General features: G+C 47.0%; 3 protein-coding genes and 2 pseudogenes across 3 annotated transcripts in view; 1 reads left to right on the top strand and 4 right to left on the bottom strand.

Moving 5' to 3' along the window:
- COPS9 (COP9 signalosome subunit 9) overlaps window positions 1-104 on the top strand; it is a 3,782-nt gene extending 3,678 nt beyond the window's left edge. Inside the window, exon 3 of the mRNA XM_003359706.4 lies at window positions 1-104. This exon is cut by the window's left edge and continues 160 nt beyond it. The gene's annotated coding sequence lies outside the window, so the exon portion shown is untranslated.
- On the bottom strand, window positions 11,554-17,939 carry LOC110256989 (annotated as a pseudogene).
- Window positions 24,461-30,968, bottom strand: LOC100738387 (olfactory receptor 12-like). Its single transcript, XM_021075793.1, has one exon. The coding sequence runs from the start codon at window positions 27,202-27,204 to the stop codon at window positions 26,254-26,256; it is 951 nt and encodes a 316-aa protein (XP_020931452.1). The 5' UTR covers window positions 27,205-30,968; the 3' UTR covers window positions 24,461-26,253.
- LOC100522351 (olfactory receptor 12-like) lies at window positions 45,758-46,708 on the bottom strand. The gene has a single exon (XM_021074742.1). It carries the CDS (start codon window positions 46,706-46,708, stop codon window positions 45,758-45,760), a length of 951 nt encoding a protein of 316 aa, XP_020930401.1.
- Window positions 62,719-65,391, bottom strand: LOC100738695 (annotated as a pseudogene).

Here is a 71,449-nt window from a genome sequence, read left to right as displayed (position 1 = left end):
CTGAGCAAGAGGAGGGGCGTCTCAGCCTCTGGATGAGGCCTCTTAACCCCTGAGCGGGACCAGCGTTTGTCCTTAGCTTCAATTAAAAATGCTGTCGTTACTTGCGTGGTGGTTTTGGCTCTTGCATCTCTGAATGAGCGTTACCGCTCCTAGCCAGCTCCTCACGCCTGTGTGCACACATGGTGTGCACGTGGGCACGCTGAGAGAAACACGTCACTGGTAGGCATACCCGGGCACTTTTGGGAGCGCAGCCCTGAGTGGCTCTGCCGCCCAGCGGTTGCTGGGTGGTGTTTGTGTTAGGCCAGCAGGCGGTGCAGGTCGCTCCCTGTACAGCACCGGCAGGCCTCCCTTGGGCCTGCCCCTCCCGTGCAGGCGCAGGGCCGCTGTGCGCCTCTCTCCACGGCCCACGCCTCCCTCCACGGCCCACGGCGGGCCCTCTCTCGTTAGCACCACGAGCTGAGGCGTGAAGATGCAGGCGGGGCAAGCAGGTAATGACTGAAGACGCCTCCCCGGGAAGCCCCCCCACGTCACAGCAGGTGTAGCACTGAGTGGGCTGCTGGTCCCGCACAGCAGCTGATGGAGGCTGTACGAGCTGAGATTCAGACATCCCATCACTTGCAAGTGAAGACCGCTTCTTGGGCCAGGAAGCACCCAGGCTTCATGGCTTCAGTGGCCCTACGGCTCAGGTGGCGCAGGGTGGCCGGAGGTGCCCGCCTTCCCGGAGAACTCGCTGGGTGGAGCTCCTGGTGGCCAGTTTAGGAAGGAGGTGAGGTTTCCAGCAGCAGAAGGAGATGTCACCTCTGCCCGTTTCTCTGAGTGCCGAGTGGTGTGTGCCCTCGGTGTGCCCGTCCTGACGGGCTTGGCCCCGGAGGGAGGAACAGTTGTCCAGCGCTGCGGGGCCGCCTGGGAGAGGCCGCAGGCCCGGGGTTCTTCAACAAACATGGGGCAGCTGGGTTGGGGCGCTTCCAAAACAAGTTGCATTTATAACAACGGTACTGACTTCAGAACATTTACTGCTGTGACTCCTGCTTGGAGCCAGGATGAGAACGTGCTGAGAAAAGGAAGCCAAAATAAAAAGCTCTTTGTCCCTCGAGGGGCTAAAGGTGGGCCTTCGGGATCCGGGCCTTTCCTCTGGCCGCCGGAACCCCAGGAATCCCACAGGATATGCGGGCCTTGGTGGAGGGCGAGGGATCGAGCTCCCTGCGCAGGTGCACCTGGGGCGGGCCCTCCAGAGCACCGCGAGGCCTCGTGTCCGTGGAGCCCGGGTCAGTGCTGGATTGTCACAGCCTTGCTGAGGGGCCCTGGGTGCCTGTGTCGTGTGGGACTGTTACCTGATGAGCACAAAACACACGGCTTGGAGTTCCCCTTGTGCTCAGAGGAAATGAACCCGATGAGTATGCACAAGGATGGGGTTCGATCCTGGCCTCACTCAGTGGGTTAAGGGTGTGGCATTGCTGTGAGCTGTGGTGTAGGTCGCAGACATGGTTCGGATCCCACGTTGCTGGGGCTGTGGTGCAGGCCAGCAGCTAAAGCTCCAATTCAACCCCTAGCCTGAGAACCTCCATGTGCCGGGTGTGGCCGTAAAAAACCCCAAAAAACAGAGCAAAATGAAATACACTGCTCAGAAGGTCACTTTGATGGCTTTTATTGTGACTGGACACAGAGTGCTCCTCAGAGAGTTGGTTGGGGGCAGGGTGGCCCGCTGACATCAGGGACAGTCAGCTGACCCATAGGGTGACTAAGCTAGAGAGGCAGCTGGCCCCTTTGTCCCTGCAGCCCAGCAGGGTGTCCACCTCACGGGAGGGGCTCTGTGTGTGTGTCTGTTAGATGCAAACAGATGCTGGTGTATCTGCTGTGCCAGGACTTGGAAAATCGCCAAGTCCCGGTCCTGCGGGGGGTGGCAGGGCAGGGAGTCAGACCAGAGGGGCGCCAGGCTGGTGGGGTGGGCCAGACATCAGGAGCCACCTGGGCACGGGGGGAGGCTGGGCGCCGCTCTGATTGATGTTTTCTCAAGTCGCACCTGGCGAGAGAGGTGCTGCCCTGTGGGCCCCTTGGTGCAGAGACCCCGACGTGGGACAGGCCAGGGTCACTTGGCCAAACAGGCCCTTCCCCTGGATGTCTTCTCTGCAGCGAGGGCCCTGATTGGGGGTGGGAAGGGAGGGGCGAGGGAGCCAGACGGCCCCCACCTGTGGTCTTGGAACCCCTGAAGTCTCCGAGTCTGTGCAGTGGGGGTGCCATGAACACCTTCCCGTGGGGCAGTGGGGTCAGTGAGTTGGAGTCCCTCCCGGAACAGCCCTACCCACTGTCCAGGTGCCCTGTGGGTATTAGCTATGGCCCAGGGATGCCCCAGGCTCGTGAGCTGCACACTCGGCCGTCCCCTCTTCCTAAGTTCCTGCCCCCGTAGAAGCACTGTCTTCTCATCGCGCAGGTGGTCTGTCCTGGTCCCTCGGCATTTGGCACAGGGGGGCCAGCCTGGCCCCCTGGTCGAGGCTGCTTTTTTCTCTCTGCAGAGACCACACACGAAGCTGGAGACAGGCAGCAGGTTTGGAAGGAATACAGCAAACCTGGGTCGCAGGCAAAGGGCCTGAAGTTTTGCTCACGTGGAGAACTTTTACAAAGAGGCCTGAATGAAGGGACGGGCGGGACACTGAGGGCTCAGGGTGCCGGAAAGACGGTTTGCAGAAGAACCGATTCAAGCTCAGAACCATAAGAAGTCAGTTGTACTGGGGCAGCAAGACAGCACCTTGCTCCTGGAGGCAGAGGCCTTACAACGGACGCGAGATGTGGGGGCTGGGGGAGGGGGGTCTTTTTGAAAGAGATGCAGGGACCATGTGGAAAGCAAGACCCGGCAGAACCAGCACAGGAGGTTGGTTCCAGCATTTTTCCTCTTGGCCCAAACCCCTGAGGACATGTTGGTGCGTGCACACTGCCAGGAGCCCTGCGCCCCCAGGCCGAGTGGCCTTTGACCTGGAGGGGATTCCATGAGGCCCTGCAAACAGGGAAGCTAATGGGGGTGGCTGTTACATGTCACATTTATACGTGTTCGTCTGATGTACAGAATATGCCTTTTGTTTGGTGCGTAAAGATACGTTTTTGTGGGCGAGTATGTGCATGTGTGCGTACACCTTCTATACACCCACCTAGCCCACAGGCTGTGCTGACACACGCGTGTATGTGATCATGTGTGTCTGTGTGTGAATGTTTCGAGCTCCCAGCCCTGAGGGGAGGCACAATAAATGAAGAGCCTTGAAAATACAGTGTAAAAGTGTGGGCGCAGGTGTGAGGGCAGGTGTGGGGCAGGTGAGGAGGCAGGTGTGGAGGCAGATGTGGGTCAGATGTGGGGGCAGGTGAGGAGGCAGCTGTGGGCGCTGGCATGAAGGGCGTGGGGGCAGTCAGTGCTGGCCCCACTTTGGAGGAAGTCCTTGAGCTGAGCCCAGGTGGAGTAGGAGAGGGAGTGTCAGGAGAGGGAGCGAGAGGGCCCAGGTGTGAGCAGGGCCCAGAGGTGGGAGGGTGGGTGGCCAGCAGGGTGGCGAGGGCTCCCCAGCAGCAGTGAGGGGTGCTGGGGTGGAGGGCATCACTCAGCCTTTCGTCTGCCTTCCTTTCTTCTGCCTCCTGGGCCTGCCCTGAGTGGGGTCCCAGTGCATTTTCTTTGTTTCCCTGTTCACAGCTGAAGCAGGGAGGGAAGCTCTGGCCTTGGAGGTCAGGACTTAGGTCCAAAGGAGAGACTGATTTCAGGGCTGAATCCCTGAGTTTGGGGAGACCCCTGGGTAGGGTTGGAGTCGGCCTGGGGGCAGGTGTGCTGGGGTGTCAGAGACGGGCTGTCTTGTCGATTGGGATCTGCCCTGGATGGCAGTGTTCCTGCTCAGCTGAGAGTAGGCCTGCGTGCTGGCAGCACAGAGATGACCCCGTTCCATCGAAGGTCACTTGGGGTCAGTTCCTGGAGGCTTCCTGTAGGAGGGAGCCTGTGTAGGGACCAGGATGTGGCTCCAGCTGGCAGTCCTTGGACAGTGCTGTTGGTTTGGTTGGTTTTTATTTTTATTTTTTCCTTTGACTCTTTCATCTTTAAATTTTATTTTGCTGAGACTTAATTTACCCTGTCACTTGGAAGGCCCGCTTCTGTCCCCAGCTGTGCCCAGTACAGTTAAGTAAATGTTGAAAGAACCTGCAGGAACTTTTCCCAAGACGGGAAAACCACAAAACCTGCCATGAATAAGATCCTTTGGAACAGTTAGCTGTGTTTTTTCTTGATTTAGCATCTTACTGATGACCATCGTCGGAAAAGATGCCTTTCATTGAGAGCCAGCATTGAGCCCAGCATCTGTATCTGTTCAGGTCCTCAGAATGTTCCAGAGGGTGAGTCATGTGCAGTTTGCAGGTGAATAAGTCAAGCTCATGGAGGTGACACGTGTTAAAAGACTTAGAGAATCTTATGAATCTACTCCTCTATTTACGTATATTTTACGTATTTTTATGTGTATATATATTTGTAATTTTAAATAAGGACTGGTAGCATGTTTATATGTGTGAGTGCGTGTATAGCCGTATATATAGTAAATATGTACACACACAGAGAGTGAGCGAGTGAGTGAGAGAGAATCATTTCTTTTTTTAATTTTTATTTTTATTATTTTATTTTTTTACAGAATAAAATACGTATATTTAAACACAGTTACATTCACACAGATTATTATATCATGGATCTTAAGAAACAGATTAAGTGACTCCCTCTGGAGAAGTGGAATGGAAAATATGCTGAGACAAATAGGAAATTTATTCTGTACTTTATCCCATTTTGTATGGCTTTCATCTTTACTATTTAGTATTATGTATTACATTTCAATTTTTCTTTAACAATTAGCATTATATTAAAATTGTTATATTATGCAACTAAAATTTATAAAGAAAGCCTTACATACCATTAAATATTTTATATAGCATAATAAAAAGAATAACTGGTAAGAATAACAAAGATAATACACCCTCTGAAAATAAGTAAAATATAAAATGCATAAATTGGTTAAAAAACTGTAAGTCTATAAATATGTCCTCGCAATTTGTTACATCTTATTGATTCTTCAATAAAGGCATTACACCATTCTAGGTGATGTGATAAACAAGACATTATAGGCCTTACATTGTACCATGGAGAGAAATGGTTATTAATAATACAATTGTAGAACTGTGTTATTTAATTGTACAGTGGCATTGTTTAATTATAATTATCATAAATTCTTTGATGGAGAGGAAATCAGAATCAGATCTGAGAAGACTCCAGCATTCCAAGAATGATGTCAAATGACCCCCTTCATGGTGGATTATGCACTTATTTACTATGAGATATATTTCTTCTCCAGAGATTCCTTGTTTGTGTATCAATTGTAGATTTTTTGTTTGCAGTTATTCTGAAGTTTTGATGTAAGAGTCTATATGTGTATGAGATTGTTTTAAGTTGTTGTTCTCTTAATTGCAAGTTCATCTCCGGTGTCCCGCATTTGTACCCACCTCTTCTCATGATTTCTGATTTTTATGGTATAATTGTGCATGGATAATTTTGTATCTTTACTGTATATTTACCTTTACTGGTGAGCCTTGTCATTTGTGGAATTTTTGTTTCTGATTTTGGCCTTTTCTTTTCTGCCTAGAGAAGATCCTTTAGTATTTGTTGTAAGGCTGGTTTAGTGTTGCTGGATTCTCTCAACTTTTGCTTATCTGTGAAGGTTTTGATTTCTCCTTCAAATCTGAATGAAAGCCTTGCTGGGTAGAGTAATCTTGGTTGGAGGTTTTTTCCTTTCATCACATTAAGTATATCATGCCACTCCCTTCTGGCTGCAGAGTTTCTGTTGAAAAATCTGTGGATAGCCTTATCAGGATTCCCGTGTATGTTAATTGTTTCTTTTCCCTAGCTGCTTTCAAGATTTTCTCTTGTCTTTAATTTTTGTCAGTTTGACTAGTATGTGTCTCAGGGTGTTCCTCCTTGGGTTTATTTTGTATGGTCCTCGTTGTGCTTCCTGGATTTGAGTGAGTGATTCCTTCCCCATGTTAGGTAAGTTTTCGGCTATTATCTCTTGGAATATTTTTTCTGTCCCCTTCTCTCTCTCTTCTCCTTCTGGCACCCCTATAATACGGATGTTGGTGCGTTTAACATTGTCTCAGAGTTCTCTGAGGCTCTCTTCATTTGTTTTCAATCTTTTTTCTCTTTTCTGTTCTGCATCCGCAATTTCCACTAATCTGTCCTCCACCTCGCTTATTTGTTCTTCTGCCTCTTGTATTCTGCTGTTAGCTGCTTCTAGTGAATTTTTTATTTCAGTTATTGTATTTTGCACCTCTTCGTGTTTAAGTTTTATATCTTGTATCTCTTTGCTCAGTGTTTCCTGTAAGTTATCCATCTTTGCCTCCAGTTTATTTCCAAAGTCTTGCATCAGCTTCAGAATTGACAGCCTAAATTTCCTAGAGGCTGAGAATCTCCTCATGGCTTAGCTGTTTTTCTGGGGTTTTTCCTTTCTCCCTCATCTGAGTTATAGTTCTCTGTCTTTTCATTTTTATAGGTTTTTGGTGTGGTGACCTTTTTACAGATAGTAAAGTTGTAGCCTCTGTTACTTCTGGTGTCTGCCCCCCTTGTGGCTGAAGTCAGTATGGGGGGCTGCTGTAGGCTTCCTGAAGAGAGGGGCTGATAACTGCCCACTGGTAGGTGGAGCTGATTCTAATCCCTCTGGATGGGATCAGAGGCAGCTGTGTGCCTGAGGGGTCTTTAGGTAGCCTGTTTACTGAGGGGTGGGCTGTGATCCCAACTGGATTGTTGTTTGCCCTGGGGCTTCTCAGCAGCTGCCTGACGGGTGGGGCCAGATTTTCCCAAAATGGTCACCTCCAGAGAAACATATGCTGATGAATATTCCTGAGAGCTTTGCTTTCAATGTCCTTCCCCCACACCACGCCACATTCACCCCTGTTTTCCCAGGATGTCCTCCAAGAACTGCGGTAAGGTTTGACCTGGATTCCTATGGAGATCTCGCTCTGCCCTGGGACCCAATGCATATGAAAGTCTGTGTGCGCCTTTTAAGAATGAGGTCTCCGTTTCCCCCAGTCCCGTGGAGCTCCTGCGCACAAGCCCCACTGGCTTTCAATGCCAGATGCTCCAGGGCCTCTTTCTCCCAGTGCCAGATCCCCACACATGAGAGTTTGATGTGTGGCTCAGAACTCTCACTCCTGTAGGTGAGTCTCTGTGAACCAGTTAGTTTCCAGTCTGTGGGGCTTCCCACCTGGGAGGTATGGGGTTGTTTATATCGTGAAATCGCCCCTCCTACCTCTTGATGTGGCCTCCTCTTTTTCTTCTGGAGTAGGGTATCTTTTTTAAGGTTTCCAGTCCATTTGGGTGGAGATTGCTCAGCCTTTAGTTGTGAATTTTGTTGTTTTTTGGAGAGAAGTTGAGCTCCAGTCCTTCTATTCTGCCGTCTTAATTCTCTCTTGAGAGAGAATGTTTCTTTTGTTTTTCTCCCATCTCTGATCTGTGTGGTTGGTAGGTTGGAACTTCCAGGATGGTCCTCAGAGATCTCTGCCTCCCGGTGTCATGTTGTTGTTAGTCCTCTTCCCTTGAGGGTGGGTTTGACTTTGTTACTTCCTTCTAATGAGTAGAATGTGGCAGAAGTGGTGATATGAGTCTCCCATTTTTAGGTTAGTGATCTAAAGACTGGCTTCTCATTTGATCTCTCTCCCTCTCTGTCTACCCTCTCCCCCTTCTCTGTTTCTCTCACCATTTTCTATGAGGCACAACAGCTTTTGCATTTTAAGGACAGCACCGTATAGAGAGAGGCACTTGGCAAGGAAGTGAGTTATCTAGTGAGGAACTGACATCTGTCCACAGCCACACGGAGAGCTTAGAAATGGATCTTTCCATTGACTGCAGCTGCAGTCAGTACTTTGACTGGATTCTCATAAGTAACCCTCAGAAGTATCCCCCAGATAAACTGTTCCCACACTGCAGATCCTCAGTAACTTTGTGAGATAATAGATTTGCTAAATCTGGGGATAGTTTGTCATGCATTAATGGACAACCAGAACAAATTTTGGTACCTGGAAGTGCTGCCATAACAAAATGCTAAAATGTGGGAGCAGCTTTGGAATCAGGTGGTGAACTTTGATGATGGTATTTGTGAAAGTCTAGAGTGTCTTGAGGGAGCTATTTATAGAAATTTCATGGTCTTTGATAAGAGCTTACAGGACAGGGAGGCTAATTTTATTGGAAACTGGATAGATGTAGATACTAGTTTTTGTTGTTGTGTTTTGTTTTTTTGTCTTTTTAGGCTGTACCTGTGGCATATGGAAGTTCAGCTAGGGGTCATGTCAGAGCTGTGGCCTCCAGCCTATGCCATAGCCACAGCAACGCTGGATCTGAGCTGCATCTGTGACCAACACCACAGCTTGTGTCAGTGCCACATCCTTAACCCACTGAGGTAGGCCAGGGATCAGTCTTCATTCTCAACCCACTGAGCCACAGTGGGAATTCCCAGATATGCCAGTTTTGTAGTGGCAGAAAGTTTTCTAATGCTATTTCCCATGTTAATGAAGAAAGTAGAAATTATGATTAAAGAATTGAGAAGTCTAGCTAAGATTTCCAAGCAAAGTGTTGGCAGTGCCACCTGTTGTCTTTTTGCTACTTACAGTAAAATATAAGAGGATATACATAAACTAAATTAAATACTGTTAAACACAAAGGAGCAAGGAATTTGTGGTTTTGAAAATTCTCAGCTTCTGGAGAAATGATAAATGATGCCAAAATTAATTGATGATCTCTAAGAAAATCTCAAACCCAGGGCACTGTTGGTAAAACTAGCAGAAATCAAGGCAAGGGTGTGACTGTGAAATCTTTTGTTAAGACCTTAGAAAGATCAAAAGTGGTTCCTCAGTCATAAAAACTCCTTCAAAAGAGAATAGGGTTGTGTCTCAAAGATCCTTTTACTCATACAGTAGCACCTCTGTGTAGCATAAGGACGTTGTGTCTCAGCAGAATGCCAGAGTATTCTGCTGAGCCTCAAGGAACCCCAAGATTTGCAGGGGACCTTTCAGGTTCTTAAAAATAATTAAATATGCAGAAGCATCCCCCCTAGCTGTGAGAAGAACAGTGATAAATAAGAGTGAGGAGAGCCTCTGGCCCCCAGAATTATATTGGCAGAAATCAGAGTGGGAGCTATTTAGCTAAAAACCTTTTATACTGTTCATGTGAAAGGAAAGATAGCTCAAATAACAGAACCAAGGTCCAAAGAGCAGAGCAGAGAGCCACAGAGAATTATTCCCAGGCCATCCAAACATAATTAGGGAATTTTCAGAATTTCCCAGCTGGATTTCAAAATTGCTATGGTCCAGTGACATCTTCCTACTTACCATTCACTTACTTTTTGAACAGGGATGTCTCGACACATTATTTTAGCCTTTTCCATCATTGCATGCTTGGTGTGTGGGGATGCAAATAACTTCTCTATAGTTTTGCACATGCACGTCTACAGATTGAGAAAAACTGTACTCAATGAGCCATAGTTAAGGAACCACGCCTGAGGAGCCTTGTCCACACCTGGGCCTAGTAGAAATGGTAAGATTCAAAACTGAGCAGAAGCAGTAATGGGAAGAGACTTGGGAGAACCCTGGGATAGAATGAGGAGTGTGTTATTCTTGTGGGATAGGAATGAATCAGGTGACTAGAACACAATGTGATGTTATTTCTGACGTTAGATTATTAAACAACTCGAGCTTCCATCTTGGGTTTTTCTTCTCACCATCTGCCTCTGTCCGTGTCTCCCTGTCTCTGTCTCTTCTTGCTTATTCTGCAATGCCATTGGTCACTGGAAGTACATCTTTTGAGCCCTGTCTGTCAACACATGAGTGATCTTGCGAGTGGATATCCCCCTGGTTGAGCCTTTAGATGACTGCATACCAGAATGACATTTTGAATTCTGCCTCATGAAAGACCTTGAGCTAGAACAACCCTAATAAGCTGCTTCTACATTCCTGACCCACAGAAACTATAAGAAGATAAATTTGTCATTTTGGTTGTTTTGTTTAGCCTCTAATTTGGGGGTAATTTATTAATCCATAAGAGATAACTAATAGAGCTATTTTAGTTCCTTTGCCTTCCTATGTAAATTTTAGAATTAACTCATAAATATGTACCACCAAAATGCTATGCGGATTTTGGGTTTGCATTGATTGAATCTATAGATCAAATTTAGGTGAACGGATTTCTCTCTCAATCTTTTTGAGACTAGGGAAGAATTTATTAAGATACATAAGTAAAATTCATAAAAAATGTTTATTTGGATACGTTAATGTAAAGAAAATTCTCTCTGACAAATTATACTAAATACACATGCTTCAAACTAGAGCAGATACTCGCAGTGCATGTAATCCGCAAAGAACTGGCATCTTCTATGGTACGTTCTCTGTAATAACTCCTGTTAATAAGTAAGAAAAAGACAAACACCACACTTTTAAAAAATGACAGAGGATATGAATAGGCAATTCATAGAGGAAGAACCCAGCAGAAGATAAGCAAATGAAACAATGCTTAGGGGAATGCATAATAAAAGAATCATAGGCAACCTGATAAAATTTACAGAGGCTAATAACACCAAAAATTGGGAGGTTGTGGAGAAACAGGGCCTACTCATGTACGTTACTAGACAGCATAAATTACAAAAATATACCAAGTGGCGAATATCTTGCATATTAATTTGGCAACATCTTAACAAAAAATGAAAATGCGCAAACCTGTGAGTTCTTCTAGACAGCTACCCTTGAGAAACACTCTTGCATTTGTGCACAAAATGACATATCGTAGAATGTCAATTGCTGCCTTCTATGTAATTGAGGAAAAGTTTGATTCTTCTCAGTAGGACATGGAGTATCATCTTAGACATTAAAATTAATAACAGATTTACATGGATCAGTATGAATAACACCTGGAAACACAACATCTATTTTTTCAATATAGTAAGTTTTATTAAATCTAATCTACTCCATCATTTCCTACTTCTTATTTTTGTTGATGGTAACCCTTCTACTGCTTCAAATCTACATTTTGGGTGCTTAATCACTTCAGTTTTACACAAGAGGGTTTTCTCCCCTGCTTCCCTACATCCCATTAAGTTCTTGTTCATATTCAGATCTCTAGCCATCTTGGCTCCATTGGGCCCTGGTAGATTAGTGCAAGTCTAAAAACTAATCTCAACTCTTCAGACAGCCCTAGAACCAATTCACTTCATCCCTAATACTGCAATATTTTTTGCTTCAAATGTCTTTCTACTTGTGCTAATTTTGTTAGGTTTATACTGAAGCATTTCATTTGGTGTTACTGTACAATTCCAATTGCTTATTGTTAGAACATATAAATATTATTGATTCTGCATGCCTACATTGTATCGTGCAACCTTGCTAAAATTATTTATGGTTCTATGAGAATCTTATAGATTCTTTGAAGTTTTCTGTATAAACAATCATGAAGTCTTCTTATCTGATATTACCTACTAAAGTTAAACATGTGAGCCAGCAATCTTAGTTTACTTGGTATATTTGTAATGTAGATTAGTGCTTACAACTGTCAAAAGATACGCAAAAGTTGCTCATAGCATCTTGAGTTATAATAGCCCCAAATGATCAGAGAAAGTACTTGAAATAATTTCAGTTTTTCTTAATTTACTGAGGCTTGATCTGTGGCCCAAGATGTGATCTATCCTGGAGAATATTCCATGTGCACTTGAGAAGTATATATATTCTGCTGCTTTGGGGTGGAATGTTCTATAAATATCAGTTAAGTCTACCTGATCTAGGGTGTAGAAAAATCCTAAAGACGCTGTCAGAAAACTGTTAGGACTCATCAATGAGTTTGATAAATTCACAGGATACAAAATTAATACATAGAAGTCTATTGCATTTCTACGTATAAAGTGAAAGATCAGGAAGAAACTAGGGAAACCATCCTATTTACCATTGTATCTAAATGAATAAAATACCTAGGAATCACATCAAAATCAATAAAATACCTAGGAATCACATCAAAATCAATAAAGTACCTAGTAATAAACCTACCTGAAGAGACAAAAGACCTGCACTCTGAAAAGCTATAAGACACTGATGAAAGAAACCAAAGAAGACACAAACGGATGGAAAGATATATCATTCTCTTGGATCAGAAGAATCAATATTGTCAAAATGACTGTACTACCTAAGGCAATCTACAGATTCAGTTCAATCCTTATCAGATTGCCAATGACATTCTTCACAGAACTGGAACAAAATATTTTGAAATTTGTGTGGAAAGACAAAAGACCCTGGGGAGAGTGTGGAGAAAAGGGAACCCTCCTTCGGTGTGGGTGGGAATGTAAATTGGTACAATCACTGTGGAAAACAGTATGGGGGTTCCTCAGAAAACTAAATATAGAGCTACTGTATGACCCAGCAATCCCACTCCTGGGCACATATCTGGACAAAACTTTCATTCAAAAATATACATGCACCCTATGTTCCTTGCAGCACCATTCGCAATAGCCAAGACATGGAAAAAACTTTAATGCCCATAAACAGATGAATGCATTAAGAAGATGTGGTACATGTATACAAGGGAATACCACTCAACCACAAAAAGGAGCAAAATAATGCCTTTTGCAGCAACATGGTTAGAACTAGGGATTCTCATACTAAGTAAGTCAAAAAGAGAAAGGCAAGTACCACATGATATAACTTAAATGTGGAGTCTAAAGTATGGCACAAATGAACCTGTCTACAGACAGAAACAGACTCACAGACGTGGAGAACAGGCTTGTGGTTGACAGGGAGGGGAAGGGAGAGGAGGTGGGATGGACGGGGAGTTTGGGGTTAGTCGATGCGAACTATTGCATTTGGAGTGGACGAGCCATGAGATCCTGTTCGATAGCACAGGGAGCTCTATCCCATCTCTTGGGACAACATGATGGACAACAGTATGAGGAAAAGTGTGCACGTTATGACTGCGTCCTGTCCTGTACAGCAGAAATCGGCAGAACACTGTATGTCATCTTATTCGTGTCACGTTAATAAAATAAATAAAGCCTCCCATCCATGAACATGGTGTATCTCTGTTTATTCAGTTCACCTTTCATGTTTTTCAGCAACATTAAACATTTTTTTTATAAAAATATTGTACATCATTGGAGCTCCTGCTGTGGCACAGTGGGTTCAGAATTCACCTGCAGTGGCTTGGGTTGCTGTGGAGGCATGGATTCCATCCCTGGCTTGGTGCAGTGGGTTAAAGGATCTGGTATTGCCATAGCCGTGGCTCAGATTCAGTCCCTGATCTGAGAACTTGCACATGCTATGGGTGGTGCAACCTTCAAACAAAATTGTATATCATTTGTTATATTTATTCATATTTACTGAGAAGTTTATATTATGATATTTTACTTTTTAAACATTCAACAAAAATTCTAAAATAGCACAAGAAGGGACAAGTAGCTAGCCCAATGGGGCAGAATAAGACTTTATTTATTTATTTATTTATTTGTCTTTTTTTTTTGCCATTTCTTGGTTGCTCTCACGGCATATGGAGGTTCCCAAGCTAGGGGTCTAATTGGAGCTGTAGCTGCAAGTCTACGCCAGAGCCACAGCAACGCTGGATCTGAGCCGCGTCTGTGACCTACACCATAGCTCCCGGCAATTTTGGATCGTTAACCCACTGAGCAAGGCCAGGGATTGAACCCTTAACCTCATGATTCCTAGTCGGATTTGTTAACCACTGCGCCACGACGGGAACTCCAGAATAAGACTGTAGAAACAGACCTGCATATACAGAGACAGTTGATTTATGATAAAGGTGAAACTAGGGAAAATATTTTAAAAATGGTTAGTAGAATAATCACATGGAAAAATGAATCCATACATCAAAAGAGCCAAAAAATTAATTTTATGTGAATTATAGATTCTAACATAGAAGACTAAGCAAAAAACCAAACCAAACCAAAACAAAAAACTCAAAAGACACTTCTGTAAGATAACCTCAAAGGGATATTTTTGTATCCAGCATAGGCAGTGTATCTTTGAGCATGCCACAGAATGAAGTAGCTGTGAAGGAAGTGACTGATAACTAACCTTATTAATGAATAAAAAATTAAAGTTCTGCACAAGTGTAAATATGGAAGCCACAAAGTGAGAGAAATATTTGCAAATCATATGACTGACAAAGGGCTCATCAAAATATGTCAAGAGTTTCTGTGGTCATTGCGAAAGAGAAAAAGCTGGTCAAAACATACGTATCTTACCTTCGTACCTTACTTCAAAAGGTACATTCAAAATTCTGCTAAATATATGAAAATATAGTCAAGCTCATTAGCCATAAGGGAGGGGGAAAATAACTTTGAGTCTCAATTAAATGAAATGTTATTCCTTAGACAAGGATTGTAACTTTTCTCATTACAAAAAAAACTATTATTTATTATTATACTTTGAATTTTGTGAAAAAATTGTGGAAATTTTTTTCTTTTTTTGTATAAGTAACTATGCAATATGCTTAATATACAAATGCCTAAAATATCTATGCAAAAAGAAATAAAAATGAAAGGTGGAGTGATGTATGACTACATACCCAGCAGAATGGCTAAAATCGATCCAACTGACAGAATGGCTGGTCCATGGTGGTGCATGCAGCAGGAGCTCTCACGCACTGTTCACGGGGACAAACACTGCTGTTCCATTTCAGTGAAACTGTTTGGAATTAACCAAAAAGGTCAACATTCAACTCATGAGAATGCCCACAGCAAGATATGTGGAGGAAATTCAGAGAGGCATTATGTTAAAAACCAGTAACTGGAGGCGAACCCACCGTCCATCAGTGGTGTGATGGATTGGTTGTGGTACCTGCATGTAGTGGATTCTTATAGAGTAGTGAAAGTTTTATTATATGCAATCACATGGATTAACTCACAACCATAATGTTAGCAAAAAAAAAAAAAAAAAAAAGTCACAAAAGAAGACAAACTGCATGGTTCTGGTTACCGGAATCTCACAGGAGGCAAAGCTAATCGAATGTTGGAGGCTGGACACGGGTTGACTCTGGAGGGCAAAGCCCAGAGCGAGGGAAGAGGGAGGTGGGAGTCGGGCGAATTTCTCAGGCTTGCTCTGGGTGGTGGCGACCTCCCCGGATGGACGTGACTTGAGTTTTTCTGCAGGTACAGAGAACCGTCTCTACATGCGTGTCTTCCATCCTGGGACTAGGAGGGTGGATGCTGTGGCCGAGGTCTGGGCCGTCCTCTCTCATGGAAAACGTCCTCCATGCCCTTGAGGTGGTGGAGCCAGAGCCCAAGGGCACTCCTGCCCCCGGGGGGAACCACTGCCTTGACCTCAGACCTGGCTGCTCCGTGAAAGGCCCTGTTTGTCAGACTGGAGCCACATGAGCCGAGCCTTTTCCCACTGACCCAAACTCACTGTGGAGAGCACCTTGGCCATTGTCCTTCGCTGCACATCCCTTTGGTGATGGTGCTGAAGACACACGGAAAAGAGGCAGAGCAGAGGGAGGGGCCCTGTCAGTGGACGCCTGTGTCTGGACAGCAAGAGAAGGCAAAGCCCTGCATGTGGGTGGGGGTCGGGGATGGAGGTAAAGTCCAGGAAAGCATGTTTTCCTTCTGCATTTGATCCATACGCCTGCATCTGCAGCCTTTCCTACTAAAACCCACAGGGTGGGCCAGAGAGCCGTGACACCTTGCAAGAGCCGCCCCTGCCTTCTGCTCTGTTTAGTCAGGCTTCACGTGCTATGAACCACTGCTCCTCGGTGAACACAGAGTCCTGGGTGCACAACAAACTTTTCCACCTCTGCTTCTCACACTCAGTGAGTGTCTGGTTCAAAAACACCTTCAGGCAGCACTGGATGAATAGATGAGTGAGTCCCCAACACACACTGTTCCACTTGGAAGTGGAAGAGGTTTGGGGGCCGCATCGTCCTCTGTCTCGCTGAGCCCTCGGTCCTGCCCAGAGGATACTGTCTCTCCCAGGTCACCATCCCTCAGGGGGCTGTGTGCTTGTGCCCAGTCTCCACAGGGCCTCCTTCACCTCCTTGTTCCGCAGGCTGTAGATGAGGGGGTTGAGCACGGGGATGACCAGGGTGTAGAAGACAGAGACCACCTTGCCCTGCTCCATGGACTCCACCGCTCCCGGCTGGGCATACATGACAAAGACGGTCCCATAAAAGAGGGACACGGCCGTCATGTGGGAGCCACAGGTGGAGAAGAGCTTGTGTCTGCCTGCTCCCGAGCGCATCCTCAGGATGGTCACGGTGATGTAGGCATAGGAGATGAGGACCCCGAGGTGGTGCCCACGATGATGAGCCCGCAGATGCCAAACAGGACCAGCTCACTGATGGCTGTGTCAGCACAGGCAGCAGGAGCAGCGGGGGCACATCGCAGAAGAAGTGGTCGATGTGGTTGGAGCTGCAGAAGGGGAGGCTGAATGTGAAGCTGGTCTGCAGGATGGCATTGAGGCAGCCTCCACCGTAGCAGCCCAGGACCAGGCGGGCACAGGCTGATGGGCACATGGTGATGGGATAGTGAAGGGGGCTGCAGATGGCCAGGAAGCGGTCATAGGCCATCACAGTCAAGAGGAATCCTCATGTGATCATCAGAGAGATGAAGAAGAACTGGGTGGCACAGCCTGCAAAGGAGATGACCTTGGCTGAGGACAGGACGTTGGCCAGGGCCTTGGGGTAGATGACAGATGAGTAGCACAGGTCCAGGAAGGAGAGGTTCCTGAGGAAGAAGTACATCGGGGAGTGCAGACGGGCGTCCAGGGTGATGACCACGATCATGGTGAGGTTCCCCAGGACGGCGGCCAAGTACAGGGCCAGGAAGAGGGCAAAGAGCAGGGCCTGGGTCTGCAGCCCACCCTGAAACCCCTCCAGCACAAACTCCTGCAGAGGCTTCCCCGAGAGGGTTCCATTTCTGTGGGGTGTCATGGCCCTGAGCTGGGGACAGGTGCAGAGAGCAGGTGGGAGGCAGTGCGAGGGAGCAGGTCAAGCTCACAGGTCATCCTTCCCTTGGAGCAGGGGGACATTTGAGCATCTCATTGCACCCTGACCAAGACACCACCAGCTGCCGAGTCCTCCTTCCAGATGCGCTCAGACTGGCCTGAAATGGAAAACATTGCCTGGATTCACTACTTCATAAATGTGCAGATAGCACTCAGGGGGAGACTCTGAGCTTAGCTCAGAGTTTTCAAATGGGAAACACCCACACTCTTAGGGTGGAGGAGGGTTGCGGAGCTGAGAGCCTCCGGCGTTGAATGGTGTTGAAGCCACCTGTGTCCTTTGAGAGAAGTGATCTCCTGCCCCTCGAGGGTGCTGCTGAATTGTGCTGTGTCCACTCTTTGCCTAGGTATCTACTCCTGCCCTTTCTCTGCCTTATTAACTCATTCATCAATCTCAGAAATGTTAGTTGAGCACCTCCTGCTCCCCAGGACTCGACCTAATGTTGCCTCCATCCGCAGACCAGTCTGGAAGGAGAGCAAAGCGAAGCCCTCACGAGCACACGTGGGTCTTTGCTACCTGTGTCCCCTGCAGACCCCAAGCCCTCTCTCAGCATCTCTGCCCCTGTACTTGGGCCACGGTGGCTTTCTGTCAGCAGAGATCTCTGCAGCTTGGAGGTTCTCAGGGGCTTCCTGCCAATGATCAGCCTCTTTGCCAAATCATGGGATGGGAAGAGCCCAGTTCCCCGGTCTGAAGAGCACTACGATAGGGGCTGTGACACTTTCCGGAGATGGGAGTGTCCTCTCCATTGTTGTCACTGGCGACCTGCCCCCCAAACACTGCACCTCCCTCCAGGGCTGCATCCTTTGGGCAGGATGCTCCTTTTCCATTTGAAAGTAGAGAGATCTGGGGTTCGGTCTTGTTCCTTCTGGAATTCTCTTAGCCTTTTCTGCTCCCTGCCTTTGTCACAGCAGAGACCATTCAGAAGGTCAGAGCACGGCTCTGCCTCGGATAAAAGTTATAAACCAGGGTGGTTTTGAAGGGGCTGTGCTGACTGGAGCATGGGTGGAGTGGTGAACGGGGTCTGCTCTGTATCCCCCTAGTAGCACCCCAGTGGACCCGGCTGCCCCAGGGCTCATTCACCCGCAGTGGGGGCAGCGTGGCCCAGCTGTTCACCCCCACAGCCTAGGAAGATTTTTCTGTGGTGAACTGAGGTTTTGAGTTTGTATTACCTAACCATCTCTCCTGGAAATCCCTTAACTTGATAAAAGAGCACCTGCATAGGTTCTCCTTGTGATAGAAGCTGAACATAAATAGATATTTCCATCCACGAAGCCATGTTCTTTTTTTCCTTTCTCAACAACCAACAAGCAGGGATCTCCAGCCTGCTGAGATTACCAGGCATCCCCGGCCGTCGATGACATGCACAGGCCTTTGATCCAATCCTAAGGAATGGGCTCAAGGGGATGGATGCCAGCTGGGCAGTTGTGACCCTCTGCAGTGGAACGTCCCCTGTTCTAACGCTCATTGCTAATCCTCCTTACTGACAGTGAGGTCCAGGAACCAGGAGCTTCACCACATGGTTACAGTGCGGCTGGTTAGAAATGCAGAAGCTCTAACCCCATCCCACCTTTGCTCTCAGAACTTGCTATTGGAAGTTCCAGTGTGGCTTAGCAAGTGGTCAACCCGACTAGTGTCCACGAAGATGCCAGTTAGATCCCTGGCCTCGTTCAGTGGGTTAAGGATCTGGCATTACCGTGAGTTGTGGTGCAGGTCGTAGACATGGCTCAGATCCCATGCTGATGTGGCTGCTGCTGTGGCTCCAATTCAGCCCCTAGCCTCGGAAATTGCATATGCCACAGGTGCAGCCCTCAAAGGAAACAAACCCCAAAAACAAACTTGCTATTGAACAAGTTGCCCAGAGGACTCATCTACCGGTTAATTTGAAGAGGCACTGCTTTCAACCACCTTGAAGCTGAGGTCAGGGTTACCAAGGCAAGACAGTGGACTTAATTCCGGGTGCTGAGCACAAGCACTGAGTGCTCCCTGCAGACAGAACCCCGCTGCCTCCCTCACATACCAGTCTCCTTCAACTCCTGGCAGCCCTGATGGGTGGCTACCTTGACCTTACCTTTTTCAGGTGAGGGTCCTCCCTCATCTGGGTCACACAGCCAGGACCTGGTCTCCCAGAGCCTCCTAAGCTCCTGAAAATGGGTGGGCACCAAGGACGCCTGCCTCTTTCCCGTCTGGCCCCCTGTGCATGAGGTGAGAGTGAGAATGGGGAGAAAGAGGGCACCAGGGATTCCAGTGAGAGTCTGGCCAGGTGTTTGAGGCAGGGAGCTCCTGGGACGTGGGGCAAGCAATGGAGAGGATGAGCTCAGCTCAGCTGCCCTCCAAGTCCCGTCCCATTATCTGTGATGCAGCTCGGGTGCCTGCACCACGGGGCCACTCTGCTGGGGAAGGTGCTTTTCACCTGGCACAGCTGGGAGCCAAGGTCACAAATGGCCAATTAGGGCACTTGGGCTTCCGAGTGCACTGGGACTCCCAACTCTCTGGGTCCCAGGAAGCTGCTATGCTGTGGCCAGTCTTCCCCTGACCCGTCTCCCAACCCAAGACAGGGAGCCATGAAGCCTAAAGTCCATCAGGGAGCCTGGGGGAACCAAGAGGAGACAAACACAGACAATGTAGAGGGACCCAGAGCCGCTTCCTGGAAAGGTCTCCCCAGGCAGCAGGTGTGACCTCCCGGTCCACAGGCCTTGCTCCTCCTCCCCACGTGTGCGGGATGGTGTAAGTGGGGCTGACATGCAGGAAATATTTCCCTGGGGCACCAGCAAATGTTTCTGTGCTTCAAGGAGTCCTGCACTCAATCCTGATCGAGTAAATGTGTCTATTTAACAATAGTTTAATCTGAGGTAGAAATCAAAGAGCAAAGTACAAAGCCTGTATATGTTTAATTCAAAAATATAGAGGGTATGTAAAGAAAAATTGTAAAGGCTGTATTGCAAACATGCTAAGAAAAAGAAGGCAGGCATCACTCAATAAGACAGAGTAACGTTCAGGAGAAAACCTTTATTCGTAATGGGACATTTTAAAATGAAACTCTTCAATTCAGCTGGATCATGGGCAACTCTAACATTTGTATCCAACTGATAGAAACTTTAAATGTGTAAAGTAAAACCTGGTAGAATTACACACAAATGCAAACATCCAAATCCTGGTTGGTAATTGACATCTGTCTCTCTGCAGCTGATAAACCACGCAGAGACAGGTTAGAATCATATGTGAGACAGACTTAAAGTATCCCCCACAGGGACCCCCTTGGCACAGATGGAACACTGCTCTCGGCAGCCACAGAGCCACAGTCCCCTTGGAGCACATGGGACATCACGGTACTGAGGTGACCAGTGTCTCCCTCCAAGACACATCTACCCAGAAGCTCAGGATGTGACCTTCTCTGGAAATAGGGTCTTCCTAAGCGAACTAGTCAGGATGCCGTCTTGCTGGGCGGGGTGGACCCTAAGTCCCATGGCTGGTGTCCTGATGAGAAGAGGAGAGGCCTCAGAGACAGGGACACTCAAAGACACAAGGAGGAAGGTCCTGGGGAGACTGGGCAGAGATTGCAGGGATGGAGCAAGAGGGAACAGAAGGCCAAGGACAGCAGGAGCCTCCAGAAGCCAGGAAGAGGCAGGGAAGAAGGTTCTCCCAGAGCTGTCACGGGCAGCTGGCCCTGCTGACCACCGGATTTTGGACGTCTGGACTCGAGACGTGTGAGAGTGTATAGTGCTTCTGCTCTGAGTCACCAGCCTTGTGTTGATTAGTTCTGGTGGCCCTAGTAACTCACGCTGGAGGGTGCTGAGGCAGTGCGCTTTCACCTGGTAAGGTCAGTGGGCACTTAGACTCTCCTGGCTCAGGGGTGGTGCCAGCTCTCCAGCCCTAATTCACAATGTGCTGTGCAGATTGCTGACCTCCCTTCCCGGTCCTTCCATGGTCTCGATCATTCATGCATTTCAATAGTTTTAAACATGAAGACAAGCCCCAGTTTACTTGTGGAATCTTCTCTAGAGAGACGTTTATGTTACTTCCTTTTTATTTTATTTTATTTTATTATTTTTTATCTTTTATTTATGTGTATATTTTTTCTACTGTGCAGTATGGTGGCTCAGTTACACTTACATGTATACATTCTTTCTTCTCCCATTACATGTTCCATCTTAAGTGACTAGACAGAGTTCCCAGGGCTACACAGCAGGATCCCCTTGCTAATCCATCCCAAAGGCAGCATTCTGCATTTATTTACCCAAGCTCCCAGTCCCTCCCAGTCCCTCCCCTACCCTCTTGGCAACCACAAGTCTACTCTCCAAGTCCAAGATTTTCTCTTCTGTGCAGTTTCCTTTGTGCTGTATGTTAGATTCCAGAGTTAAGTGATATCATATGGTAATTGTCTTTCTCTTGCTGACTTACTTCACTCAGGATGAGCATCTCTAGTTCCACCCATGTTGCTGCAAATGGCACAAATGGCATTATTTTGTTCTTTTTTATGGCTGAGTAGCATTCCATTGTGTATATGTACCACTGCTTCCTAATCCAATTGTCTCTCGATGGACATTTGGGTTAATTCAATGTCTTGGCTATTGGGAAGAGAGCTGCAATGAACATGCAGGTGCATGTGTCTTTTTTGAGGGGATTTTTGTCTGGATATGTGCCCAAGAGTGGGATGGCTGAGTCCTATGGTAGTTCTATGTGTAGTTTTCTAAGATACCCGCATACTGTTCTCCATAGTGGTTGTAGCAGCCACCATTCCCACCAACAGTGCAGGAGGGAAGATGTAAAGAAATGGAAAGATATTCCATGCTCCTGGGTTGGAAAAATTCATGTTGTAAAAATGGCCGTACCTCCCAAAGCAATCTACAGATTCAGTGCAATCCCTATTAAATTTCCCATGACATTTTTCTCAGAACTAGAACAAATACTCCAAAAATTTATGTGGAACCCCAAAAGACCTAGAATTGCCAAAGCAATTCTGAAGAACAAAAACCAAGCAGGATACATACCTCTTCCAGAAGTCAGGCCATATTACAAAGCCCCAGTCATCAAGACAGTGTGGTACTGGTACCAAAAGAGACAGACAGACAGACCTACGAAATGAATAGAGAACCGAGAAAGAAACCCAGACACCTCTGGTCAATTCATCTTTGACAGAGGAGGCAAGAACCTAAAGTGGGAAAAAGACAGTCTTTTCAGTGAGCATTGCTGGGAAATGTGGACAGCTACATGCAAATCAGTGAAACTAGAACACACCATGTACCAATATAAACTCAAAATGGCTGAAAGACTCAAATGTAAGACAAGACCCCATCCAACTCCTGGGAGAGAACAGAGGCAAAACATCCTCTGACATCAACCTTACTAATGTTTCCTGAGGTCAATCTCCCAAGGCAACAGAAAGAAAAGCACAGATAAACCCTGGGACCTAATCAAACTGACAAGCTTTTGCACAGCAAAGGAAACCCACGAGAATCCAAAAAGGCAGCTTACAGAATGGGAGAAAGTAGTTTCCAATGATGCAACTGACAAGGGCTTAATCTCTAAAATAGACAAACAACTTAGACAAGTCAAGAGCAAAAACGCCAACAACCCAATTGAGAAATGGGCAAAAGACATGAATAGACATTTCTCCAAGGAAGATAAACAGAAGGTCAACAAGCCCTTGAAACCATGCTCAACGTCCCTTTTATTTTAAATTGTCAGTAATGCGTATTCTGCAATGAACATTTCCCTCTAATATGTGTTTCTGCAAGGGACTCCTGTGCATGAGGAGTTTCTTTTATGTTTCAACATAGCTGGTTTAGAGGGTTCTGTGAGTTTTCTACTGCACAGCATGGTGAGCCAGTTACACATACATGTGTAGACTCTTTTTTCTCCCATTACCATGCTCCATCATGAGCGACTCGATATAGTTCCCAGTGCTACACAGCAGGACTCATGGCTTCTCCATCCCAAAGGCAAGAATCTGCATCTGTTATCCCCAAGTTCCCCGTCCATCCCGCCCCTCCCCCTCCCCCCTGGCAACCACAAGTCTAGCTCCAAGTGCATGATTTGGAGTTCTGTGTAGAAAGACATAATGTGATGTCTGATATGGGACCATATCCAGAGTGCATGGCCTATCCCTACAGCTTCAGAACAAACAAACAGTCCCACTGAAGACGAGCCAAGTCCCTGGGTAGTTATTTCTCCAAAGATCATCTACAAACGGACGCAAGCACATGAGAAGATCCCCCACCTCACTGATCTCTGGGGAAACACAGGCTGAAACCACACGGACATACCGCTGACATCCATTCGAAACAAAACACAGGAACAAACTCCAGAAAACAACCAGTGTTGGAAAGGATGTGGATGAAGTGGAAGCCTTGTGCACGGTGGGCGGAGAGGGAAGTAACGCAGCCCTTATGGGAAATGATACGGGGTTTCCTCAACAGCTAAAAACGAATCCCTCTATGGTTCTCTTTCGAGTACGTCTCCGCAATACCTGAAAGCAGGATCTCCAAGGGATGCTTGCACATCCAAGAACAGAGCAGCCTACTCCACGATGGCCGCAAGGTGGAAGCAACCCTAGCGTTCAATGGTGCTGAAATGACAAAGGAAATGAGGCGAGTACTTATGACGGCAGAGGATTCAGCCTGGAAAGGGGTGGAAGTCCCGTCACGCGCTGCAACCCAGACAATCAGCAAGGCCCTGATGCTAGTGAAACAAGCCAGACCCAACAGGACAAGCACTGTGTGATTCCACGAAGATGAGGTACCCAGGTAGTCAGATTCCTCGAGAGAGGAAGTAGAACGGTGGTTGACAGAGGCTGGAGGGAAAGGGGTACTGGGGAGCCTCTGTTTAAGGGGCGTGGAGTTCCAGGCTTGCAAGAGGAAAAAGCTGTGAAGATGTGACACAAAACCATGTGAATGTGCCAGACGCTGCTGATGCCTCCACTGAAAATTCAGAAATTGAAGAAACAGTGTACTGCAACTCTGCTTTAATAAAAATTAAATGAAAAACAAATTATTTATACTGCTATGTAGATATATATATATTTATGTGTAAGCAAGATAAAGTTTAAAAATTTTCAAAAGTGTGTATAGATTAGAATCAAATGTATTCCTTGAATTTTAAGAAGTTTAACTTGACAAAACCTCTTTAATGTGAGTATAGTGGTATGCCGAGTACATTTTGGGGTGGAATGGCTGGTTAACAATGAACTCAGAGAACATCTCCTCAGAAAAGAAAATCACAGACTTGGAGAACAGACTTGTGGCTGCCTGATGGGAGGGGGAGGGAGCGGGAGGGATGGGGAGCTTGGGCTTATCAGATACAACTTAGAATAGATTTACAAGGAGATCCTGCTGAATAGCATTGAGAACTTTGTCTAGATACTCATGTTGCAACAGAACAAAGGGTGGGGAAAAATGTCATTGTAATGTAGACATGCAAGGATAACTTGATCCCCTTGCTGTACAGTGGGAAAATTAAAACAACAAACAAACAAAACAAAACAAAACAAAAAACAATGAACTCAGTTGCAGTTGTGGTAGATTTTGGCTGAGAACCTCCTGAGGGGCCGTCTGCAAAGCCCGTCGGGGATCAAGATAGCGAAACCATCCCACTTAACACGGTACCGTGGGCGTCACTACAGTCTGAAGTGTGGGTAATTTAGAGGACACAACACTCTGTAACTTTTATTCCTTTTTCCTTCTTCTTCAGACTGCTGAGCATTTGCATCTAAGGCCCAGTCTTACTTACCCTTAATTCAGGAGAAACGCTCTGTTACCGTGGACCCTTAGGGGTGTCTTCCTGTTGGGAATGCAAAATCCATCAGAATGAAGACACACGCGCACGTGGAGGGAACGTCTACTCTTCCCTCTCCAAATCTGGATCGATTAGATGACAGGAGAACATGTCTCTAAACCTCCATGGAATGACAGGAAAGAAAGGCAGGAGGGAGAGACAGGTCTGTCGTTTGTGTAGCAGAAAATCTGGGGGACTCTGCAAGCGGGAATTTGGTAGCAGGTGACTGCAGTACCTGTGGAAGGGGGAGATGTCATTTGGGAGGTGCAAAGATGAGGCGGTGGTGAGAAAGTTCCGTGAGAGACTTCGAGAATGTTTTCGGTGAGGAATTGTGAGCCGCAGACCTTGAGTTTGCTTGAGCAGGGAGAGAGGTTCCGTGAGAGCTGGGATGGCAGAAGCAGGGCAGGTCCCTACTGGCCCAGGAGCAAGCAGATCACCCCCATGTCCCGAGCACAACCTTCTGGTGACCATGGGCATGAATGACTCCACTACAGAGAGTTAAGATAAGGAGGCCAGCGGGCTGTGAGCCCAGGCTCTGTGTGGGGTCCCCTGAGCATGAGGCTGGAGCTCCGAGTGGGCAGGTCAGGACAGGGGGTCCAGGCTCCAGGGAGTGTGGGACAGAGGCCAGGGAGCCGTGCGCTCTGGCAAGACAGTGCACCTCCCTTTCCATCCGTGCGGTCTGCTGCAGCCACCAGGAACTCACCCTCATTCAGAGATGTCTGCTGTGTCAGGGCATCACTCGTCAGGGTGACACGTAGTGAGGATGTTGTCACCGGCCAGGCTGGGTGGACGCGGCTAGGGCAACATTGGACATTGGGCATTTATGTTGGCTTCCTGGGACTCTGAGTTGCTATTTAAGGTGAGAAACAAGGGACAGGGTGACCGGGAGCCCCTGAAGCAGGAGCACAGGTCACTGTGCTTCCTGTTGGAGGTGGTAGGATTAGTGAACAGAGGGGAGGGGGAGGGGAACATCCAGATGCCAAACGGAGGGGAAGCACCGTCCTCCCCCCTCCCCTAAGAGGCTATGCTGACCGCAGGGTATCCCCAAGGAAGGGCAGGGATGAGCGTCCTAAATCCCCCTTCTGGGTGGTCAAGGTGCTATTGCTGAGCACAGGTTTACTTGAGATTCAGCCATCAAGTGAAGGGAAAAGGCCAGAGCATTTGTCTGCTCACATACCTTCACTGAAGGTGTTGAACTGGGACCTGTCCCCTGGTTCAGAGACCCTCTGTCCATGCCTCTTCCCACTGCGTTCTAGAAACTTCAGGTTTAGGGTCTCCATTCATCATGGACCATTAATTGTCTGCCTCATTTTCTTGGCATCTCACACATGCATGTGTGGTCCATGATGTGCTTCAATGCAGAATTGAATGAAATGTTGGATGAATGAATGAATTGGAAGATAGAGGAACAAATTCCTGCCCTGAGGACGCGCTGTCTCCCAGGTCACCGTCCGTCAGAGGGCTGTGAGCTTGTGGCCCAGTCTCCGCAGGGCATCCTTCACCTCCTTGTTCCGCAGACTGTAGATGAGGGGGTTGAGCACGGGGATGACCAGGGTGTAGAAGACAGAGACCACCTTGCCCTGCTCCATGGACTCCACCGCTCCCGGCTGGGCATACATGACAAAAAGGGTCCCATAAAAGAGGGACACGGCCGTCATGTGGGAGCCACAGGTGGAGAAGAGCTTGTGTCTGCCTGCTCCCGAGCGCAGCCTCAGGATGGTCACGGTGATGTAGGCATAGGAGATGAGGACCCCGAGTGTGGTGCCCACGATGATGAGCCCGCAGATGCCAAACAAGACCAGCTTGTTGACAGCTGTGTCAGTACAAGTAAGCTGGAGCAGGGGGACCACATCGCAGAAGAAGTGGTCAATGTGGTTGGAGCTGCAGAAGGGGAGGCGGAAAGTGAGGATAGCCTGCACCCCAGAGTTGAGGCAGCCTCCACCATAGCAGCCCAGGACCAGGCGGGCACAGGCTGATGGGCACATGGTGATGGGATAGTGCAGGGGGCTGCAGATGGCCAGGAAGCGGTCGTAGGCCATCACGGCCAGGAGAAGAGTCTCAGTCGTGCCCATCATGGAGAAGAAGAAGAACTGGGTGGCACAGCCCCCAAAGGAGATGACCTTGGCTGAGGACAGGACGTTGGCCAGGGCCTTGGGGTAGATGACAGATGAGTAGCACAGGTCCAGGAAGGAGAGGTTCTTGAGGAAGAAGTACATCGGGGAGTGCAGACGGGCGTCCAGGGTGATGACCACGATCATGGTGAGGTTCCCCAGGACGGCCGCCAAGTACAGGGCCAGGAAGAGGGCAAAGAGCAGGGCCTGGGTCTGCAGCCCACCCTGAAACCCCTCCAGCACAAACTCCTGCAGAGGCACCACCGAGAGGGTTCCATTTCTGTGATGTGACATGGCCCTGAGCTGGGGACAGGTGCAGAGAGCAGGAGGGAGGCAGTGCGGCGGAGCAGGTCAAGGTCAGGAGGTCATGTCCTTGGAGCAGGGGGACACTCAGGGCGTCTCTGTCCACTTAGCAGGAGGCCACCAGCTGCCACGTCTTCCCTCCAGGTGGCCCGACTGCCCTGCAATGAACACAGTGCCTGGGTTCACTCCTTCACTCGTGTGCTGGGAGCACTTCCGCTGTGGGTGGCTGTGCACAGTGTGCTGGGGGCTGGGGTGTGGTACCAGGGGCTTTGCAGGCCTGGGGGTCTGAAGCGTGGCCGTGGCATTGCAGCCTCCTGTCTCCTCCTTCGGGAATGCTGCCGAGGTTCCCCTCTTTGCCCCGGGGTCGAATCCTCCACCTTCTGCCCCGTATTTGACTCTTTATTTACTTCAGAAGTATTTACTCATCCCCTTCTGCCCACCAGGTCGTGGCTGGGTGATGTTCCATCTCTAGGCCAGGCTGGGAGCAGAGCGGGGCAGAGCCTCACCAGGCCTGGTGGGGGCTTTTCTGTCTGTCTCTCCTGTGGGCCTCGATCCCGTCTCAGCTCACTGCCTACAGCCTGGAGCACCGTGCTATCCATCAGGTGAGTCGAGGACTGGCCAGGCAGGAGTGTTTCCCCGCCTCTGCTGAGAGCAAGCCATGAGGGCTCACTGTATACTTGGCACGACTGCCACCCTGTTCTTCACAGTCTGCTTCCACTCCAAGCCTCCCTGCCTCGTAGCTGACCTTTTCACGGTGAAGGTCATGACTCACCTGAGCCCGCACAGCCAGGACCTACTCTCCCAGGGTCTCCTGAGCCTCTGACCACGTCTGTGCTGGTGATCCTCAGTGGGGACCGGGGGCCCCTGCCTGTTCCCCGTTCGGTTCTGGCTTCTTGTGCAGCGAAGGAGGGTGGAGAGGGGGCAGCGGAGGGCACCTGGGGTCTCAGTGAGCCTCAGGCTGGTGCTCCAGGTTGAGGAGCAGGAAGCTCTTGGGTCTTGGAGGAAGCAGGGCCTGGAAGGGACTCAGCTCACCTGTTCCCCTAAGTCTTACCTCCTCAGCCGAGCAGTGGGTCAGGTGCCTGTACCTCTGGGTCACGCTGTTGGGGCAGGTGTTCTCTTTGGCAGGCCTGGGGCCCGAGGCCTCAAAGGGCCAATTAGGGGAGACCCGGGCTTCCGAGTGCCTTGGGACTCCCCACCCCCTGGGCCCCAGGAATCTGAGGTCCAGTGTTCAGTCCTCCCTGACCAGCCCCCAGCCCCAGACAGGGGAGCCCAGAAGCCTGAAGCCCATCAGGGAGCCCGGGGGAGCCTACAGGAGAGAAACACAGACAGTGCAGAGGGACCCAGAGCCTCTTCCTGGAAAGGTCTCCCCAGGCAGCAGGTGTGACCTCCTGGTCCACAGCTCTGACTGCTCCTCCCCACGCTCACAGGATGGCATAAGGAGGAAGGCTGGCTCCGAGTTCTGTGCCCGGGCCAGTGGCCCGCCCTTGCCATTCCAGACACAGTGCGTCTGCCTCACAGTCCTGAGATGCAGGCCAATCGTCATCCCTTGGTATAATCGGAACACGGGAGAAGGTAGATGGCCTCCCCCTGCACGCTCCTCTCCGTTGTGGCTGCTGTTGCTGGCACGTCGAAAATCCTCCTTCCTGTGTGTGCGAAAATTTGGGGTAAACACATGCTTGGTGGAATTCAAGGCAGAGGCTGTGATACAGCCAAACGGAAGGGCTGTCTCTGTGACCCCCATAACCCTTCCCTCCCTTAGCAGGAGATGTGTGTGTGCCCCAGGTGTGTCTGCATCATGGGGCTCTCCTCTGTGTGTCTTCGTGCGAGTCAGGTCACCTCTGTCACTGGTTCTGCTGTTGGGGGGTTCACCCCCCACATGTCACGAGCATCTTTCTCGGTCCGTAAATTCCTTCTGAACGTCCCCCCGGGGTTCTGTGTGGACACAGTGGCCATCCCCGATCCCTCCTGACCTGACAGCCACCCCCTACAGGCTTTCCTGTCATGAAGCCTGACGCCGTCTACGTGTCTTCTGGGCTCCTCCTGTCATTCCTGGTGGGTTAGGATCCTACAGTCCAATCATGCGTTAGCACGTGGACACCTTGCTTCGTCCTGAAAAGCACTGCCCATTTTTCTCCAGAAACGTCCAATGTATTTTCTCCCCGTGGCCCATGGAGATTTGCCTCCCTCCCCTCCGCTAGGCTCGAGGCTTGCTGTCCACCCTGACCCCTAACAGGCAGGTGCTGCTAACGGCACCGAACAGACCTCCGATTCTCAGGGAGGCTGAGCATCGTTTCACACGTTTGTTGACCTTTGGCATCTCTACCTGAGGGACTTGTTTCCCTGAAATGACACCCTGGGTCCTTGCTGCCCACCCACTGGGGGCGTTGCCGTGGAGAACGGGCACGCTATCCTATGAACCCTGTGAAAGCCCAGACTGGGGGCCCTGTTTCACTTACGGTCAAGCCAGGACTCCGAGCTGCCCGCCCCCTCAGACGCTGGCTCTTCTGGTCAGGCCAGGAACTAGTTGTACGGTTTTGCTCCTAAAGGACATTTGGTTCCTTCCCTCCGGCCTCATCCCTAGGGCCCGTGTCCAGCAGAGCTGCCCCTGGCAGTGGACGTGCCCTGTGCTCTGCCCGGTGTGACCCAGGGCCCTGCATGGCCCCTGAGCTCTGGCAATGTGCCAGTGCAGCGGAGAACTGACTGTTCCATTTCACTGCAGTAAAAGGACAAAGCCGAAGAGCTTCCTAGGGCTTGTCGCTGTGGCCCTGGGCCCTGGCGTGTGGTTTGTCCTCAGCAGTTGACCCTTGGTCTCCTCGCCTCTATTGTCTCTTATCGGCCATCTCCTTCTAAGTTCTGCTTAGGGGTCTTGGCTTTCGCCTCCTGACTTTTGTGCTCCTTATGTCTCACACCCCTCGTGGCCACAGTAAGAGTTGTGTGTATTGAAGGCGCTGTGATGCTGCAGTTCCTGACTCTTTAAGCACACTCATGAATCAGACTTTATGTGCAATCTGGCAAGCCGTTCGATATTTGCCACCAATTCAACATCAGTTTCAATCCCGTGTGAGCCAAAGAAAGTGGACTGTGGGAGTTGCCTGGGGGCACAGCAAGTTAGAGTTCCGGCGTTCTCTCTGCAGTGGCTCGGGTCCGGGCTGAGGCACAGGTTCAGTCCCTGGCTCGGGAAGTTGCACATGCTGTGGGCGCAGCCAAACAGGCAGACAGACAGACAACCAAGCAAACCATGGTTAAGGTGGTAGATTTTTTATAAAGAAAGAGAGAGAGAAAACGGACTTGTGGCCAGAACCCACCTGCACACTCCTGGTTTCCAGCTTCCGTCAGGAGCCCATCAGAGCACAGTAAAGGTGGCCAGCGGCCAGTCCTGGGGCTCAGCACGTGTGGTCTGGACTGGCTGTCTGCAACATCTGTGAGCAATAGCAGGTTTTAAAAACAATTTGGAGGTCATTTGTGGAAATACTCCACAGAAAAAATGTACAAGCATATAAGACACAAATGATGTGTCCTCTCGGAAAAAAACACATGTAACTAAAGAAACCAGGATACTTAATTACGTTTTGCAACACTGAAAAACATTATTAGAAAACGAATGTTTCATGTGACGGGAACTCCGCATAAAACTCAATAGGATGGGAGTTCTCTTGTGGCACAGCAGGTTAGGTATCTGGCCCTGTTATTGCCGCAGGTGAGGTTGCTGCTGTGGTGCGGGTTTGATCCCTGGCCCAGAAACTTCCATGCACCATGAGTGCAGGCAAAAAAAAAAAAAAAAAAAAGAATTGATAGAATAGAAGGAAAAGGAAGATTGCATAGCAAAGATAACTTGAGAGCCAAATAAGCACTAGAGACTTAATTACAAAACCTGACGGGTTCCCGTTGTGATTCACTGGGGTAAGAACCCACACAGTGTCCGTGAGGATGCGGGTTCCATCCCCAGCCTCGCTCAGTAGGTCAAGGATCCCGCATTGCTGTGGCTATGGACTAACTTATAGCTGCAGCTCCAATGTGACCCCTAGCCTGGGAACGTTCCTATGTTGCAGGTGTGGCCTAAACGAAAAAGAAAACAGAATTCCAACAACACTATGCACGTTTACGCTCACAGTTTCAGCAGCTTAGGAAAAATGTACTGTGAATTTTACACAGCCACAAACTATGAACACTTCATGATAAAATACTATGAATCATCCATAACAGTTCATAAGCATGAAAAATTGAATTTGTGATTTCAAAGCTGCCCCCAAAGAATGCTTCAGGCACAGATGGGTTCACTGGGGAATTCTACTACACATTAAGAAAAATCATACCATCTTTTTTCTTGTTTTTTTTTTTTTGTCTTTTTGCCTTTTCTAGGGCCGCTCCTGTGGCATATGGAGGTTCACAGGCTAGGGGTCTAATTGGAGCTGTAGCTGCCGGCCTGCACCAGAGCCATAGCGATGTGGGATCCGAGCCTCATCTGTGACCTACACCACAGTTCATGGCAACGCCGGATCCTTAACCCTCTGAGCAAGGCCAGGGATCAAACCTGCAACCTCATGGTTCCTAGTCGGGTTCGTTAAATACTGAGCCACAAGAGGAACTCCACACCATTTAAAATTTTTTTTTAAATTTTTCCCACTGTACAGCAAGAGGATCAAGTTATCCTTACATGTATACATTACAGTTACATTTTTCCCCCACCCTTTCTTCTGTTGCAACATGAGTATCTAGACAAAGTTCTCAATGCTATTCAGCAGGATCTCCTTGTAAATCTATTCTAAGTTGTGTCTGATAAGCCCAAGCTCCCCATCCCTCCCACTCCCTCCCCCTCCCATCAGGCAGCCACAAGTCTTTTCTCTAAGTCCATGATTTTCTTTTCTGAGGAGATGTTCATTTGTGCTGGATATTAGATTCCAGTTATAAGTGATATCATATGGTATTTGTCTTTGCCGTTCTGGCTCATTTCACTCAGTATGAGATTCTCCAGTTCCATCCATGTTGCTGCAAATGGCATTATGTCATTCTTTTTGATGGCTGAGTAGTATTCCATTGTGTATATATACCACTTCTTCCGAATCCAATCATCTGTCGATGACATTTGGGTTGTTTCCATGTCCTGGCTATTGTGAATAGTGCTGCAATGAACATGCGGGTGCATGTGTCTCTTTTAAGTAGAGTTTTGTCCGGATAGATGCCCAAGCGTGGGATTGTGGGGTCATATGGAAGTTCTATGTATAGATTTCTAAGGTATCTCCAAACTGTTCTCCGTAGTGGCTGTACCAGTTTATATTCCCACCAACAGTGCAGGAGGGTTCCCTTTTCTCCACAGCCCCTCCAGCACTTGTTATTTTCCACACCATTTGTTAATAGACTATTTTTAGGGAAGTTTTCGGTTCACAGCAAACTTGAGCAGAAAATGCAGATTTTCATGCCCCCCCCCCGGCACCCCGAGTTCTCCGCCATCAACACGAGGCATCGGAGGGGCACATCTGTTATGAGGGACCAACTGCCCTGAAGTGTTAACGTCACCTAGCAGCCGTAGTTTGGGTGCGGGTTTGCTCTGGTGTCGTTTGCACTCGGGGGTCCTGACAAACGTGTATGGCACCCGCCCGTGCTGGGTATCGTGCAGAACAGGCCTACGGCCCTGCATATCCTCTCTGTTCCCGATTTAAACCTCCTCTCCACCCGCCACCCTGGCACCCTCATTTTTAACTGTGTGACAGAGACTCCAACAACGAAAAAGAGTATTTGTTGAAACGAGACTATGAGATAATCTTCCTGCGTGGCATGAGGCTTGAATCGGCCACTTGAAACATAATGATTAAACTGTGGTTGTAACGATTTTCTTTTCTTTTTTTTTTTGGTCTTCTGTCTTTTTAGGGCTGCACCTGTGGCACACGTTGGTTCCCAGGCTAGGGGTCTAATTAGAGCTACAGCTGCGGGCCTACCCCAGAGCCACAGCAATGCCAGATCTGAGCCGCATCTGTGACCTACACCACAGTTCCTGGCAATGCCAGATCCTTAATCCACTGAGTGAGGCCAGGGACGGAAGCCGCCACCTCGTGGTTCCTCGTCGGATTTGTTTCCGCTGCGCCACGAGGGGAGCTCCAATTGTGGCCATTTTTAAATATGCGGAAAAGTGCAGAGAGTGATAGTCTGGTGAACCTCTAAGTACCTGTCACCCAGCTTTAGTACCGACCGACGCATGGCCGCTTTTGTATGTTTCTTACCAGACTCCCACAGCCCTGAAATATTTCAAAGCAAGTGTTAGATATCACATAATTTCATCCACCCATATTTCAGCATGCACCTCCAAAATAAAAGGGCCTTTGTTTTCAAAAACATGCACCTCAGTATCACGCCAACGGTACTGTAAATGCCTAAACTCCGCAGTTATGCATCCGATAAAGGCGTCAGGTTAACAGATGTGATTTTGTTCGACAGCCGTTTGAATCAGCCTCCAGCAAAGGCCCTCCCTAGATGCACTGACAAGCGTTACACACCCCTTTATGCTGATAGGTACCCCTTCCATCATTTTCTCTTGTCGTCGTTGCTGTTGTTACTTATTTCATAAAGAAGCTGCGTCTCGTGTTCTGCAGAGTTTACCGCCGGCTATGTTGGCTGACTTCACCCTGGTAATACCGCTTGTCACATCTGTGTGTCCTGTGTGTTTCCAGGAAATGGTGGTTGATCTGGAGGCTTGTCTAGAATCCACGTATGGGGATGCTGCTGCTGGGGTGGCTGCCATGGCTTTGTTACTGGCCAGTGGAATTCTTGGGTGGCACAGGGCTCTTTCCTCAGGGGCACAGGGTGCCTGACTCTCCCCGTCTGTGATGGTGGAAGTGACGAGGCTGCCTGTGTTCTTTAATGCATTGGGGTTTGCAACCTGGTGGTGCTCCGAGGCCATCATTCCTTCTCGGCCGTGGTGCTTCTGTGAGAGAACGTTTTCTCTGTGGATGTCACTCTCCTCTGGAGAAAGCCTTTGCAGTTCTACCAGGCTTTAGCGGAGAAGGAAGGCTTAACTGATTTACCATGGGCACCCGGTTACCCAGTGGTACAGTTCGCATTGGACGGGCAGATAGGTGCTTGACTTCTCTTTGGACCTCATTTCAAAACACGGAGCCTTCTCCTTGTGGGTGTACTTTTGCAGTAGTATAAATTCATATTAAAATTTTTGTGTGTTACAATTTATTATGGTTTTGATGCTTACACAGCTCGTTTGTCCTTTTTCCCCTCTTTGGGTTATGCCATTTGACGCTAAACTTAATGCAATAGCGTAACTGCATCTATTAAAATAAAATACGGTACTTGGATATAAACGCCAAAGTAAGAAAGAGATGCACATTTACTCTAAAAGTATAGATAGGACGGTACGAAACCTAAGGAAGTTACATGTGAGCTCTCTACGAAAAAGAAAGCAGATGTGGCTCAATAAGTAGTAAATCAAGCAGATATTAGAAGAAAATATTTATAAGGGGACATTTCATAAGGAAAACGTGTAATGCAACAGAATGATGTGAAAAATTTCCACTTGCATACAGCAGAGATTTTCAATAATTAAAGAATGTATGACAGGATTATAAAGTGGATACATCCAATCTGTAGATGCTGGTTTACAGCACCCTTCTCAGTAACTGACAAAACAAGTGCACACATTTAGTAGGTATCGGTTCCCCGTGATTCAGAACATCAATCAGGGGTACCTCCTTGACGTAGATCGAACACGACCCTCTGCAACGGCAAATATAATGAAGCACAAGGATCATCGCTGTAGTCAGGTGAATGTTGCCACCCCCCCCAATACATCTACACGGACACTTAGAATGTGATCATATTTGGGAGTAGGGTCTTTGCAAATGATATCATTAGGATGAAGTCATTATGGATTAGGGCGCCTTAAACCCAGTGACAGGTGTTCTCTTTCAAGGAGAGGACAGGATGGGGGAACCAAGGAAGAGGACATTCAAGACTGGGCAGAGGCTGGAGTGATGCAAAAACAGGCGAAGCAAGGCCAAGGATGCCCAGAGCCTGAGTTGACTGCAAAACCACCTGGTCCAGGGCTTTTTTTGAGAGATGTGTTTCATCACAGATTCAGTCTTATGGGTCAATATTGGACTGTTCAGATTTTCTCTTTTTCCCCAATGCATTCTTGGGAAGTTGTACATTTTTAGGTGTTTGTCCATTTCTTGTAGTGTGTCTGATTTATTGGCTTATAACATTGCTAATAATCTCTTACAATTTTTCGTATTTCTGTGGTGCTGATGGTACTTCTCCTCTTCCCTGTCTGATTTTATTTATTTGGGCCCTCTTTCTTTTTACTTTGTGAGCCTGGCCAGAAGTTTAGCAATTCTTTTTTTATCTTTTGGGAGAACCAGAGCTTCGTTTGATTGATATTTTCTATTGTTTTAAAAGTCCCTTTTACTTATTTCTGTCCAGAACTTTGGTATTTCATTCCTTCCAGTAAACTTCAACCTTGTCTTCTTTCCCTCATTCTTTCGGTGTAAAGTGAGATTGTTTATGTGTTATTTTTCTTATTTCTGAAGTAGGCTTGTGTCACTATAAACTTCCCTCTTAAATTGTTTATCTAAATCTCAGACTTTGGATTGCCGTGTTTTCCTTTTCATTTGACTGCAGGCATTTTTTGATTTCTTCTTTGACGTATTCAGTGACCCCTTGGTTATTGTGGAGCATGTTGTTTAAAGCTATGTGTTTGTGTTTGCAGGTTTCTGAGTTTGTTTTCTACTTTCACATTATTGTGGTAAGAAAATAAGGCTTGTTATGATTTCAATCGTCATAAAGTTATTGAGACTTACTTAGTGGCTAGCATGTGATCTGTCATGGAGAATGTTCCCTGTGCATGTTAAAGAATGTGGGATAAAATATCCTATACATATATCAGTTATCTCCATCTGGGCTAATGTTTCCTTTAAGGGCAGTGTTTCCTTATAGATTTTCTGTCTGTGTGATCTGTCCATTGGTGGAAGTGGGGTGCAAAATTCCCTCTGATTATTGTATTACTGTTCATGTCTCCCTTTGCCTTTGTTACCGTTTGCTTTGTTCTAGGTGCTCCTGTGTCGGGTGCTTCTGTATTTATGATTGCTATCTTATGTGGGTTGGGTACTGTGACTACGACAGCAATGGCCCAGAAAACCAAAGTAAAAAAGGACAAAAGAGACTACGTCAAAATTAAGAATCGGCGCCCAAAGAAGTTAAAAACCCAAGTGCAAAAGCAACCTATGAGGAGGGAGAAAATGTTTGCAAATCTTCTATCTGAGAAGAGGGTAATATCCAGACCGTGTAAAGATCTTCTACAATAAAGAACCTAGTAACCCAATGAAATCTTGCCAAGTCCTTGGATATTTCTCGAAAGCTGATCTACGTGTTGTCGACAACATATGAAAAGATGCTGAGCAGAGCTAATCATTAGAGAAATGAACATCAAAACCATCAATGAGATAGTGCTTCATCACTATTAGGATTGCTGCTCTAAATACGACAGGAAATAATGTGAGTGGACTAGGATGGGGAGAATTTGAAAGATTGTTGCCCTGTGAATGGGAATGTAAATTGGCACAGCTAATTTACCAACTTTCCAAGGAGTGGGGAGAGAGGAAGAGAGAGAACAATATAATAGCTTGAGAAGTAACAAAGCATGCCACTTGTGGAGCGGAGGAGTGGGGAACTGCTGAAAGAGAAAAACGCATTATATGAGATGAATACAGTAACATACATCAGAGGGCCCAAAGCTGAGACAGGTGGCCTGGAGAATCCAGCAGAGGTATTGGTGTATGTGCTAATTGAGGAATTGTGAGCAGCAGGCTGACGATTTAGCTGTTAGCCCCTCCCCACAGTCTCTTGATCAGGGAAAGAGGGACATTGAGAGCTGTGATCAGAGAGGAGGGCAGGTCCCTATGTTGCCCTTCAGGGAACAGTTCACCCCCGTGTCCGGAGCACAACCTCCTGCTGGTGACCATGGGTGTGTATGTCTCTACTAAAGGGAGACAAGGTAATGGGGCCAACGGACTGTGTGTGTTGGGACCACTAGTGGTGGGCCCCGAGTGGGAAGGTCAGGACTGAGGGTCCAGGCTCCTGGGAGTGTGGGACAGAGGCTGGGGAGCTGGGCTCTGTGCCAAGAAAGTGCCCCTTCCCTTCAACCCTGCTGTTTCTTCATCCACCAGGGGCTTCATCCTTACTGAGAGATATCTATGCTGACAGAGCACCACGTGTTAGGGTGGCAAGTAGTCAGGATGATGTCACCTGCCAGGCTGGGTGGTCAGGACCAGGGGACCCTTGGATATCAGGCACTTCTGTTGACTCCCTGGGGCTCCCAGCTGCTGTCTAGGGGGAGAACCTGGGACAGGTTGAGCACGGACATCCTAATCAGGAGCACGGCTTCACTCTGCTGGCTTGTTGAAGGTGGTAGCCACAGTGAAGAGAAAGGGGAAGGGGGGAACCTTCATGCTGCAAAATTGAGGGGAAGCCCGGTCCTAACACCTCCCCTGATAGGCTATGCTGAACCCAGGGTATCATCAAGGAAGGGGCAATCCAGAGCATCATAAGGGCCCCGGCTGGGTGGTTCAGGGTTATTATTGAGCAAACATTTACCTTAGATTCAGGGAAGAAGGAAGGGGCCAGAGAGGTTGTCTAGTCCACATACCTTCAGGCGTAGATGTTAAACATGGGACATATATGCTGTTTCAACCCTTGCTCATGGCTCTGCTGGCTGGGTTGCTCTGGCGTCAAGTTTAGGGTCTTTTCCCTTCATGGGACATTATTTTTCATGGCAATCCAAGTGTCTTTTTTAGTGACTCACACTTGTGTACATGGTCCATGATGTGCTTCTTGGAATGGTTGAATGAAATGCTGGATAAAAAAGGAACAAATTCCTCAAGCCAAAGCCATTGCCTCCCCCTGAGTCCTGTTGTTCTGCACTCAGGACACTGTCTCCCAGGTCACCCTCCCTCAGGGTGCAGTGTGCTTGTGCCCCAGTCTCCACAGGGCCTCCTTCACCTCCTTGTTCCGCAGACTGTAGATGAGGGGGTTGAGCACGGGGATGACCAGGGTGTAGAAGACAGAGACCACCTTGCCCTGCTCCATGGACTCCACCGCTCCCGGCTGGGCATACATGACAAAGACGGTCCCATAAAAGAGGGACACGGCCGACGTCTATGTGGGGACGCCAGCAGGTGGGATGAAGGAGGCTTGTGTTCTGCCTGTCCTTCCTTGAGGCGCATACCTCAGTGATGGTGTCACCGCGCTGATGTAGGCTATTTAGTGCAGATGAGCGGACCCCGGAGAGTTGGTTGCCCACCGAGTGATGAGCCCCGCAGATGCTCAAACATGGCATACCATCCAGCAGAGCTCTCTTCATCCTTGAGAACCAGGGTCTTTTTGACAATCCAGATATTGGACAATTCATAGAGAGTGGAACGTCCATCTCCATGGTCTGAGAAGTAGCAGGACAGTTTCTGAGACACATTCCGAATGTGAGCTGTCCTGCCTGTTTTGCTTCTATGTCCTGGCTCCTCAGAACACCTGTGGGGTTGATGGCTTCCAGAAAAGGGAGCCACACACACTGTCCCATCGATTTCAGTGGCTCAGTCTTCCTGTTGGGTGCCGGCACCTGTCCCTATCCAGCCCAGGCTTACTTGTCTGCTACATGTCTGACCACCACACTCACAGGGGACATGTGACCAGCTGTGTGCTGATCTGAGGAATGGGCATAGGAGACCCAGCCTAAAGAGGGAGGAGTGGGGAAGGAAGCTGGATACTGAGCCAGTGTGCCTCCGGGCAGTGGAGTTTGAGATTCCACATTTTCTGGAGGTCAGTTCTGTAGCATCAGGGAGCTGGTTGTCTTTGAGGGAGTGGGTGGACCCGGAGTGGGGGTGTGCAGCAGAGACTGTGGGTCAGTGTTGTCTGTGGGGCAGTGGTGCCCCGCCATTCCCTCTCAGCTTGAAGTTCCCTTAGAAGGTGGTCTGTGACAGTTCCAACCTTCCAACCAAAGACCAAGTCTGAGAAGGTGTGGGTTGTCCAGATTTCCTCTCCTGGCGGACTTGATTCCAACTCACAGGAGAGCAGGAGACACCTTCACCTCCGGTGCCCAGGGAGAGTTTCTTGGAATTCAGGGTTGTTGGTGGTGCTAAGGATGGAGATGGAGGAGGCCTTACCCATATCCCCATCCTGTGCACTTTGGCTCCCACCCCTGTACCTGTAGCCCCCACCGCTGTACCCATAGCCCCATCCTCTGCACAGACACTCACATTCAGATGGCCACAACCTTGCCAGGCATCTCTCCCCACCCTCCTGCTCATACACACCTGGAGCCACTACAACCTAGTGACCATTTTGCATCCAACACTCCCACCTGGCTCCCATGGCTTCAAAGTCCCCTGGTTACCCAGGTTCATATTTGCGATGGTTTCTCAGGACAAGTCCTCCACCTGGGGGCCTCGTGTCATCACAACAGTGACCCCAAAGGAGCCTAGGGGAGACTGGAGGAGAGATTGGCATTTTCCTCTGTGAAGCTAGGTTCTTGCTTGGTTTTTGAAAAAGCAACCTGAACATTCCCTCGTCTTGCTGAGATTGTCTGTGGGATGTGGTGGCAGCTTCAGTGAGCTTGCACTTGAGTTGAGCCTGAGAAATCACTTGCCAGGTGAAGTGGAAGCATGCAGGCTGTCTGTGAGCCTCTCTCTGTAATGCCTGCGTCTGAGTCCTTCGTCATATCCTCTTGTTCCCAGGTGTGGTCTGAGGGCATCTATAGCACCAGCATTGCCTGGAGACTGTCTGAAGTGCAGAGTTTCAGACCACTGACTTTAGGCCCACCATAGCACGAGACCCCTCCCCCCCTCCATTCATTCTACTCTCATGAAGTCCGCCTGCTTCCCTAACTGACCCTGCCCAGTGGCATGGGGAGGTGGGGTTAGTGTAGTTCATGCTCCAGGCTCCCAGGACTCACCTGTCAGTGACTAGTGAACAGTATTCTGTTGAGCGATGTCGGCACTGCTCCTGTGATGTCAGGAGGCTTGTGACTGACTCAAGACCTGTGCTCCTGGGCGGACCGGGCTCCTGAGCATTCAGTGCTGATGAAAATGAGGAGACAGCAAGCACAACCTCCTACTCTTTGCTCAGCTCTGGCTTCCTTTCTAGCGAAGGGGAGTGGGGTGGAGGCAGAGGAGGGTAAGGGGGTGCCCACTATGTGTGTCCTCTCTTATGGCTGGAGTTCCTGGGATCTGCACCTTTGATTCACTCGCTGGAGAAGATTCACTCCACCTGCACAGCTGGGACTCAAACCCTCAAATGAGCAATTAGGAGAGACTTGTGCTTCTGAGCGCCCTGGGATGCCCAACTCCCTGGGATCCAAGAAGTAAGTCCTGTGACCAATCTTCCTCTGCTACATGTCAGCCCAAGTCAAGGGAGGCCAGAAACCTGAAATCCCTCTGTAAGCCTTGAGGTTCAATGGGATAGAAATAGACCACTCGGAGAGACCCAGTGCCCATCCCTGGAAAGAACCTTGCAGTCCCATACCTGTGACCAATTGGCCCCCCATCCCTCCTCCTCCTCTTCTTCATCTGTCCCTGTGTTGAGTGACAGAGTGATGTGCAGGCGTCTGTGCTTGGGGAAGCAGCCCGGCCCTGTCTCAGCCCTAATGTGGCCCTTCCCTCAATGCAGACTAGGAAATACAGCTCATACAAAAAAATTAACCTTGAAAACATTCAGAATCAGAGTATAAGGTTGATTTATGTTTAATATTAAAATACAGAAGGTACATGATTGAAAAGGTGAGAAATTTGTTATGAACATCCCAAGTCAAACAAGGCTCTTGTGGCTCAATAATCATCAGAGAAAATAGATTTCTGGGGACAAATTTGCTTGTAGAGGACACTTCATAATGAAAATGTTTACTTCAACTGGATGATGTAAAAAATGTAAAGGTGTATGCAAAAAATAAAAGTTTAAAATATGTAATTTAAAAATTGAAATAATGCAGAATGAAGTGCAAACATCCAAATCATGGTGATATTTCACCATGCTCCTTTTGGTAACTGATTTAAAAAAAGTGAACATTGTGGTCTTCTCTTAGAATTGAATCAAAATGTGTACTGCACGGACCTCCTTGGCACAGATGAAATACTGGTCACCAGCAACCACTGAACATAAATCCCTTGAGCAGCACATGGAACATCCGAGTAAGGGAACAGTGTCTCCTCCAAAACATGTCTACCCAGAAACCAGAAGGTGACCTTCTTTGAAATAGGTCTTCCTAAGTGAATTAGTTAGCATGAGTCCATACCAGGTTCAGTGGACTAGTGTCCCTACAAAAGGAGAAAAGTGCACAGAGAAATAAGCCACAAGAATGAAGGGCACGGAAAGCCTGGGCTGAGGTTGGAGTGATGCAGCAACAGGAAAAGAAATGCTCAGATTGCCGGGAGCCTCCAGAAGCCAGGAGGAAACAAGGAATGACGTTTGTCTAGAGCTTTCACAGGCAGCTGCCCTGCTGACAACTTGATTTGGGACATCTATGCTCCAGATCTCTGAGAGTATCCTTTGCTGTTGTTATGAGTGACCAACTTCGTGTTAATTAGCTATGGTAGCCCTTGTGCCTGATACAGGAAGTTTGCTCTCACCTGGCAATGTCTGCAGTACCCCTTCACGTTCAAGTTAGTTTTTGATTCCCTCTTTGAGTCCTTCAGTGAGCAATTAGTCATTTAGAAACATGTGTAGAACCTATTTGCTAGGGTTTTTGTTGGTTTTTTCCTTGTAGTTGCTTTCCTGTTTCACACTGTTGGGGTAAGAAAAACTTCTTCATTAGAGTTTAATTACCTTGAAGTTGTTCAGACTTGCTCAGCGGCCTAGTATGTGATCTCTCCTGGAGAACGTCCATGTGCTCTTGAAAAAAAAATGTGTGCTCCTCTGTTTTTGGATAAAATATTCTGTAGCAATCAATGAATTCCATCTGTCTCAAGGTATCATTTAGGTCAGTGTTTCCTTTTGATTTCCTGTCTGGATGATCTTTCGTTAATGGAAATTGGAGGTTAACATCCCCTATTATTACTGTATGATTGTTAATTTCCCCCTTATGTTTGTTAATAGCTTTGTTTCAGCTGTTCCTGTACTGAGTGTGTGCATATTTATAATTGCTATATCTTCTTGTTGGATTGGTATCCTGAATATGACCCCCCAATTCATGGAAGTCACAAGTAAAATTAGACAAAAGAGACTACATTCACGTTAAAAATCGGTTCATTATAAGACTTAAGAAGAGTGAAAAGCAACCTATGAGAGGAGAAAATATTTCCAAATCTCATATGTGATACCAGAGTGTAACAAGATTTTCCACAATTAAGAACCAAACATTACATGTTCCATCATAAGTAACTAGACAGAACGTGAGAAAAAAGAATGTATACATGTAAGTGTAACTGAGTCACCATGCTGTACAGTAGAAAAAAATATATCTATAAATAAATGATAAAAACATGAAAAAATAACAAAAACCAAAATGTATAACCTTATCTCACTTCTACCAAAAAACCAAACACTCAATGGAAAATTTTCAAAGGACATAAATACATTGTTTTTCCAAACATGATCCACATGTAGCAAATATACGGGGAATTGCAGATTTCCAACCATAATGCAGAGGATGAAGGACTTGGTGTGTCTCTGCCGTGCCTCAGGTCACTACTGAGGTGCAGGTTTTGATCCCTGGCCCATGCAGTGGCTTCAGGACCTGGTGTTGCCCCAGCTGTGGCATAGGGTGCAGCTGTGGCTCAGATTTATCTCTGGCCCAGAAAATTCCTTATGCTGTAGCAACTATATATATTTGGATATATTTGGTCATATTTGGAGATATATAAATACATATATATATATTTATATACATAATTGTGCATTAGTGGAGTGAAGATCAAAACCAATGATATAATACTCCACAACTATTCAGACGGCTACTCTAAAATGGAAAGGTTCACAGGTTTCCTAGGAAGGAGGGAAACTGGAGCATTCTCGTCCTATTGATGGGAAGCTGAAATGGCACAGCCACTGCAGAAATACTTTGGAGGTTCCTCTCAAAGTTTTACTATATGAGCCAGCAGTAACGTGCTTGGATGTATATTCATCCAGAATTCAGAGCTGAAACAATAAGAGACATTTGCACATGTGCATTCGTAGCAGCGATATTCACCAATGGCATATGGTAGAAGCGATCCAAATCCCCGTTGGTGGAGCAGTCGACAAAATGTGGCAAATACATAGGATGGAATCGTATTCACCTTTTAAAACGATGAAACTACCGTCATGGACTGTGACGTGGGTGAACCCTGAGGACGTTGGGCTAAGCAATGTAACCAGACACAAAATGGCAAGTACTGTACGTTTTACTTGCAAGAGGCATCTGAAGTAGTGACATCCATGGAGGCAGCTAGTGAAGTGTTGGCTCTCAGCAGGTGGAGGCAAGGGAAATGTGATAAGTCTAGAATAAACACCTTCAATTTCAATACCAAATTGTAGTTTTAATCCTTCTTTATTGTTTCTTTTTTAAACATTTTATTGGAGTATAATCGACTTATCAAGTTGTGCTCATTTCAGGTGTACAGCAAAGTCAGTCAGTTATACTTATACATATATACACTCCTTCTCACATTCTTTCCCCATAAGTTACAACACAGTACTGAGGAAATTTTCCCGTGCTGTGCAGCAGGTTCCCATAACCTTTGTATTCTAGACTGTAATAGTGTGCATCTATCAATACCGACCCCGAACCTTACCTGCCCCCACCCCACCTTTCCCCCTGGGTAAACATAAGTTTTGTTTTAAAATCTTTGAGTCTCTTTCTGTTTTGTAAGTTTTGAAAACTCAAGGGATAACGGAAGAATAAATGAGAGAGAGAGAAAGAGAAAGAGAAGGAAAATTACAGCTCCCGTTTGGGAAAAACAGGCAAAAGAGAGTACATTCAAATTGATCTGGTGCTGCCACAGCTGTGGCATGGGTTGCAGCTGTGGCTCAGATGTAATGTCTGGCCCTGAAAATTCTTTATGCTGCACCAAGCATATACATTTGTGTACACACACACACACACACACACACACACACACACACACGAAACATTGCACATTAGCGAAATGAAGATCAAAACCAATGACATAACACTCCACAACTCTTATGATGGTTGCTCTAAAATGAAAAAGTTCACATGTTTCCTAGGAATCAGAGAATTTGCAACATTCTTGTCCTATTGATGGGAATGTAAAATGGAACAGCCACAACAGAAATACTTTGGCGGTTTCCCTCAAATTAAAAAATATTTACTATATGGTCCAGTATTAACCTGTTTGTGTATATAATCACCCCGTGTTCAGCTGTAACCGTAAGAGATATTTGCAGATGGATGTACATAGCAGCATTTTTCACCAATGGCATAATGCGGAAGCAATACAAGTATTCACTGGTGGGTGGATACACAAACAAAATGTGGCAAATACATAGGATGGACTCGTGTTCAACTTTTAAAAAGATGAAAACACGGTCATTGAGTGTAACATGGATGAATCTTGAGGACGTTGTGCTAAGTGATATAACCAGACACAAAAAGACAAACCCTGTATGTTTTACTTACCAGAGATATCTAAAGTAGTCACTATCATGGAGGCAGCTAGGAAAAGGCTGGCCCTTAGTAGGTGGGGCTAAGGGGAAACAGGGGGTTGTTCCAGGTTTACCACAGGTTGGAAAAGTTCTGGAGGTCTATTACACAACAAGGTGAATATGCATTGCACCACAATGAATGTACATTAAAATAGTTCCAACAAAATCTGTTAAAATACGATTTAAAATTTTAAACTTTTGTTATATTTAACCAGGAATCAGAATTAAAACTACAATATGGTCTTCAGATGTAAAGTGCTTATTCTACACTTACCACATTAACTAAACCTATGCCAGACATATTTTGGAGTTCAATGAGTACTTAAAGAACACTGAACTCACATTAAAATCAAGAAGTAGTTCGTACTGAGAACCTGCTCTGCGGCAGGAGCATGCAAAGCATTTATGGGATGGACAAAACAAATAAACCAAACCTAACGTTGCCCAGGGATCTTCACCAAAATCCGATACATAAGTAACACAGACATACTATACTTTGTAGAGTTTCACAAAACATTTCTTAAGAGTATTGAAGAATTCCTATTCCATTTCACACCTGATGAGCTGTCCTGGTTTATTCAAAGGTCAGAATGAAGGCTCTTCTACTAAGAAGTACTAATTGCTGACTGTAAATTTAATTTTAGAGAAGGCTGATAATTGTACAGATGTGTAGGGAAAAAAATATTGTATATTTTTTCCATTCCAAATGTGGATGAATGTAGTAAAAGACCAAGAATATTCTTTTGAAAATTCATGGAATAACAGAAGGATAAATCGGAGAGAGAGTGAGAGAGGAAGAGGAGGGGGAAGAGGAAGGGCACAAGTACAGGGAGGAGGACAAGGGGAGAGAAGGTTTGAGATAGAAGAAGATAAGAGCCTGAGAGGAGGAGAAGTCCTGCTACTTGGGGAGGAGCCCCCGTCACTTGGCTGTGAGCTTGTGGCCCAGTCTCCACAGGGCCTCCTTCACCTCCTTGTTCCGCAGGCTGTAGATGAGGGGGTTGAGCACGGGGATGACCAGGGTGTAGAAGACAGAGACCACCTTGCCCTGCTCCATGGACTCCACCGCTCCCGGCTGGGCATACATGACAAAAAGGGTCCCATAAAAGAGGGACACGGCCGTCATGTGGGAGCCACAGGTGGAGAAGAGCTTGTGTCTGCCTGCTCCCGAGCGCATCCTCAGGATGGTCACGGTGATGTAGGCATAGGAGATGAGGACCCCGAGTGTGGTGCCCACGATGATGAGCCCGCAGATGCCAAACAGGACCAGCTCATTGATGGCTGTGTCAGCACAGGCGAGCAGGAGCAGCGGGGGAACATCGCAGAAGAAGTGGTCGATGTGGTTGGAGCTGCAGAAGGGGAGGCTGAATGTGAAGCTGGTCTGCAGGATGCAGTTGAGGCATCCCCCACAGTAGCAGCCCAGCACCAGGCGGGTACAGGCTGATGGGCACATGGTGATAGGATAGTGTAGGGGGCTGCAGATGGCCAGGAAGTGGTCATAGGCCATCACAGCCAAGAGGAATCCCTCAGTGGTGATCATCAGTGAGAAGAAGAAGAACTGGGTGGCACAGCCCCCAAAGGAGATGACCTTGGCTGAGGACAGGATGTTGCCCAGAGCTTTGGGGTAGATGACAGATGAGTAGCACAGGTCCAGGAAGGAGAGGTTCTTGAGGAAGAAGTACATCGGGGAGTGCAGACGGGCGTCCAGGGTGATGACCACGATCATGGTGAGGTTCCCCAGGACGGCGGCCAAGTACAGGGCCAGGAAGAGGGCAAAGAGCAGGGCCTGGGTCTGCAGACCCCCCTGAAATCCATCCAGCACAAACTCCTGCAGAGGCACCACCGAGAGGGTTCCATTTCTGTTATGTGACATGGCCCTGAGCTGTGGGCAGGTTCAGAGAGCAAGTGAGGACACAGCGAGAGGGAGCAGGTCAGTGTCACAAGGTCCTCGTTCCTTTGGAGCAATGGGAGCCTCAGTGTCCATTGCACATCAACCAAGAGACCACCAGTTGCCCTGTCTTACTCCAAAAGAGCTCAGACAGACCTGAAATGGGAAACATTCCCTCTGATTCACCAATTCCTAGGTATGCTTGGAGCGCTCCCCCTGTGGGAGTCTCTGAGCTGCTGCTCTGGGGTGGTTCCGGGTTCTGCAGAGCTGAGAGCCTACAGTGTAAGGATGTCTGACCTCTCCTGTCATTCATGAAGGACATGCTTTCCCTCCGCATGGGATGCTTTCTGAGCTGTGCCCCTTGTACAATTTGTCGGAGTACCTAATCATGCACTTTGCAACCATGATTTTACCTGTTCTTTAATTACGGAAATCACGAAGCACCTCAGGTCATCGGGACTTAACCCAGTGACTGTCAGAGCTCCAGGCTAGGCTGCGAGCTGATTCCCGAGGCTCATGTGGGCGTTGTGTCTGTGACTGCTGTCAACCCTGAGACCTATCTCTGCTTCTTTGCCTCTAAGATTGGACCATGGCGGCAACCATCAGCAGAGCTCTCTGCTACCTTGACAATCCCTGAGCACATTCCTGAAATAGAAGACGTTGGACACATCATAGAAAGGGCATAGTCCCTCTCCATGTTCTCAGAAGCATCAGGGCAGGGGCTAGGACTCATGTAGAACATGTGTGTGTTCTTAGCTGTTCTTGCTTCCATGCCCCTGCATGCTGCACACACCTGTGGGGCTGATGGCTTCCAGCCATGGGAGCAATGCACACAGTCTTATCTGTTTCAGAGTCTGAGTCTTCCTGGTGGGTGCTGCCTCCTGTCCCTGACCCAGTCCAGACCCACTTCTCTGGCCTGAGCAGGGCTGGCCACACCCTCATGTGGAAAATGGAACTGGTTTTGTCCTGCTCAGGAAATGGTTGGAGGAGACCCAGCCTACAGAGGGAGGCGTGTGGAAGGAAGGGGGACCCTGAGCCTGCCTGCCTCCCAGGGAGGGGAGGGGGAGTCACCGACTCCAGAGCAGATTCTCCGTTTTCCGGGGGTCAGACCTGCAGCATGAGGGAGCTGGCTGTCTTTGAGCGAGAGGGTGGCTGGGGGTGGGGGTGTGCCGGCAGAGGCTGGATGGTAGGGGCACCTAGGGGGAGAAGTCGCCACCACCATCATGCTGCGCCTGGAGTTCTTTAGAAGGTGGCCTCGAGTGTCCTACTTTCCAAGCAAAGGAGGGGGGGCCTGGCAGGGGAGTGTAGGTTAAAGTGTACCTCTGCTGTGTGACTTGACTCCACCCCCCACAGGAGAGAAGAAGGGGACAGTCTGACCTCAGATGCCCAAGGCCCCCTGGAACGTGTGTGTGGAGCTGGTGCTAAGGGTGGATTATTGGTCTGCCTTGCCCACCCTTGGCTGCCCATATTGTCCACCCAGCCCTGTCCTCTCACTGGCCCAAGGAACCCCACACTCACCCTGCCTAGCTCTGGCTTTCTTTGTAGGGGAGCAAGAGTGGGGATGGGGAGGAGGGGGTTACCTGAGGGGCCAGTGGGAATTGGTTCGTGTGCCCCAAGGCCTTGCTACCAGAGGCTGGTACAGCAGGGGATGGATTTTGCTCAACTCACCTGCCCCTCTATGGCATGTCCTCCGGGCTGGCTAGTGTTCCTGGGACCTGCACCTTTGGTTCAGCCCACTTTGAATATTCTCTCCAGTCGTCACAGCTGGGACTCAAATCCTCAAATGGCCAATTAGTTGAGACGGTGGCTTCTGAGTGCGCTGGGACTCCCAAATCCCTGGGTGCCAGGAAGATGAGGTCCTGTGACCAAATGTACTCTCACACCTCTCAGGCTGAGATGAGGGAGGCAGGGAGCCTGAAATCCCATGGCAAGCACTGAGGTCCAACAGGAGGGAAGCAGGACCACTCCGAGGGACCCAGGGCCCATCCTGGCAAAGGCATTCCCTGTGCAGCAGCTGTGACCAAAATTGGCCCCAGTTCCTGCTCCTCTGCGTCGTCTGTCCCTGTGGTTGTGAGAAAGAGTGACATGCAGGAGTCTGTGCCTGGGGAAGCAGCACAGCCCTTAGTCAGCCCTAAGGTGGCCCTTCCCTCAGTGCAGACAGAGTAAATAGACCTCATAAAGAAAATGTTCTAATCCTGGACAGAAATCCAAAATCAAAATATAAAGTTGATTTATTAAGTTTAATATTAAAATGTGGGAAGTAGGTAAGGAAACAGCTAGAGATACTTGTATCACAGACATCATAAGTACAACAAGGCTCAATAATCATTAGGCATAATAGATTTCAGGAGAAAACGTTTGCTTATAAAGGGACATTTCGTAATGACAATGTGTAAACCAATGGAATGATGATAAAAATATAGGTGTAGAGAATGTTTTGCCCGTGTTCTCTCCCAGGAGTTTGTCTTGTCTTATGTTTAAGTCTTTGAGCCATTTTGAGTTTATTTTGGTGCATGGTGTGAGGGTGTGTTCTAGTTTCACTGATTTGCATGCTGCTGTCCAGGTTTCCCAGCAAGGCTTGCTGAAAAGACTGTCTTTTCCCCATTTTATGTTCTTGCCTCCTTTGTCAAAGAGGAATTGACCATAGGTGTCAGGGTTTATTTCTGGGTCCCCTATTCTGTTCCATTGGTCTGCATGTCTGTTTTGGGACCAGTACCACACTGTCTTGATGACTGTGGCTTTGTAATATTGTCTGAAGTCTGGGAGAGTTATGCCTCTGGCTTGGAACTTGTTCCTCAGAAGTGCTTTGGCAATTCTGGGTCTTTGGTGATTCCATATAAATTTTTGGATTGCTTGTTGTAGTTCTGTGAGAAATGTCACGGGTCCTTTGACAGGGATTGCATTGACGCTGTAGATTGCTTTGGGTAGTATGGCCATTTTGACCATATTAATTTTTCCAACCCAGGAGCATGGAACATCTTCTTTAACTTCTTTGATTAATGTTTTATAGTTCTCGGCATATGTGTCTTTCACCTCCTTGGTCAGGTGTCTGCCCAGGTATTTGACATTTTGGGGTGCAGTTTTAAAAGGTAGTGTATTTTTGTATTCCTTTTCTAATATGTCATTGTTAGTATAGAGAAATGCGGCTGACTTCTGAATGTTAATCTTCTATCCTGCTACTTTGCTGAATTTGTTGATCTGTTCAAGTCGATTTGGGGTTGAGTCCTTAGGCTTTTCTATATATAGTATCACATCATCTGCATACAGTGACAGTTTTACCTCTTCTCTTCCTATTTGGATGCCTTTTTGTTTGTTTGTTTGTCTGATTGCTGTGGCTGGGACTTCCAGTACTCTGTTGAGCAACAGTGGTGAGAGTGGGCATCCTTGTCTTGTTCCAGATTTCAGTGGGAAGGCTTTCAGCTTTTCCCCCTTGAGTATTACATTTGCTGTCAGTTTGTCATAAATGGCTTTGATTATGTTAGGGAATGTTCCCTCTATATCCACTTTGGAGAGAATTTTTATCATGAATTGATGTTGGACATTATCAAATGCTTTGTTGGCATGTATTGAGATGATCCTGTGGTTTCTGACTTTTCTTTTGTTAATGTGGTGTATGGCGTTGATTGATTTGCATATGTTGAACCATCCTTGTGAACCTGGGATGATCCCACATGGTCGTGGTGTATGATCTTTTTGATATGTTGTTGGATTCGGTTGGCTTAGATTTTGTTGCGAATTTTTGTGTCCATATTCATCAAAGACATTGGCCTATGGTTTTCTTTTTTGGTGGCATCTTTGTCTGGGTTTGGAGTTAGGGTGATGGTGGCATCATAGAATGTCTTTGGGAGTGTTCCTTCTTCTTCGACCTTTTGAAAAAGTTTAAGGATGGGTATAAGTTCCTCTTTGTATGTTTGGTGGAATTTGCCTGTGAAGCCATCTGGTCCTGGGCTTTTCTTTGTAAGGAATGTTTTTATGACACATTCAATTTCATTTCTAGTGATCGGTCTGTTCTGTTGATCTATTTCTTCTTGATTCAGTTTTGGCAGGTGTAAGTCTCTAGCAAGCTGTCCATTTCTTCTAGGTTGTCCAACTTGTTGGCATATAATTGTTGATAGTATTCTCTCATGGTTCTTTGTATTTCTGTAGTATCCATTGTGACTTCTCCTTTTTCATTTCTTATTTTGGTCTATTTGGGTTTTTTTCTCTCATCTTCTTGGTGAGTGTAGCCAGAAGTTTGCCATTTTCATTTACCTTTTCAAAGAACCAGGTCTTGATTGATTGATTTTGTCTATTGTTTTTTGAATCTCTATCTCATTGATTTCCTCTTTGATCTCTATGGTTTCCTTCTTTCTGCTGACTTTCGGGGTTTTTTGTTGTTCTTTTTCTGCTTCATTTAGGTGGTGAGTTAAGTTGTTGATTTGAGAGTGTTCTTCTTTTTTGAGGAAGGCCTGTATTGCTATGCACTTCCCTCTGAGCACTGCTTTTGCAGCATCCCATAGATTTTGAGTGGTTGTGTCTTCCTTATCATTTGTCTCGAGGTATTTTTAATTTCCTTCTTGATTTCCTCATTGACCCACTGGTATTTTAGTAGCCTGTTGTTTAGTCTCCATGTCATAGGTTTTTTTCTCATTTCTTTTCCTGTAGTTGATTTCTAGTTTCATGCCATTGTGGTCATAGAAGATAGCTGAAATAATGTCTATACTCTTAAATTTGTTGAGGTTAGCGTTGTGCTCCATTACGTGATCAGTTCTTAGAATGTTCCATGTGCACTTGAGAAGAATGTGTATTCTGATTTTTCGGATGTAATGTCTAACTTTTCTGTCATGGCATTTAGGGTCTCTGTGGCTTTATTGATTTTCTGTCTAGAGGATCTGTCCACTGATGTGAGTGTGGTGTTAAAGTCTCCTGCTATGATTGTATTCCCATCAATTTCTCCTTTTATGCCTGCTGGTATTTGTTGCAGGTATCTGGGTGTTCCTATATTGGGGGCATATATACTGATGATTGTAATGTCTCTTCTTGAATGGATCCTTTAGCCATTAAATAGTGTCCATCCTTTGTCTTTCTTTATGGCCTTGGTTTTAAGTCTATATTGTCTGAGATGAGTATTGCAACTCCAGCTTTCCTGTCTTGTCCTTTGGCCTGAAACATCTTCTCCCCTCCCCTCACTTTCAATCTATATGTGTCCTTTGCCCTAAGGTGAGTTTCTTGTAGGCAGCAGATTGAAGGTTTTTGCTTTGTTATCCAATCTGCCAGTCTGTGTCTTTTGATTGGAGCATTCAGTCCATTGACCATCGAAGGTGATTATTGGTAGACATGTATTTATTGCCACTTTGAACCTTGTTTTCCAGTTGATTCTGTGTTTCTCTTTGCCTCTTTTCTTCTTTTGGTTGGATGGTTTCCACTTATTTTACGCTTGAGGACTTTTCATTTCAGTTTTTGTGAATGTAATGTTTGGTTTTGATTTGTGGTTGTCCTGTTTTTTAAGTATGTTAACCCCTTCCTGTATCTGCTTGCTTTAACCTGATAGTCATATAGGCTCAAGCACATCATTAAAATAAAAAAGAATCTATTCTTTCTGTCTTCCCTTGTCCACATTGTATGATTTTGATGTCTGTTTTTTTTTTTCTTTAACATCTTTGTGTTTAGATCTGTATGCTGGCTTCATTAAGTGACTGCTTTCCAAGTGTGGTTTCCTCCGTCCTAGTTCTTCCTTTTTTATTTTTAAAGTTAGAGAAGCCCTTTCAGTATTTCTTTTGGAATGGGTTTCGGATTGCTGTTCTCTTTTAGCTTTTGTTTGTTGGAGAATTTCTTTATTTCCCCTTCTATTTGAAATGATACTCTTGCTGGATAGGGTATTCTAGGTTGCAGACGTTTTCCTTTCAGTGCTTTAAATATATCTTGCCACTCCCTCCTGGCCTGTAGGGTTTCTGTAGAGAAATGAGCTGATAGCCTTATTGGGGTTCCCTTGTAATTAACGCTTTGCTTTTCTCTTGCTGCCTTTAGAATCCTCTCTTTATCTTTAACTGTTGCCATTTTTAGTATGATATGTCTTGTTCTATTTGGGTTCAACTTGTTTGGGGCCCTCCGTGCTTCCTGTATCTTGATATCAGCATCCTTTAGATGTGGAAAATTTTCAGCCATAATTTCTTCAAATATATTTTCAATCCCCTTTGCATTTTCTTCGCCTACTGGAATAACTATTATACGTAGTTTGGCCCACTTTACGTTATCCCATGGGTCTCGGATATTGCTTTCATGGTTTTTTATTTGGTTTTCTGTCTGCAGTCCTGAGTGGGTGATTTCCACTATTCTATCTTCCATGTCACTAATTCATTGCTCAGCATTATGCATTCTGGTCTTTGTTGTCTTTGGCTCAGTTTGTATCGCTGCAAATGAATTTTCTAGTTTTTCTTGGCCTCTCCTTTTATTTTCTAGCTCATTGATAAGTCCACAAATAACAATTGCTGCAGAGGGTGTGGAGAAAAGGGAACCCTCCTGCACTGTTGGTGGGAATGTAGCTGGTACAACCACTATGGAAAACGATATGCAGGAAACTCTTAGAAATCTATACATAGAACCAGCATATGACCCAGCCATCCCACGCTTGGGCATATAGCTGGACGAAGATTTCCTTTAAGAAGGCACATGCACGTGTATGTTCATTGTAGCACTATTCACAAGAGCCGAGACATGGAAACAACGCAAAGGTCCATCAACATTTGATTGGATAAGGAAGATGTGGTATATATCCACAATGGAATATTACTCAGCCATAAGAAAGAATAAAATGATGGCATTTATGGCAACATGACTGGAACTAGAGACTCTCATGCTGAATGAAGTAAATCAGCAAGAGAAAGACAATTACCATATGATATCACTTATCTCTGGAATCTAATATGTGGCACAAAGGAACCTATGAACCGAAAAGAAACTCATGGACTTGGAGAATAGACTTGTGGTTGCTGTGGGGGAAGGGGAGGGAGTGGGATGGACTGGGAACTTGGGGTTAATAGATGCAGACTATTGCCTTGGGAATGGATTAGCAATGAGATCCTGCTGTGTAGCACTGGGAAGTATGTCTAGTTACTTATGATGGAATATGTAATGTGAGAAAAAGGAATGTATACATGTATGTGTAGCTGGGTCACCATGCTGTAGAGCGGAAAAAGGAATAAAAGTTAAAAAAGTAAAGGTGTAAACAATAACAAAGATTTAAAATTTGTAAATTAAAAACGGAAAGAATGCAAATGAAGTGCAAACATCCAAATCATGGTTGATATTTTACAACATACTTCTCTCTGTAATTGAAAAAACAAATGGAAGTATTGTGGTCCTATGTTAGAGTTGGTTCAAAATATGAACTGCACAGACCTCCTTGGCACAGATGGAACGCTACACGCAGCAAACATGGAACATAAATCCCCTTGGAGCACATGGAACCTCATGGTAGTACGGAGACCAGGGTCTCCCTCCAAAACCTGTCTACCAAGAAACTCAGAATGTGACCTTCTTTAGAAATAGAGTCTTTCCCAACCAACTGGTGTGCATTAGGCTTGCTGAGTTAGCTGAACCATAAATCCAATGGCTTGTGTCCTGATCAGAAGAGGAAAGGACACTGAGACACAGAGACTCAAAGACACAAGGAAGAAGGGCATGGAGAGACTGGGTGGGGTTAGCAGTGATTTCGCAACAGGAAAATGAAGGCCAAGGACACCAGGAGCCTCCAGAGGCCAGAAACAGGCAAGGAAGAAGGTTTTCCTAGAGCCGTCATGGGCAGCTGGCCCTGCTGACCGCCTGAATTTGGACGTCGACCTTCCAGACTTGTGAGAATGTGAATTCCTTTTGCCATGAATCATCCACTTTGTGTGACTTGACGATGGTGGCCATAGTGACTCACACTGCAGGGTGGTGAGGCAGTGTGCTTTCACCTGGCAGGGTCAGCAGTGCACCTTCCCTCTCCTGTCTCAGGGCTGTATCACCTCTGTGGCATTAGGTCAAAATATACTCTGCAGGATCCTGACCGCCTTTCCCTGTCCTTCCGCTGTCCAGTGCATTCATTTCATTTCACTGGTTTTCAACATGAAAACATACCCACTTACTGGTGGAATCTTCTTGAGGGAGACATTTCGGTTAATTCAGGTTTATTATTTTTTCTGAATAATGAATATTATGTAATGGAAAATTTCTACTCTCTAAAGTGTGTATATGGATTCCTGAGGGGAAAGACTGATTTTTTCCCTCAACTTCATTAATTTTCATATAAATCTGATGTCGTGGAGTCTCCTTTCACATTCCATCTTTCTTCATTCTTGCCAGTCGATTACTCTACTCAAGTGTAAACGCAAATCCTTTCCTTTTCAAAGGTCGTGGCTATGAGGTCCTGCAGCAACTCTAAGCTGCCCCAGCGACCATGGTGGGCACAGACGGTCCCATGGCAATCCCTCCATTCTCTTCCCATGGCTCTAGAAGCTACTACAGGGGTGTCTACACCTGTAACTTCCAGAGCCACAGCTGGCTGATTTCTTCTTGCTCTAAGTCCTTCAGGCATTTCGCTGGTTTTGCTGAGCAACTTCATCATGGAAAATTCTTCCTTATGTGTGCACTTCTCTGGGCAATTTTCTCTCAAAATGATTGTGCCGATGAAATACCACCAGCCGTGTAGGAGTCTTTGTTTTCCCCCTTATTTCCCTCTTTCCCATTTTTATAGGTAGGTTAAATCCATGCTTTTCTTATTTTTTTCCTATTTCTTAAATGATTTTTGTTTTTCCCATTAGAGGTTGTTTACAGTGATCTATTTTCTAGTACTCAGCAAAGCGACCCAGTCATACATACATATTCACATATACACATTCTTTTTCTCACATTATCCTTTGTCATGCTCAATCAAAAGTGTCTAGATATAGTGCCCTGTGCTATAGAGCAGGATCTCACCACTTATCCACTCCAAGTGGAATGATTTGCATTTATTAACCCCAGACTCCTGGTCCATCCCACTCCCTTCCCTTCCCTCTTGGCAACCAGAAGTCATGTTCTCCAAGTCCTTGAGTTTCTTTTCTGTGGAAAATTTCTTTTGTGCCATATGTTACATTCTAGATATAAGCGATAGCATATGGTATTTGTCTTTCTCTTGCTGACTTAGTTCACTTAGTTTGAGAGTCTCTAGTTCCATCCACGTTGCTGCGAGTGGCATCATTTTGTTCTTTTTTATGGCTGAGTAATATTCCATTGTGTATATGCAGCACATCTTCTTAACCCATTCATCTGTTGATGGACATTTAGCTTGTTCCTATGTCTTGGCTCTTGTGAATAGTGCTGCAATGCACATACAGGTGCATATATCTTTTTCAAGGGACGTTTTCACCAGCTATAAGCCCAAGAGTAGGATTTCTGGGTCATATGGCAGCTCCATGTAGAGTTTTCTGAGGTACCTGGATACTGTTTTCCATAGTGGCGGTACCATTTACATTCCCAGCAATGGTGTAGGAGGGTACCCCCTTTCTCCACACCCTCTCCAGCATTTGTTATTTGTTGACTTGCTACTGATGGCCGTTTGAACAGGTGTGAGGTGGTACCCCCGAGTAGTTTTGATTTGTATTTCTCTAATAATTAGCGATGTTGAGCATTTTGTCATGTGCCTGTTTGCCCTCTAAGCTGTCTAATTCTTATTTGCATTTCCGAGTTGCCAGCGACTTCTATTAAGTTTTAAAGCAATTTCTGCCTTGTGAGCCTTGTTACTTATTATGCTATTAGCTATTTGACCAATGTACAGTTTCAATTGTGTAGCCTAAAAGGAATCTTGAGTTTTTGTCAGGACGAATCTCCTTTGCTCTTTCTTCTTTTTCAGAGGTCCTCTACATATTCTTTGAGACGGTGCTTCCAATCAATGCTAGAGTCGGTTTGTTCCACTGTATAGAAATCCTATCAAGAATTAATCGTGTTGGTTTTAGAGTGATGGTAGTGTTTCCTTTTGGAAGGCAAGAATTGGGATTGAGTCAGTTTCTTTCTCGTGATCTGGGTGGCGGTGAGTTCCAGGAGCTGGTTTTATTTTAGTGTCTTGTCCTGTATCTATGAATGCATAGGATTAGTGTAAACGTTCATACCTCATGTCTTCCACTGCGAGGGGAGAAAGGTGGTGGTTGGGGCTGGGGGTCTGTGTCCTGTCGCAGTGACAACATCATCCATGCCTTTGGTGTGATGGAGCAGGGACCCCCGGGAACATCGGTGCCAGGTGGAACTGCCGCATTGGCCTCAGACCACGGACCTGGCTCCTCTCTGAGAGGCACTGCTTTTCTGGTCTGAGCTGCTTGAGCCAAGGGCATTGCTGCTGACGTCAGAGTCACTAGGGGAGTGTCTGACCACGGATTTTAATGCTTATTTTCAACAAGTGTCTTGGTGATTGTGTTGAAGGTGGGCTGACAAGAGGCAAAGTGGAAGCAGGGCCCTGTCCATCGATGTATCTCACCGCCTGGAGGTGGGGGACGGGGGCTGGGGGCTGGGGGGTGGAGGGTGGGGAGTTGGGGTTTGACAGGAGCCTACATGTGGCTGGAGCCAGGAGTGAAGGTTAAGAGTATGTGAAAGTGTGAGGGATTTCTTTCTGTGTGACATTTGAGTCAAGGTGCTAGAGCAAGCCATTTATTTTCTCTCCTACAGCTCAAGACATTTTTGAAGACAGTCAATCATTATATGCCTCATATACATACATAAGTGGAGGAGAGAGACTAACTAGCATTACTGCCTAGTATGGAGTAATTACCATTAGATCGGGGGATGTTTCAGAAATCAGTCAGTAGCATCCAGCACATTAAGGGAATAATGGGGGAAAGCCATGATCATCTCAACGAATGCAGATCAAATTCAGAAAACGTCAGCACTCTGTCATTACAAAATATACCAAGGGCACAGTGCAAGTGGAAGAAAGTCCGTCCCCTTAATGGAGTCCATATATGAAAGCCCTCCGCTGAGATCATGTGCACTAGTAAGAGAAAGATCCTCCTTTAGTTCTCAGGACAACGTAAGAGTACCTGCTCTCTACTCTTCTCAGCATAGTACTGGGGTCCTGGCAAGAGGAACTATGCATGCTCTGAAAAAGGGAGGTCCAAAGTCTAAAAGAAGTAAAAATATCGTGTTTACAGATGACGTGCTACACAGAAAACCCTAAGGCTTGTGAAAAGTCTAAGAAATCATAAAATCAGCCAAGTGTCATACACAAAATCAATACATCAAAACTGAGACCATTGCTATGTCCTCTCAATGAATAATATCAAAAGGAAATTAATACAGCAGCTCCATTTACAAAGACATCAAAAAGAATACAATACGACGTGGCGCAGTGGTTAAGGAATCCAACTAGGAACCATGAGGTTGCAGGTTCGATCCCTGCCCTTGCTCAGTGGGTTGATGATCCGGCATTGCCGTGAGCTGTGGCGTAGGTTGCAGCCTGGCTCGGATCCTGCGTTGCTGTGGCTCTGGCGTAGACTGGCGGCTACAGCTCCGATTCGACCCCTAGCCTGGGAACCTCCATATGACACAGACGCGGCCCAAGAAATGGAAAAATGACAAAAAAACAAAAACAAAAACCAACTTAGCCAAGGGTGACAAAAGCTCAATAGATGTAAAAGTAAAAACACAGCTGAGCGAAATTACAGGGAACCTTCATGAAGGAAAGCCGTCCCGCGTGCGTGAGTGGGAAGATGCCGGCACTTCCCAATGTGACCGAAGATGCAGTGTAAGCCTCATCACAACCCACCGTCTCATTTTTCTGCAGAAAATGAAAAGTTCATTTTCAAATTCGTATGGAGCCTCCGGGGATCACAAAGAGCTAAAACGACGTGGGAAAAGAAGAACAGGAGTCCCTGTTGTGGTTCACCAGTAACAAGCCAAGTAGCATCCATGAAGACTCGGATTCGGTCCCTGACCTCGCTCACTTGGTTAAGGATTAGGCATTGCTGGCCAGCTGTGGTTTAGGTTGCCAACCCCGCTCAGATCCCGAGTTGTGGTAGCTGTGGTGCAGCCGGCAGCTGTAGCTCTAATTCGGCATCTAGCCTGGAAAATTCCATATGACATGGATGCAGCCACATAAAGACCAGAAAAAAAAAAAGAGAAACAAAGAAAAAAAAAGAAAAAAGAAAAAATAGGGAAAAAGAAAACAAAGAAAAGAAAATGAAGAACCAAAGTGCAGGCCTCAGACTTCTTGATTTCTTTCTTCTGTTTTTCTTTCCCTTTTCTTTGTTTGTGGCTGTGCCTGCAAAATGTGGACATTCCTGGGCCAGGGACTGACCCTGCACCACAGCAGGCACCAGAGCCCCTGCAGGGTCAATTCCAATCCTCAACCCAGAAGCGCCACAGAGAACTCGACTTTCTGATTTCAAAATATTACAAAGCTCCACTAATCCAGGCAGGGTGGTAGTGGTACAAAGACGTACTTATAAAGCAGTGGAGCCAATAGAGAGCTCGGAAAGGAACCTTCATAGATATAGTCAAATGAGCTTCAACATGCGTGCCAAGACACCTCACTGGGAATAGGCAGCCCTCGACAAATGGCACTGGGAAAGTGGCTGCTCATATGCAGAAGTATAATGTTGGCCCCTTACCATGCATTGTGAACAAGCGAACTCAAAACGGATTTGCAACATCAATGCATGGCCTAAATCTCTCCAACTCCTAGAAGAAAACAGGAGAAAAACTCCACGACCTTGGATTTGGCAATGATTGCTTGGCTATGACTCCAAGAGCACAGGACACAAAAGTGGAAAGAGACACATGGGACTCTAACAGACGTAAAACTCTGTGCATTCGAGATGTAAATAGCCATGTGGAAAGCCAGCCTGTGGCATGGGAGAACACATCTGGAACTGCTATGTCTGATAGGGGGTCATATCCGTAATAGATATTGTATTCCCAGAAACGATGAAACACCGGTGTGGTCTGCTCTGATGAAACCACTAACAGGAAGTGCCATCAGCAGTGAAAAATCAGTGCAGAAATGACTTAAATAACAGTGTGAGAAAGCAACTTCTGAGGTGGAAGGAATGTTTGCATATCTTATATCTGATAGGAGGGCGATGAAATTCAGAATGTATAAAGAATCTCTACGATTAAATAGACCAATAATACAATGAACGATCTTCAGATTTCTTGAAGTTGTGTCTCTAAAGATGCTCTAAAGATGCTCTACGAATTGCCAGCAAACACACCAGAAGATGCTCACAGTCACGAATCGTTAGGGACGAGAAACCAAGAAAGAGACACTACTTCACAATCATTACGACGGCCACCATCAAAAGGAAAGGAACATACGTTGATGGACTTGGAGAAACTGGAATGGTATTGCACCCTTGGGAGGTATATAAAACGGTCCAGCCATTCTGGAACATGATATAGCGCACCCCTCAAAATGCAAAAGAATTAGTGTGTAGTCCAGTAATCACATGTTTGACTGTGTACTCAAAAAAAAAAAAAAAAAAACAAGGAAAAATGAAATAGGAACCAAGAGGTAAGTGAACTCCCATGTTCTCAGCAGAATTTTTCAATAGAGTCAGAAGGTGGAGGCCACCCAAGTGTTCACTGGTGGGTGTAAGGTCAACAAAACCTGCACATAGACATGATGGAATATTATCCATCCATGAAAAAGGATGGGACTCCTGTCACAGCCTGCAACGTGGATGAGCTTTGGAGGCATAGTGCTGAGGGAAACGACCAGAAGCAAAAAGACACGTACGGTCTGTGTGACGTCTCTGGGGTTCTAACGCAGTCGCATTCATCGGGACAGAAAGCTGAATGGTGGTTGCGGGTGGTGGTTGTAACAGGGAACTAGGAAGCTGCTGTTTAAGACACATGGAGTTCCAGTTTTGCAAGATGAGGAAGTTCTGGAGATCTGAGACACAACAACGTGAATGCTCTGCAAGCTACTGAAGTGTACACTCGAAATTAGTCAGAAGAGAAAAAGTAATTTTTTCACACGGGAAAAATGTAGAAAGTTTTAAACATTAGACCAGAATCAGCATCAAAATTGCAATATGGTCTTGAAAGTCAAGGTGTTTATTCTCCACTTAAACACAATAAACTAGAGTTACGACATGTGTAACTAAGATTTCCGAATCTACTTAACACTAAAATCATATCCAGCCAGGCCATGTGACCTGAGACCCTACGATGTGGCTGTAGCATGCAAAGCATCATACAAGATGAACAGAGCAAATAAAGCACTTGCAGCCCTGTGCAGTGGTCCTCACTACAACCTGGAATGTAGGTGGCACAGACACAAAGGTCACCTAGAGAGCATTAAAAATCATTTTCTTTAAGGTTGTTGGAGCAATTACCCACCTACTCTTGGAGCAGTTTATCTGACCTATTCAAAGTCAGCACTAATGCTCTTCTACAAAGAGCCACTGATTCCTCACTCTTTACACCAAGCAATTTTACCAAATGATAATGTATTTACCCTTGTATAGAAACAGACTGTGTTTCTCCAATTCCTTTGGAAATTTAAATGAAGACAGTAGAAGACACAAGGTAATTCTCCTGAAACCCCTGGTACTGAGGGAAAATAAAAAGAGAGAGGGAGAGGGGAGGAAGGAGGGAGGGATGAAGGAAGAAGAAGAAATGAGGACGAAGAGGGAGGGTGGCAAATAAGAGAGGTAAAAATGAGAATGGGAGATGACAGCGTTATGGCCGGAAATGATGAGAAGGCATGTCATTTTGGAGTGGAAGCCTGGGGACTCCTGAAAGTAGAAATTGTATGAGATGAATACAGTAAGGTATGGCAAAGCTAGAAATATTTGGAGAGCCCAAAGATGAGAAAGTGGGTACAAAAATCTAGAGAGACTCGGAGCATGTCTAAGGGACCAAAGGTGAGCAGCAGCCCCAGGACTTGACTGTTAGCCCCTCCCCAAGTTCACCTGAGCAGGGAGAGAGGGACCTTGAGAGCTGGGATCAGAGAGGCATGTCAGATCCCTACTGGCCCCACAGGGAGCAGATCACCCTCATGTCCCGAGCACAACCTTCTGGTGACCATGGGCGTGAATGACTCCACTACAGAGAGTCAAGGCAAGGAGGCCAGCGGGCTGTGAGCCCAGGCTCTGTGTGGGGTCCCCTGAGCATGAGGCTGGAGCTCCGAGTGGGCAGGTCAGGACAGAGAGTCCAGGCTCTAGGGAGTGTGGGACAGAGGCCAGGGAGCCGTGTGCTCTGCCAAGGCAGTGCACCTCCCTTTCCATCCGTGCGGTCTGCTGCAGCCACCAGGAACTCATCCTCATTCAGAGATGTCTGCTGTGTCAGGGCATCACTTGTCAGGGTGACACGTGGTGAGGATGTTGTCACCGGCCAGGCTGGGTGGACGGGGCCAGGGGAACATTGGACATTGGGCATTTAAGTGGACACCCTGGGACTCTGAGGTGCCATCTCAGAGGAGAAACCAGGGGCAGGGTGACCGGGAGCCCCTGAAGCAGGAGCACAGGTCACTGTGCTTCCTGTTGGAGGTGGTAGGATTAGTGAACAGAAGGGGAGGGGGAGGGGAACATCCAGATGCCAAATGGAGGGGAAGCACCGTCCTCCCGCCTCCCCTAAGAGGCTATGCTGACCGCAGGGTATCCCCAAGGAAGGGCTAGGGCTGAGCGTCCTAAATCCCCCTTCTGGGTGGTCCAGGTGCTATTGCTGAGCAGAGGTTTACTTGAGATTCAGCCATGAAGTGAAGGGAAAAGGCCAGAGCATTTGTCTGCTCACATACCTTCACTGAAGGGGTTGAATTGGGACCCAGAGCCTGGATCAGAGACTCTGTGTTCACGACTCTGTTCATGTTTAGCGTCTTGCTCCATCACAGACCATGAATTTTAGGTGGCAATGAAGATGCCATTTTCCTCTTGCATCTCGTACCTGCATGCATGGTCCAAGGTGTGCTTCTAGGAATAGCTGAATGATATGTTGCATGAAAGAAGGAATTCAATGAAAGAGGCACGAATTCCTCAAAACAAATGTAGGACCCTCTTCCTCTGGCCGGCTCCATCAGGAGGTGATGCTCTTTTGGCCCAGTCTGCGCAGGGCCTCCTTCACCTCCTTGTTCCGCAGACTGTAGATGAGGGGGTTGAGCACGGGGATGACCAGGGTGTAGAAGACAGAGACCACCTTGCCCTGCTCCATGGACTCCACCGCTCCCGGCTGGGCATACATGACAAAAAGTTCCATAAAAGAGGGACACGGCCGTCATGTGGGAGCCACAGGTGGAGAAGAGCTTGTGTCTGCCTGCTCCCGAGCGCATCCTCAGGATGGTCACGGTGATGTAGGCATAGGAGATGAGGACCCCGAGTGTGGTGCCCACGATGAAGAGCCCGCAGATGCCAAACAGGACCAGCTTTGATGGCTGTGTCGCACAGGCGAGCAGGAGAGGGGGGCACATCACAGAAGAAGTGGTTGATGTGGTTGGAGCTGCAGAAGGGGAGGCTGAATGTGAAGCTGGTCTGCAGGATGGCGTTGAGGCAGCCTCCACCGTAGCAGCCCAGCACAAGGGGCACAGGCTGATGGGCACATGGTGATGGGATAGTGAGGGGGCTGCAGATGGCCAGGAAGCGGTCATAGGCCATCACTGCCAAGAGGAAAGCCTCAGTCGTGCCCATCATGGAGAAGAAGAAGAACTGGGAGGCACAGCCCCCGAAGGAAATGACCTTGGCTAAGGACAGGACGTTGGCCAGGGCTTTGGGGTAGATGACAGATGAGTAGCACAGGTCCATGAAGGAGAGGTTCTTGAGGAAGAAGTACATTGGGGAGTGCAGACGGGCGTCCAGGGTGATGACCACGATCATGGTGAGGTTCCCCAGGACGGCGGCCAAGTACAGGGCCAGGAAGAGGGCAAAGAGCAGGGCCTGGGTCTGCAGACCCCCCTGAAACCCCTCCAGCACAAACTCCTGCAGAGGCTTCCCCGAGAGGGTTCCATTTGCGTGTGGTGTCATGGCCCTGAGCTGGGGACAGATGCGGAGAGCAGGTGAGGATAGAGTGAGAGGGAGCAGGTCAAAGTCACAAGGTCTTCCTTCCTTTGGCGTGGTAGGCGCCTCAGTGTCCACTGCACACCAACAAAGAGATCACCAGCTGCCCTGTCTTACTCCAAAAGAGCTCAGACAGACCTGAAATGGGAAACATTCCCTCTGATTCACCAATTCCTAGGTATGCTTGGAGCCCTCCCCCTGTGGGAGACTCTGAGCTGCTGCTCTGGGGTGGTTCCGGGTTCTGCCGATCTGGGAGCCTACAGTGTAAGGATATCTTCCATCCCCTTGTCATTCATGAAGGACGTGATTTCCCTCCCCGTGGAATGCTTCTGAGCTGTGCCTTTTCTACAACTCACTAGAGGATCTAATCTTGCAATTTCCAAACATTATTTGAACTCTCTTAAATTACAGAAATCTCCAAGCACCTCGTGTCATCAGGAATTAACGCAGGGATTGTAGGATCCGCAGGCCAGGCTGTGCGCAGATCAGGCACCATCCCTCACAGGGCTAAGGTGGGCGTTGTGTCTGCTACTCCTGCAGACCCTGAGACCTATCTCTGCTCCTTTGTCTTGGGGGTTGGTCCATGGTGGCTACCATCAGCAGAACTCTCTTCATCCTCGAGAATCTGGGGTTCTTTCTTCAATGTCCAGATGTTGAACAATTCTCAGAGAGAGGAATTTCCTTCTCCGTGGACTGAGAATCAGCAGGACAGAGTCTGTGACACATGCAGAAAATGGGTATGCTACAGTCTTACCAGTCCTTGCATCCACGCCCCTGGTTGCTGAATACACCCTTTGGGGTTAAGGGCTTCCTGTGGTGGGAGCCACCAACCCCACCTGTCACTTCTCCTTCAGTGTCTGAGTCTTCCTGTTGGGTGCTGCCTCTTGTCCCCGTCCCCTGCCGAGACCTACTTGTCCCCCACGAGCAGGGCTGACCACACACTCAGGTGGGACCTGGGATCCCCTGTCTGCTGGTCACAGGGATGGGCAGAGGAGACCCAGCCTAAAGAGGGAGGAGCTGGGAAGTAGGCTGGACCCTGAGCCAGCGTTCCCCCCGGGGAGGCGAGGCTGTGTTGTTGATTTCAGAGCATATTGCATGTTTCTGGGGGTCAGATCTGCATCCTCAGGGAGCTGACTGTCTTTGAGGGAGTGAGCTGACCGGGAGCGGGGGTGTGCAGGCAGAGGCTGGTTGGTCCGTGGTGCCTGTGGAGAAACGGTGAGCCGCACATTCCCTCTCAGCTTGAAGTTCCCTTCAAGGTGGTCTGTGGGAGCTCCTACCTTCCAAGGAAAGAGCAAGTGGGTGAAAGAGTGAGTTGTCCAGTGTTGCTCTCCTGGGAGACTTGATTCCAACTCTCCCAGGAGATAAAAGGGCACAGATCCACCTCCGATGCCCTGGAGTGCCTCTTGGAATTCAGGGTCATGGCTGGTGCCAAGAATGGAGTTGCAGGAGGCCATACCCACTTTGGTCCACAGCCCTGTACCCGCAGCCCCATCTGTGCACAGACACTCACATTCATTCTGCCCACAACCTTGCCGGTCCTCTCTGCCCAAACGCCTGCTCACGCACACTGTGACCTAGTGCCATTTTTCATCCAACCTCCCTATGTTGCCTCCTACGTCCCTGATATACCCAGCTTCATATTCTGCGACTGTTTCCCAGGATACTTTGTCCACCTCGGGTGCCTTGGGTCAGCACAACAACGTCCTCAAAAAGCCTAGGAGCACCAGAGTTGAGATTCACATTTTCATCTCGGAATCCAAGCTCTTGGCTTGCCTTTGTGAGGAAAAAAACACAACTCACACACTCCTCTGTCTTTCTGAGATTGTCTGTCTGTGGCTTTTGGTGGCAGCTTCAGTGAGCCTGTCTTTGAGTTGAGCCTGAGAAACACCTTCGCAGGTGAAGCAAAAGATCCCAGGCTCTCGGCGAGCCTCTATTTGTAATGCCTGTGCCCGAGTCCTTCCGTGTGTCCTCTTGCTACTCAGGTGTGGTCTGAGGCTCTATAGCACCAGCAGTACCTGGAGACTGTCTGAAGTGCAAAGGTTCAGACCACCCAATTTGAGCTCGTGTTTATATGAGACCACCTGATTCTTTCTACCGTCGTGAAAGTTCAGACCTGCTACCATCACTGACCCTGCCCCGTGGTGTGGGGAGGTGAGGATGGTGTGGGGTACACTGCGAGCTCCCAGGATTCGCATAGCAGTGACTGGTGGCCCACATCTGGCTGAGCGATGGCTGTACTGCTCCTGGGATGGTGGGAGGAGTGTGACTCACTCAGGACCCTGTGCTTCCAGGTGGACAGGTCTCCCGAGCTGGTCTGTGCTAATGCAAATGAGGTGGCACCAAAGACAACTTTCCACTCTCTGCTCAGCTCTGACTGACTTTGCTGTGAAGGTGTGTGGGATGGAGGCAGAGGATGGTAATGGGGTCTGGGGAAAAGTCAGGCCAGGCCTTCAGGTTCTTGTGCAGGAACCTCATGGGTCTTGGTGGAAGCATGAAATGTGTGGAATCACCTCACCTGCCCCTCTATGGCTTGTCCATCAGCAGGCTAGCGTTCCTGGGACATGCCCCTTTGGTTCACTCTGCTTTGAAGATTCTCTCCAATTGTCACAGCTGGGACTCAAACCCTCAAATGGCCAATTAGGAGGGACTGTGGCTCTGCGTGCACTGGGACGCCCAACTCCCTGGGATCCAGGAGGATGAGGTCCTGTGACCAATCTTCCTCTGATACATCTCAGGCCAAGACAAGGGAGGCAGGGAGCCTGAAATCCCTCTGCAGGCACTGAGGTCCAACAGGAGGGAAGCAAGACCACTCAGAGGGACCCAGGGCCCATCCTGGCAAAGGCAGTCCCTGTGCAGCGGCTGTGACCAACAGTGCCCCCCAGTTCCTCCTCCTCTGTGTCATCTGCCCCTGTGCTTGTGAGAAAGAGTGACATGTAAGCGTCTGTGCCTGGGCAAGCAGCACAGCCCTTTCTCAGCCCTAGTGTGGCCCTTCCCCCAGTGCAGACTGAGTAAGTATATGTGGTAAAGAATATGTTTTAATCCTGGACAGAAATCCAAAGTCAAAATATAAAGTTGATTCATATTTAATATTAAAATGAGAAAGTAGGAAAGCAAAATGCTGGAGAAATTTGTGTCATGAACTTCCTAAGGAAAAAACAAGGCTGGTATGGCTCAATAATTACTAGACAGAGTAGATTTCAGGAGAAGAAATTTTGCTTATGAATGGACATTTCATAATGAAAATGTGTAATTCAACTGGATGATGTGAAAAATTTAAAGGTGTACACAACTTATTAAGATTACAATATGTACATTAAAACCTGACAGAATGGGAGTTCCCATCCTGGCGCAGCAGAAACAGATCTGACTAGGAACCACGAGATTGTGGGTTTGATCCCTGGCCTTGCTCAGTGGGTTAAGGATCTGGGGAATCCATGAGCTGGCGTAGTTTGCAGACACAGCTCAGATCTGACATTGCTGTGGCTGTGGTGTAGGCTGGCAGCACTGGCTCAGATTGGACCCCTAGCCTGGGAACCCCCATTGCCTCGGGTGCATCCCTCAAAAGACAAAACAAAACAAAACCAAACCCTGACAGAATGAAAATGAAATGAAACATTCAAATCATGGTTGATATTTTAGTATGCTTCTCTTGGTAACTGATAAAAAAATAGGAAATGTTGGGTCTTATGTTAGGTTTGATTCAAAATATGAAGTGCACGGACCTCCTTGGCACAGATGGAACACCACCCTCAGCCACCACAGAACATAAGTCCCTTTGAGCACATGGAACGTCCCTGCAGTAAGGTGACCACTGCCTCCAAAACGTGTCTACCCAGAAACTCTGAAGGTGACCTTCTTTGGATACAGGGTCTTCCTAAGGGAATTAGTTAGGATGAGTCCATCCCATATTTGGTGGGCCATAAACCAATGACTAGTGTTCCCCATAAAGAGAGAAAAGTGCTCAGAGAGATGAAGCCACAAGAAGGAAGGGCATGGAAAGCCTGGGCTGAGGTTGGAGTGATGCAGCAACAGGAAAGAAATGCTCGGGGAGTTGCCTTCATGGCTCAGCAGTTAATGCACCTGACTAGGATCCATGAGGATGCAGGTTCAATCCCTGGCCTCGCCCAGTGGGTTAAGGATCTGGCATTGCTGTGAGCTGTGGTGTAGGCTGTCCGCTGCAGCGCTCATTTGGCCCCTAGCCTGGGAACTTCCATATGCCACAGGTGTGGCCCTAAAAAGAAAAAACAAAAGCAAAAGCAAAAAAAAAAAAAAATCTCAGATCGCCAGGAGCCTCCAAAAGCCAGGAAGAAGCAAGGAGTACACCTTTTTTTTCCCTAGAGCTTTCATGGGCAGCAGACCTGCTGACAACTTGATTTTGGACATCAATGCTCCAGACCTCTGAGAGTGTCATTTCCTGTTGTTATCAGTCCCCAACTTGGTGTTAATTGGCTACGGTAGCCCTTGTGCCTGACACAGGAAGGTGGTGAGGCAGCTTGCTTTCCCCTGGTGATGTCAGCAATCCACCTTCACTTTCAAGTTATTTTTTGATTGCCTCTTTGAGTCCTTCGGGGAGCAATTAGCTGTTGAGAAACTGGTGTAGAGTCTCTTTGTTAGTGTTTTTGGTGATTTTTTTCTGTTATTGAGTTCTAGTTTCACACTATTTTCTTTTCTTTTGCTTTTTAGGGCCATGCTGATGGCATATGGAGGTTCCCAGGCTAGGAGTCAAATCGGAGCTACAGCTCCCAGCCTACACCACAGCCACAGCAATGCCAGATGCTTAACCCACTGACCGAGGCCAGGGATCTAACCCACATCCTCATGGTTCCTAGTCAGATTAATTTCTGCTGCACCACGACGGGAACTCCAAGAAAAACTTCTTAATGAAAGTTTGATTCTCTTGATGATATTGAGAATTGTTTAGTGGCCTAGTATGTGATCTCTCCTGGAGAATGTTCCTTATACACCTGACAAAATAGTGTGTTTCTCTGTTTTTGGATAAAATAGTCTGTGAAAAATCAATGAATTCCATCTGTCCCAGTATATCCTTTAGTGCAGGGTTTCCTTACTGATTTTCCGTCTAGACGATCTTTCCGTTAATGAAAGCTGGAGGTTAAGGTGCCCTGTTATTGTGGCATTATTGTTCATTTATCCCTTCGTATTTGTTAATATTTGCTTTGGTTTCACTGCTTCTGTATGGACTGTGTGCCTCTTTGGAAGTGTTATGTCTTCTTGTTGGATCGATGTCCTGAATATGACCCCAGATGCACAGAAGTCAAATGAAAAATATTCAACAGTGACCTCATTACAATGAAAAGTCAGTGGCATTATGGGACCTCAGAAGAGTGAAAAAGCAACCTCTGAGATTGGAGAAAATATTTCCAAATCTCATACCTGACATCAGAGTATAAAAAGATCTCCTACAATCAAAAACCAATAATGCAATGGAAATTTTGCCAAGAACATACACACATATTTTTCTAAATATGATCTCCATGTGGCCAACGAAGACATGGGAAAATGCAGAGTTCTGTCCATGATGCAGAGGGATAAGGACTCGCCATTGTCCCTGCAGAGCCTCGGGTGGCTACTGAGGTACAGCTTTGACTGAGGCCCAGTCAGTGGGTTAAGGATCTAGTGCTGCCACAGGTGCTGCATAGGCTCAGATTTGATCCCTGGGCCTGAAACTTCCTTATGCTGCACCAAATATGCCGAGGTCCAGCCCCAGCAGCCAGGGAGTGCCGAAGGAGAGGATGGGCTACAAACGGCGTGGAAAGAATTGGAGCCAACTCCTCAGCTGCATGCTGCAGATGACCCAATTTATTAAATGAAAAGCATAAGTTTTTATACCCTATCACAATCAGGTTTCGTGTAAGATTTGACATTAACATTTGATTTAAAGCCCTTTTGTTCCCTCCACCCGAGATACAAAAAAAAAGGTTAGTTAAAACATGTTCCTTTCAACTTTAGATTTTCCTTCAAGATTACAAACTTAAAGTTTCACACCGTATTTTTCTTAAAAGGTCAACAACAGTAGCTATTCTATTCTATATTAAGAACAAAGCTTTAATAAGTAATAAACTATGATACCTAGCATTCTTTAACTAAAGGTGTATATAGTTAACAAAATGCATGAAAGCCTTGGGCTCATGACATTCTTAAAACTATGATTTATTTGGCGCCAGCAAGCTAACCATTTAACCTATTGTGCTGATGTACATAAGTTCCAAACCACCAATTTCAATAGAAAGGAGTATTATACCCAAAAATTAACAAATGCCCCCACAAGGGATGAAAGTTACAGGTGACACTGTTATTTGATAAAAAAAATATATCTATTATAGAAAATAGCAATTTATAGGCCAAACAACATTTTTCCCAGCCCCAAACTTCTTTTTAAGTAAAGGGACTGAAATCATAAGTTTCCCCTGTATACTCTCACAAAATAGGTGCCATAAATTGCTACTCCAAAACAAAGGCTTTTTCCATTACATTGTTTGAATAACTTCACTCTGTTTTGGTTCAAGTGTTTTACGTACCCAGGGCAAATCTTTAGCAGTAAGAAAGCTGTGAATCAAAGATAGAAAAAGAAGGATAAACACAGAAAAATAGATTAACATATTTTTTAGGGGATATCATTTTTATTTCCCTGGAGCCGATGTCTTTCAAGGGATTGCTCTGCAATCCTTCTTCTTTCTTCAGCTTGTCTGTAGCTCTGCTAACCAGACAAGTCTCATGCAGGTGCCGACTGTGGCTTTGCTTTCTTTACTGGAGCAGCCTTATGGCTCCCGACACAAATATATGTATTTGGATATATACATAAGAATAATTTCCATTTGTGAAATGAAACTCAAAACCAATGACATAATCCTCTACAATTATTAGGATGGCTCCTTTATTTTTTTTTTTATTTTTTTTTTATTTTCCCACTGTATAGCAAGGGGGTCAGGTTATCCTTAGATGTATACATTGCAGTTACAGCTTTTTCCCCCACCCTTTCTTCTGTTGCGACATGAGTTTCTAGACATAGTTCTCAATGCTATTCAGCAGGATCTCCTTGTAAATCTATTCTAGGTTGTGTCTGATAAGCCCAAGCTCCCAATCCCTCCCACTCCCTCCCCCTCCCATCAGGCAACCACAAGTCTTTTCTCCAAGTCCATGATTTTCTTTTCTGAGGAGATGTTCAATTGTGCTGGATATTAGATTCCAGTTATAAGTGATATCATATGGTATTTGTCTTTGTCTTCTGGCTCATTTCACTCAGGATGAGATTCTCTAGTTCCATCCATGTTGCTGCAAATGGCATTATGTCATCCTTTTTTATGGCTGAGTAGTATTCCACTGTGTATATATACCACATCTTCCGAATCCAATCCTCTGTCGATGGACATTTGGATTGTTTTCATGTCCTGGCTATTGTGAATAGTGCTGCAATGAACATGCGGGTGTATGTGTCTCTTTTAAGTAGAGCTTTGTCCGGATAGATGCCCAAGCGTGGGATTGCGGGGTCATATGGAAGTTCTATGTATAGATTTCCAAGGTATCTCCAAACTGTTCTCCATAGTGGCTGTACCAGTTGACATTCCCACCAATAGTGCAGGAGGGTTCCCTTTTCTCCACAGCCCCTCCAGCACTTGTTATTTGTGGATTTATTAATGATGGCCATTCTGACTGGTGTGAGGTGGTATCTCATGGTAGTTTTGATTTGCATTTCTCTTATAGTCAGCGATGTTGAGCATTTTTTCATGTGTTT

Source organism: Sus scrofa, chromosome 15 (genome assembly GCF_000003025.6).
Source record: "Sus scrofa isolate TJ Tabasco breed Duroc chromosome 15, Sscrofa11.1, whole genome shotgun sequence".
NCBI classification, from domain to species: Eukaryota; Metazoa; Chordata; class Mammalia; order Artiodactyla; family Suidae; genus Sus; species Sus scrofa.
The sequence above is the reverse complement of the archived record's forward strand: the minus strand, read 5'-3'. Positions and strand labels throughout refer to the sequence as shown.

Bases quoted from the DNA above. Each gene is read 5' to 3' on its own strand.
- LOC100738387 (XM_021075793.1), bottom strand. From the start codon at position 27,204: ATGTCACATCACAGAAATGGAACCCTCTCGGTGGTGCCTCTGCAGGAG.
- LOC100522351 (XM_021074742.1), bottom strand. From the start codon at position 46,708: ATGTCACATAACAGAAATGGAACCCTCTCGGTGGTGCCTCTGCAGGAG.